Source organism: Vanellus vanellus, assembly GCF_965231255.1.
Source record: "Vanellus vanellus genome assembly, chromosome: 7".
Classification (NCBI taxonomy): Eukaryota; Metazoa; Chordata; class Aves; order Charadriiformes; family Charadriidae; genus Vanellus; species Vanellus vanellus.
This window is the reverse complement of record NC_138912.1, coordinates 11314752-11386840: the sequence shown is the minus strand read 5'-3', so window position 1 is coordinate 11386840 and position 72089 is coordinate 11314752. Positions and strand designations below refer to the sequence as shown.

Below are 72089 nucleotides of genomic sequence, written 5' to 3'. Positions count from 1 at the left end.
CTACTAGCACAAGCTCACGCACATATTTTTGTTACTGGTGGACCCAAGAGGCCACCATTACCTTCAGATGTTTATATCTTAATGATTCAAGAAGCACGAACTTTCGAACCTCAGATTTTATTTCAGCGTACTCTAAACTTGGGGATCAGGCAGGTCAGCGACGCTTGCCATTGAGCTGCCAGGTCAGTCATAAGAGATTTTACAGGAATTTTCTAGGGCTGTCTCACTTTTGCCAGTCCCGTTGCAGATGCAGAGCGATGACTCCCACGTAACACAGGTCTTTCTGAAGTGCTGTGAAGCCTGGCACTCTGAAGAGACTCACAGGGGGCTCCTGCAGTACAGCTCTGCACAAATCCCTCTGAAGCTCATCGCTCTGCTCAGCGGTGCCATCCCTCCCCTCCAACCCTGGGGTGTCTCTCTGGGGTTATCTTACCTCTGCACTCAGGGATAGAGCACCTTATTGGCACCAGCAATCACAGGAGCCTCGCACGAGGACACAGATTTCACATGATTCAATTAGGTGGTTTTTAATATTCTACTGAAGAGTAAACTTGAGATGTGGTTTGAAGCATTCATTAACCTCAGCAGGCAGGTATTGTAAAGTCCCGGTGGCAGTAAACTCACCTCCTGCCCTCTTATCCAGGTGACGAAATCTGCTCCCACGTCTTTCCTTTCAGGGTCATTTCACTTGGTGCTTTCAGATGGCTCCTTACACGAGCAATATTGAAAGAAATAATATACTCCTCTTTTCTTCATAAAACAGCTAAACTGTGATTTATTACGGAACAGATAGTAATAATTTTCTTACCTGTCTTTCTTCCACACAAGCTCTTGTGCAGGAAAAAAGGTTCAAGGTTCCTCCAATATCCCGGACCGTTTGCAGAGTTCTCTGCACGGGCAATCACAGTCATTGGACACATCAGTTCAGTGGCCAAGCCAGGAAGGTAACCCAAGCACCTAACTCCAGAACAAGTGAGGAGAAAAATCTCTTTAGGCACTTAGGACAGTGTTAGGCTCAGTAGGAGGGATGCACTCAGAGAGTGCCGTCCCACAGCGCTGTGGCCCGGCCCCGGGCAGAGCTCTGACCCCGTGTGACTCTCGCTCACGGTCTGCTGTTGGGAAGCAGTGCGGGCAATTCTGCAGCCCCCCCGACCGATGAAACACTCCTCGGGTGTTCCTGAGGGGAGGCTAGAGGGGAATAAAGCAATGAGAGAACAACCTATTTCTGAATTCAAACTTTGATTTTTGAAAGAAAGCTTAATTCCTTTCCAAATCTGGCAGCAGGAAATAATGCTGCTTTATGAGAGGGAAAGTGTAACACCACGCAGGTTAAGAGAGTCACGGTACAGCCCGGTGAGGGGGGATTAGGAGGGACCGTTCCCGCACGCACAAAGCTATCACATGCCGGGCACATCCACGCTGCCCAAATCTCATCACTGGGCGAGAGCTGATTCCCATTACGCTGCCTTTGACTGAGCGAGTCTCACTTCCTAGCATTACCTAAATCCTTCTCTGATGCAGAAGTAAAGGATAATATTAGCATTTGCTTTAAAATATTCCTGCAGCAATCTGGGACAGCTTGTGATCCTGTGCCCCCCCAAACTTGGAGGCAGCCTGTGAGAAGATTTGCCTATCGGAAACAATAAACCTCACATCTCTACAGACCACCAAAAAGCCTATTCCGTGCTAAATATCTTTTTCACATACACTGCCGGGCACCCCAGCATCTAATCCAAAGGATCAGCTGCAGAGCAGGAATAGCAGTTAAAAGAGAAGAGGGGGAGATACAGTAGTGAAATAGGTAAAATATCAAGTGGCGTATGGAAAGGCAAATAGAGCTCTCCTGCATATATACTTACGAAAGGAAGGAGATAATCTAGTTAATGAGAATTGTGAACCCATTGCAAGCAGGTCGGAGGAAATGCATGTCAGTTTGCCTGGGCAGGAGCAATTCACGCAAACGCTAATGAGTCTTTGAAACTCTTCGCATCGTTTGATGCCGCAGCGCTGAGGGATAGAGAAGATCACACAATAAAAGCTATCCTGTGTTTCAGCCTGTGCTCTCAGCCACGAGCTTGGAGATCTGGGAGTAAACGTCCCCTTTGAGGGAGTTATTTAACTGTGGTGTTCCTTGCACTCGTGTCTTAGCCATGCCCCTGGCAGCTGTCGGGGGCAGGATGACACAGACCGGATTTTCTTCCAGCAGGACAAAATCCTGCATTTCTATACTTCACAGAACCTAAATAGTCGTGTTAAGAGTTGTGTTCATTAAGTCTACAACACCATGGATAATTCACTTTGTTTCAGCTCTTCTGAGCAAATGAAAACCCTGGGTTCTTGCCCTTCTTCTGGAAACCCGATTCCCTCAACCACTTCGGAGAGGTACTCTGCAGAATTAAAATCCTCCCCAGGGAGATTTTATAGGTACAGTAACGCTGTTGAAAGATCCCTGCCAGCTAGCTCGTGTCATTCAAAATCCTTCCGGAAATATTTAAAACAAGCAGACTGGAGAGGTTGAAGAAAGGGAAATATGAGAGTTGTGCAAGTATGCGACAACCTTTCTGAGAGTCCTAAGAGTGTGTTGGTTATCCGAGTCAAGAATCAATTTCTAAAGCAGCAGAAACAGCAAGCTTTCTTTTTAATTTGTGATAAGCAGAAATAAAGCTATACAGAAGCTGTGATAACAAATTTATAATAAGCTCTATTAAAAAATCACTAATAAAAGTGTATTAAAAACATATTCAGTAAAGTTTTGTGGTGGACATTCAATGGAGTGAATCCAAGAACCGCAGCAGAACCTAACACATTTTTATTAAGCCATAAAATGTTTAAAGGATCTCATGAGCAAGACCCTAGAAATCAAATCTGAAGCCTGAAGCAAATTTTTCACAGTTCGTATATAAAAGCAGAACCAGAGGTTAAATGTTAAAAACAAAAAAGGGAAAAAAAAAAAGAACAGAAAGGACTTGCTGGGTACTGTGAGTACATATATACTTCCTGTTATTTTACCTGGAAGCAAAAATGTCAATTGAAGCAAAGACAAATGGTGAAATCACTGCTGAAATCATACTTCATCTCACTGGTAACTAATAGTGCTCTTCGAAGACTTTTTTAGATGAGGACAAAGTTATAACTTAACTGCTCCCAGCACTGTGTTTTGCTGTGAGTGCCATTTGTTTCTTCTCAATGTACTGCCGTACCCCTTTTTTTCCTGACTGGAAAGGCAAGAGGAAAAACCCACAGGAAACACGAGATTGGTGTTTATTTGATGATAATTATGTAGTATTGCCTTACACACAAAAAAAAACGACAAGAAACCTTCCTAAGGTACAGAGATCCTACAGAGGCTGAACACAGAGAAATCTACCTAATAATTAACTGCACTTTTGCTTACTTAGTCAAGTATTGTTAGTTTTCTGTACAGATACTGTGTGCGGGAAAACAACTGTTGTAAAATGAAATGCATTAAAACAGTGTCAATCCTCTTATTTCACAGAGCCAATCATTGATTGGGTTATCGCGCCAAGAGCACAGCAAATTCATTGAACTGGGACCATTTAAATAAAAATAAATTCGCTTTCACCTCCTTCCTTCTTCATCTGTCTTCGTGTAGTGTGCCTTGCATGAGCTAATAACAGATTCATTGCAGCCATGCTGTAACTGATTGCTATAACTTTGCATATTTTACTGATGTAAATTAAGAGGTAGTACCGAGACTCTCAGGATTAACAGATCTAGGCTTTGAATTACCTTTCATTTCCATTCAAAGTCCATGCAATTCTCCATAAGGGCTCTTCAAAAGAAGTTCTGCAGGAAACAAAGCCAGAAAATTCACAGTAGATTAAAACTCAGCAGGGGTGAATTCATATGTGGTGAAGAAAGGCATTAAAATAAGAAAACCAGTTCCACTTTTACATTTTCAAAAAGCAGAACAATCGTGACCTTACGATGATCGCAATTCTTACAGCACCACAAACCTTAGTGTCTCAGAGGCTGTTCATGTCTGTTAATTTGTCTACATATGGCCTACAGAACTAAAAAACATGGATACCACAGGTCAGCTCTTGTTCCCAACAGGAAACTGAGAAGAAAAGAAAAAAAGAAAGAATTTAGGTTGGGAGAATCCTCTGGAAGTCAGGTGGTCCAACACCACCCCACCCTGCCTCAAAGCAGGACCAGCTTAGGACAAGTTGCTCAGCACCTTTTCCAGTTTGGCATTTGGCACCTCCAAGGACAGAGAGTCAACAGCCCTCGCTCCAGGCTTTCACCACCCTCACCGAGGATTTTTTCCCTGGTATCTAATGGGTATTTCCCTTCTTGCAGCTTGTGTCTGTTGCCTCTTGGGAGCAGGACAGAGCAAGCCTTTGTCTTGGGGTGAGGTGGGGGCAAAATTGGGTACATTTTTCCCTTGGTAGAGGGGAATAGTCACCTATGGTCTAACTAACACAGCTTACGGTGCAGTTGGCCTTTATGACGTGGGCAAGCACTGTCAGTGATTGAGCAGCTTGATGCCCACCGGGCCGTGCAGGCCATGTCAGTAAGACGTCTCTAGCACGTCTTCTGTACTTGCTGAAATTTTGGAACATTCCAAGATTGCTTTGGTGTATCTGGTTGTCCTGGTTGTCTTATTAGAAACCATAGATCCAGAGTGGCTTTAGAATACAGATACAGGGAAGTCCAGCTGGAGAAGTCATCAATCCATTGTCTTTCTCAGGCATTTGAAAGAGAAAATGAGAATAATTTTAGTAGGAGATCAGTTATTTGAGTAAATAACTGATGCCTCTCTGCAGTCATAAAGTGCCAGTCTCCACTTTAACGAACTGGAGTCCAAACTCAAATTCTCCAGTGGGGTGTGGTATGTGATTTATCTGGCACCTGCTATGTAACTGGCAGGGAGTTTGCTCTTAGCTCATCTCTTTGGGTGAGCCCCTGTGATCCTGATGACTGGGAATAACATTGAAAATTCTTCCCAAACAAGCAGCATCCCCTGTGCACTGATATTACATTGACAGCCCTTTAAATAGCTCTATTCTGCCATCTAATGAGGTTTCCACATCGTGCCTGGCTTCACCGTCCTGCTCCCAGCTCCACTCCGCTCCATGGACCTCCCTTAACCGCTGTGCTCCCGCGGCACCTCCATCCTTCTGGTCCAGCCCTCTCTTCCAGTAGTTCCCAGTGTCAGCATCTGTCAGCCATCAATAGTGTCTTAGCACTGGGAGAGAGGGTGAGGATTTTATCAGAAAGAGGGTATGGGAAGAGAAGTCCTTGTGTAGCCCTTCATGAGCCAACTCTACTTTTTTGCAAGGGTGGAAAGATACAGTCCAGTAGCTCAAATTTTTCTCCTGCCCAGAAATTTCAAGTGGGTGTTATGTTCTTATTCACTGACCTGGTGTCATTTAATGTTGTCTTAAATTGTTAAGCAGCTTCTGGATCCTCTCTTCTGATGGATGAGGCAATTCTGTCTTTACGTAATTCAGAGGAACCACATGAGACTTAATTAATATTTATAAAGCATTCAGGATGCTCGGTTGAAAAGGGTGATGATATAGAAGCTCTGCAAAAACACTCACCATTTTTCAAATTCTCCGATGTTGCAGGTCAAGTTAAAGCCTCATTTTTCCCCTTCATTTTGCTACAGCAATTCTGTCCCCTATGGGTTGTGCGGAAACAGCCGATGCTCAGAAGCCAATAACACGGGGAATTTAAAAAGAGAGGATAACCTATTTACACTTGTAAAGGATGGCATCCCGTGAACAACAAAGCCAATGAAATGTGAATTTGTGTCCCGTCTCCTCTAACCACCACCTCGTCGTACATCTTCCCGCAGCCCTTACCTCTCCCACGGGGCACACGGCGGCACGAGCAGTAGCTGATCCGAAACCGGCCGGTCAGCCGGTGCACGCTGCTCAGCCACGCGACCGCTGCGTCTTGAACAGCGAAGGAGTTGAACTGCGTAGTGATGATATTATAGCTCGTTATTACATCTGCAATTACTCTGACTTGTGCAAGGTGGTTGAAATTGTCTGGAAAAGTAGACAGACATGCCAGATGGCTGAAGAACCTCATTTCTTAAAATTGCCAAGCACGGACCCAAGCGGAGCAGACCGGGTGGGGGCTCTCGAGCCCTCTAGATGATACCTAGTTTCTACTTATGCCTCATTCTTGCGAACAGCTATTGGTGACAGCAAAGAAGTAAAAAACTGCTTAACTGAGGCTGGAGCAAAGTGGCATCCGTCCCACCCTGCTGCAGGGCAGTACCAAAGAGATGCAATAGGGATCACAGTGACAACAGCGAAGGCACCGGACTGGAAGGGATGTGTTACAGCTGGCAAACAAAAGCACCAGTTAGAGGAATATCATAGCCCATAGGGAAACATGAGTGTTTATTTTTTCAGGTCTCATCCACCATGCAGAGGAAAATTATAGAGAAAGAGAGTGTTTGGGTGTGTTTGTATCTCCACTCAGCCGTGCCGGAAAAGGGAAATCATCCAGAGCACAGATTTGTCTAATGTGGAATGATTTAATGGCATATGGCATAATTCCGGGAGTAACCTGAGGCGATCTCCTCCCGCAGCAGCCCAGCAGCCCGGCGCTGCCATCCTCCCGCAGGCAGCGCTCCGCAGGGATGCTGCCGCCTCTCCCCAGCAGCCGCCTCCCGTCCCCTGATCCCAACGCTGCTCCCGCCCCTCGTGGGGAGCCGGGGGGCGGCAAAGCAGCTGCTCCTAAGACAGAGACTTAGAAGTTGTTTTATTTCTTGACATGCAACGCCTACAACTGCTTCCCAGAGACGTTCAAGTGATGGTGTCCCCGCTCTGTATCAAGTCAAGGGATGGCCGGGACCAAGCTCCTGGGCACGCAGTGCCTCAGCCCCGTGCTCTGATCGGAGTGACGGCACCCGTGGCCCCGTCTTGCCTTCTCTTTCCTCCCCTGCTGCCAGCTCCGGCGTGTTTCCGACCCAGTGCTGGGCTATTTCAGCGGGGGGAGCTGGCAGACAAGTCTCTGCTCTTCTGCTTTGCTGGGTTTGTTTTCACACACCCATCGAACGCATCCTCTGGTCCTCCTCTGCCTGCCACCCCAGCGCCCTCCTCTCCCACCGTGCCCACAGACGCAGGCTGGCCGGTGGCCGAGAGCCCCGCCGGCCCCACCACCAGTATCACCCCGCTCTCGGTAAGCGGTCTCCCCGCCAGCCCGCTGTGCCGCTGGTGGCTCTGCCACCCTTTGGCACCTCCTGCCCGGCTGCGAGGTGCCGCAGCCAATCTTGGGCCACAGCCTGCCTGACGGCTGTGTCCCTCTTCTCCCTGCTGGGATGCACGGCTGAGTGCATCCCCCACCCCGAGAAGAAGCTGTAAAAGGCTTTTCGCCCTGGGTATCCAAAATCGCCTGTCACGCTCAACGCCCTGTCGGGTTAGAGAGCAAGCGCCGCCCGCAGGGGCGGCAGGGGGGCTTGGAGCACACAGCGAGGGGGCAGAGGCTTTGAGACGGGAGAAGAACAGTCGCTTGTCCAAGCTGGTGGCAGCGGTGGCAGTGGTGCAGCCGATGCCGCCTGGCGGGTGAGCTGCCGTCCGGGATGCTCGAAAAGCTGCTGGATGTGAGAATAACGGAGGCAGAGGAAAAGGAGCGTAGGAAAGCAACAGGGAAATGTTTGCCGCAACAAGATAAGCCTGAAGTGAATCGCTCGGGGACAGATTAGCGGATACAAGGGCAGTTGCGAGTTTTACAGCTGCCCTCCAGTGGCTGCGTTAGTACCCATAAAACTCCTCCGGGCTTGATGAGCTAATATTTCAGATGTGGAAGAAATCCTTTTAGAGTTTTACTTGTGCCAGAGTGACCGCTTCTCTCACAGGCAGTTTAAGACAGAGGAATTGATTCCTTGTAATTTTGACTAAAGGAACCAAATCCTGATGCCAAAGAGTTTGGTGGCAGAATAATAAAAATAGTATTGCTACTAAAACCGTCCGCAGGCCGGGATGCGGAGGACAGGCGCAGGGAGTTACATGCAGCTTTCTCCAGCTCAGAGCGCACCTCTGGGTTTATGACTTCTGGGTTTCACCACCACGCTCCTTCTCGCTTTTAAACCGTCCCTAAAGCAATTGCTCTTTTCGGAGGTGCCGGTCCAGGTGCGAGCTCTGCCTGCACATCATCTGGGAGGGTCCTGTCATTGCTTCATTCCCCACACCACGCTTTTTGGGCTAGATGGAAATTGCTGGAATTGCCACGCAAGCCTAAAGCTTTAAGGGTAAGAGGCCCCCAAAAATACTGGTGTAAGGTGTTCCTGCCCTCCTTTCAACCTTTCTCCATCAGTTATTCCTGTCACCAGCTTGGCTCCCTCCACCGTGCTGCCAGTGGCCAGTGTGCTTCGCAAAGTGTGCTTTGGGACTTCAGTCTGCCTGAAAAATAAACCAGGAGTAAAAGGGATGGAGGTGGAAGAAGCTGAGGAATTTCATCCATCTGCACTCCCAGCAAAGCCTCAACCAGCCGGACAGGAACAAGGGACACAGGTATCTGGGAGAAGCTAGGCAAGGGCAGGGAAGGGGAAAGGGTGGGATTTGTCAGCGGCAATGCTGTTGTCAAGAAATGCACATGAACTGCATCTCCTGGCCTCCACAAAGCCATGTAGACACCGGGACAGAGGTGCTCAGCAGCGCGCCGGCCGTGTCCCTGTCCAGGCCCCACACCTACGTGCTGTGCGGTGGAGTCAACTGCGCTGACTCCCCTACCCTGAAGGATTTCTTAAGCTCAGGGGACTCCTCAGTTTTTATTTAAGGCAGGTTCAAATTTGCTTTGCACTGGTGCATCAGGAGGTTTTTGAGTAAAAAACGCTGCGGGCTGATGAATTAGGCTGTTCACTGGTGTTTTAATGACTCTTCTTCCTGGGACACCTGAGTTCAGAAGGTTATCTTCACGAGGAGAGGCCTGCAGAGTATTTTAGAATTAAATTAATGCTTGTAATGCTTTGCAGAATATTTAGGAGATGTAGCGATGCTGTGAGGACACTTTGTACCCACATTTAGCCAAGTCTTGGAGTTGCTCTCCAGCATCAGAGGAAGGTTTTCACCTAAAGGGGGATAACCTCAGCTGACAGCCCTGCCAGGCTCTCCAAAACACCCCAAGGACACAGCTTCTCCTTTTCATCTGCCTTGCAGAAGACCCAATTCTCTGCCTCCCGCAGCTGTAGAGAGGCGTTGGGGTGGGAGGGTGGGGGGACCTGATATGGGTCTGGAACCCAGAAGTCAGGTCTGGCAGCTGGCACACTTCCAAACTGAGGCATGCTCAGGCCTGGTCTCTGAGCGATGGCTTTGGTTTTTTTAAATGCCTGTCCGGACCAGAGGGTGCAGGAGGAAGGTGAGGTGAAGAGCTTCTCTCCTAATGCAAATTTCCTCTTGAAGCGGCGTAAACACCACTCTGTGCCCACAGGCATTGAAGACGGTCTTTCAAGGTGGTGGTGTTTGTGTCAGGCGCCAAACACAGCCCGGCTCCTGCAACTATAAAAATCAATCACAGCAACAGATAAAATCAGCTCCAAACGAAGTGCTTTCCATGTTAAGCAAATATTGCATCTGGCTGCCAAGGAAATGCTGGTTTGTTTCTAACGGACAGCCCGGGGGCTGAGGTGTGGGAATGGTGGTGTCCGGGCCCTCGGTGGGAACCGCAGCCGTAGATGAAACTCCACCACCATCTGCTGGACACGCTGAAGATGGAGCTGGGCTTAGCTGTGTCTGTTTGCTAGCAAAATGACAAAATCCCTCTAAAGAAAAAGGTTAAAAATGTCAGGGCCAAAGTCCTTACCTCCCTGTTTTCCAGCCACCGGGAATTTTTCTACACGCGGACATAAGTGGCAACTATGCACCTCCTTCAGAAAGTGTTTTTATTTCATTGTAGTGTAGCCCTGACAGATCTGAGAGGCGATTCTTACCTGACAAAGTACAGTCTGAATGCAAAAGCAGGCCAACGGCAGGGAAAGAGTGCTTTCTTGGGCAATTTAAACAAAAACCCCTTATGTGGTTTACACAGTAGGGAGCAGTGAGACTCAAGGCCCTGTATGAGAGTAAGTTGGGAGAAAGAAATCACTGTACAGGAGCCCGTGCGGGCAGTGGAAATTGCTATAGTTATACAGCTGTAACAGGGGGAGTGGAATTTTGTGTAGGAAAGAAGAAAATCACCCTGAGCTAGCTGGATTGGGAGTCTCACTGTGCCTCCCCTCCCCTCGTTTATCCCTACCTGCAGCCGCCCAGCTTGGCAGCCCTCTGGGCTCGCCACCGGCTCCATCCCTGCCGTGGAGCGGCTGAGCAGGGGGGCAGGGATGGGGCAGAGGTCCCCAGCGCAGAGACGCACCTCGGCACTGCCAGCACAGTGGGACACAGCACCGTGCATGGCAATACCTGTGGCACTGCGGAGGCTCAGTCCATCCTCCAGCCCTGCTCCCAGACCCGGGGAACGGCAGGGTCACGTGCCAGGCACCGAAGGGCTTTCTAACATAGAGCATTAAGTGGTCTTCCCATTTGGAGACCCTCTCAGAGCCTGGAGCTGAGTCCTGTATCTGCCCGTATCAGTGCAGCGTCCCTCCAGCGCACAGCCCTCCCCACCCTCTCAGCTCCTCACCTCTGCACGTGACCTGCGATAAAACAATCCCCGAGGAACTGACCAGGCTCCTTCCAGGGGGTCCCACAAACACAACATCTCCTGCACTGAACCCACCTTTCAGCTCATCCCAAGTCTGCAACAGGGCACGACACACCAGGCCATTGCAACCGCAACGTCTCAAACCCGCTGCGTCATTTAGATCTGATTCTTTAATAAATGAAGAAGTGAGGCTTTAATAAGAGATAAGGGAGCCTTGGACTGCTTTGCTCAGACTAATCTTTTAATGGTTGAAAATGATAGACAAGCTGCTCCAATTTCTTATCTAGCATTTTGCTTTGAATTATTAATAACCAATTTGTACTTAATTCACTTAGTTCAGAAAATTAACTACATGTGTCACGGGTTCCAACGTTTTTCATTATTACTGCCTTCTGCATCTGCAAAGGGATAACTTCATATAAATCAATTAACAGACGAAAACAAACACACAACCTCCTGCCCTGGTTTGCTCTCCTAACTCTCTGGACCATAGCCAGAAACAGCAGCTTCTAAAATTTCTATGCTTCTTTGCTTCAGACTTCCTTAAACTACAACTTGGGTTAATGATTACAGCGTGTGAAGGGATAGAATTCTCCTAATATCTAAAAGAGTTTTCCCCGACTCTCGGACAAAGAGAAACAATTTGGGGCAAAAGAGACAGAATCCGCAGTGTTGAAGGAAGAACGGAGGCATTCTAAAACTTAGAACTAGAATTAATTCACATTATATCTAAGTATTACTTAAATGTTAACACAGACATGTCTAAACTTCCCCATTTCCAGGGAACATTGACTGGTTTGCATGGAATGATTTCTTTCAGAAATTTGAAAAATACTGTTCAAGGAACGTGCCCTGTTTTATGGCTTTCCCAAAACATAGTTTCTTTGCATAGAACATATTATTCTAAAACCAGCAGTATAGCATTAAAGTTCACCTCATGGAGTCAGGCTATTTTCAAAAATAACAAATAACATTTATCAAGGAAAACAAAGATTACTGGATTAATCAGGCTAAGCTCCAAAAGCAAGAGCAGATGAATGAAATTTCAGTGACAGCTGAATGAAACATCACAAACATTTCAAATCCAATTGTTTTGTTCCAAGTTTTTATGGAAAACTTTTTTGAGAAAAAGCTTGTTCTACCTTCATTTTCAAAACCCCAAACTGAACAACATATTACTTCAAAGCGAAGTCTTTCTTCAGATTTAATTCTTTCACAAACACCTTGCCAAAATAAAGAAGCAAGTTCAGAAATACACCTGCTTTTTAGCACATCGATTTTTAAGGAAACAGGATTTTCTGATAGAAAAAAAAAAAAAAAGTAAAAAATTATTCAGTATTTTTAATCATCATGTCTGGATTTTAAAGGAGCTTATTTTTATATTTTGGGGGCTCTGTTTGAATGAGAGAGCTGAGTCACCCAACCAAAGAGCTGCTGTTCAGAAGGACGGTGAGAAGCACCTGGGAACACGAACGGTCACGAGGATGACGAGTGCCTAAACTTGTAGCACACAGGAAGAAGAAACTGGGGAAACTGGAGGCTGTAAGTGGCCAGCCAGAGGGACAAAGGGAGAGGCTTGCAGGCAAAGGTGTTGCATTATGATAATTAAGTTTAATGAAGGGGAAATATCGACGCTGAAAAGGGGCTTTTACAGCCTTCTGGCAGGTAGTAGTTTAATTGGCGTTTTCCATCCTGCAGAGACAAGAGGAAGTGTGATTCTGAAAGGCGCCGAGCACCACCGCTAAAATGAGGCTTCAGCTAAATTTGGAGAAGACGTATGTTAACGTAGCCGTAAGGTCAGGCTGTAAAACTTTCCACAGATATGCAGAATGCTTAACCGGGGAATAAGCCCACTCCATCAGCCCTTCCTCAGCCTCATCTGAAGGAGGACAATAAATGAGAGGTGGGACATTCGTTTTACAGACACGCTCCAACCAGCCGTTAACAAACCGGCTTGGCTACCAATTACACAGCCGCCGTCGCACAGTACGGAGCTCACTTAGAGCCGGCGCTTAAGTATTCTTGGAGGATCCTGGAAAGCCTTCCAAAGGAAACGTATTACGCTAAAATAGTGCCACTGTCAACTCTGTGGCATTTATAACTGTTGTTGTTTTCTTTGCGTAGGTGCAATCACTGGAGCCTGAACTCCCGGGATAACGCAATAGTCACGGCAGCGGTAAACCCAAAACACAGGAACTATCGCTCGGCTTTCAGCACTTCCAAAGCGGGGCCAGAGTTAAACTGTAATCTGTTAAAAGATTACAGGGTTAATTTGTAATTTGTTAGGGTAATCTGCCAAGAACAGCCTGGAAGGTGGAAATGCCAGGGGCAAGATTCCTCACCCGTTTTCCAGTCACCGGGGATTTTACCAGGGGCAGAGGCAGGAGGCTCCTACACGGCTCTCCCTGAAAGCGCTCGCGCAACACTCGAGACGCAGTGCAGAGGCACAGCGATGTTACCTGGTTTCCTCTCTGCTCCCTTCCTCAGCGCTGCTGGCACTCCGCGTGCTTTTTGACACTAAACAAACAGTTTTACAGAACAACCGTAACAAAGCCCTCCTGTATTTTATTCCTGAAGGACTGTAGGAACAAGCAGCGTAACTCCGGGCTAAAGAGCCGCAGACCACCAGGCAGAGCAGCCTGGCCAAGCTGCTTCTGCACAAACCCGTTTCTATTTCTCCCGGGAAAGGTGCCTGGACCTGGAGAGCAGACCTTCACCTCCCGTCCGTTCCCCTCACCACCACATGGCACATCTGGCAGCGACAGGGACCCGACACCCAGAACAAGGGAAACATCAGCCCACTCGGGCCATTTATTTTGGTGCTTCTCTGTGCTTACAGTAAAAATAGTTTACAGTCTCTAACCTGATTCTTTTCACTGTAACTGAAGACTAAATTCACTACTTTCATCCAACCTGGGAATAATCCAGATTCTTCTCTTCTTTTCCACAGGGGTCAGGGGTGTGGGGGGAACAAAAGCCGTTTTTTTCCCTTCCATCTTGCCCACATCATCCTTCAAACAGAGCTGCTCAAACAGAACCTGGTGTCCCAGCTGGGACCTTATCAATCCGAATGGACTGGAAAGCTTTGCCCCGTGTTTGTCCTTCATGCGCAGACGTAAGGTACCTGCGCGTGACGTCTGCCCTTTCCATACCAGCGTGCCACTTTTGACTCGTGTTCTGCTTGTGATCTGCCAGTAAATCGGAGTTTTCTCCAAGGAATTGCTACACAGCCAGTTTATTTCCTCTCCTGTGCCTCCGCATTCAGTTTTTCTTCTCTCAGCTGTAAGACCTTGTACTTCCCTGGTTGAATTGCATTCTTCTTTTTACCCTCAGATCTTCCCACAAATGCATCATTACCATTGGGATCATGACAACCCCCAGTGTACTACCCGGCTCTCCCACATCTTGTTATCTACAAATGTAAAGAGCAAACTCTCTCTTCCATTCCCCAGGTCACTAATGAAGGGACTGTACAGATGAGACTCAGAACAGATGCACTACTAATAGTAATTCTTCCACTCCATAATTCTTCCATTCTGACTGTGAATCGTGCTTTAAGGAGAGAAAAAAACCACACTTAGTACCTGTACAGATGCAGCCTTCCTCCAACTACCATTGCTTGCTAATGAAAATACAAATTAGGAGCAAAAGAATAGGTTCATGGGTGTCACTGAACTTCATGGGGCCTCAGCCCCGCTATCTGATCCTCACCTGTCAGAGACTGTCACCCTGTAAAACATTTGAGACCCAGACACCGCAAGTACTATCAGTTTAAGAACCAATATTATTACTATGCTGGAGAACATCCTTTTTATGCAAATTACTCGTAGCAATTATCACACACATCTTTTATTGAAATATCAATTGCATAATTACATATGCATGTATTTGTATAACTAATAGTAATACAATAATTAATTAAATCGCTTTTGTTTCTGTAACTGTCAATGCTTTACGACAGATGAAATCTAAAAGTCTCTTTGGGGCTTACGATCTCTCATGTCTGAACTGTGGCATAACACGCAGCAATCAACTTTTCAAAAGCCAGAAAGTTCCTTATTCTAATAACAGCATCAACTATGATACTTGTTGGACAATTACATTAATGGGTGGGCCAACTTACAGAAGAATTAATAAGGATGATACTTCTCACCCAGCAAATGCAAAGTGCAACGAACATCTATAAAAGACTGAAACGAAAACGTTTCAAGCAGCAATTCAGATCAGTGTGGATCTTACCCTGAAAACATGGGGCTGCTGAAAACTTGGTGTACCACAAGAGAGAACAAAGCAGAGCGCTCAAATCAAGTGATCCTTCTAAATAAGCCTGACAAGCTTTTATTACAAGGAAACCGAATTAAGCAAAAACCGGAGATAAGTGCTTTATCTGACATTTGGGATTTTAAAAGACTGAGAAATAGGAGGACATTTACAGAAAGAATAACACGGAAGGTCATCACCAATAAGAATTGCGTTTTATTCAAGCTATTGACAATAATTGGATTTTAGTTTCCTAGCTCAGCCTAGATTTGTCAATTAACCGAGCCTTGCTTGCATGTGAACATTGCTAGAGGCCTCTTAAAGAATCAGTTGATTACACCTTCTTTTTTTTCTGAAGGGTGAAACAGCATCCCTCCTTCTCAATTTAAGTAATGATCATCTATGCAGGTTTTATTATATTAAAGCCCCACTCCAATTGATTCACATTTGCCAGATGCTGTCAGAATTGCTGACAGGTGCTTACTGCGCTCCAGGTCAGCTTGAAACCAGGACAAGAAGGGACAGTCTGCAGCACCGGAGCCCTCCCAGACTCCTGAATGAGCCACCCCTCCCTGGAAGGCAAGAGGAACTTTTAGCGCCTTTAAAAGAAGCGGCAGCGTACGAGAGCCTTGTGGGGCTGGGGAAACAGAGAGGCAAAGTAGCACCTCCACTTCACAACAAAACAGACAGTGACCCAGGAGTCAGGATGTCACCTTGACCCGCTTTTTAAATGGTTCTGCTCCAGTGCATACACTGCTAGAGATACATCTGCAATGGAAGCTTTTCACGGTTTAATTTCAGAAACTGCTTAGAACGGGACAGAGTTCTTGAATGAATTATCTTAGCTGGTTATTTAAAACAAAACAAAACCAAACCAAATGAAAAAACCACTACGAGAGCTTGTTAAATGTCATATTAGCAAACGGTTTAATTTATTAAAATGACTCCAGTACACCTCTGTGCTTCTACACGGCATTACACGTAACAGGTAAAATGTGGTAACATTCTCAAGGAAGCAGTATCAGGCTCGTTAGCACAGAAACACAAGAGCAACAGTATCTTACATCACCTCCCAGATCAACCTTCTTCTACGTGGTGATTCGGACGCTTCTTTGAGGAGCAGGCAGGCCGTTGAACGCAAGCGTGCGTACCCGCTTCCTAATCAATACCGGTGAATAAAGCCCTATACTGTCAAAGAGAAGGCAGGTATGCCTCCAACGTCAGTGGGAGTAGAAAGCAAATGTATTAACAAGTTTGTGATCCCCGAGGGCCTGGGCAGCTGTGGCAGCATGGGAAGTGGAATTCTACATTTTCATCACTAAAAATGTGAGAGCTAAAGGATGCACATGGAAAGGTTAAGTTTCTCGAAAGATCCTGGCCCAAAAGGACTTGCACACCTGAGTAATATGCTCATATGATGAGACTCATGTAAGTCTTTGTAAGAGGAGAGTCTTAAAATACATTTGTGGTAATTCAGGGCCAGTCTGTTCTTCTTTACTGGTTAACTTTACTGAAATTAACTCAACCTGTCATTCTATCAGCAAAGGAAACATGAGAGGTTAAGAAAATCAGAAGACACTGAAGGTGTAAATACAGTGCAAAAGTGTTAGTTCTAGTTTTTGACTGTTACAGCCCGATAATTTCATATTCTGTGCTTTATTTTCAGGGAAAAGCATAGTTGTCGTGTGTCATAATATACACACTTGCATATATATGTATACAAACACACTTGCTGCAGAATGCAAAGGCTTCCAGTGGCATATGATTTTCACATGCAGGATTTTTTCAAACCAGTTTTAGAGGTGCCCTCTCCCTCTGCATACTAAATGTATTCATTAATGTGTATTCACATGCATTATTATCCTACCCACTCACTGATTTATATTAACCAGATTTTTTTTATATTTTTTTTTAATGTAAGCCTTAAGTTATCTTAGTTGCAAAACCTAGCCAGAACACTCCAGTGACCACAGGACTGGGCTTTATGGTAACTAATATGTCAGCTGGCAGAACATTCTTCATAAAACAACTCAAGTTTTGTTTGCTTCATATTGCTTCATTTTTAAAAAGCTTTTTTATGTACAATCATCATTGTTAGTACACTTCAGATTTGCTGAAATGCAGTAAACTATGAAAGCTCGTTATTCAGAAGCACCTAGTCTGTTTTTGACATTAAATGGAAGCCATCAGCAAGAACCATGGAGCATTCATTCACCAGGTTAACGAACAGTGCACATTAGCTAGTATGAGATGAAACTGTTTTCTAAATAGCTAGTAGACTTCACAAAACAAATTATGTGCGATGTAGTCACTATCCTGCTGAGACAGCAGAAGAACGTAAGAACAAAAGCGACTCTAGGGTCGGTTTCTATTTGTATTAATTTAGCTTTGGTTCAGAAATTCTTTAAGTGTTGTAGAGCACCCGGTTTAGTGACAAAACACGTGCGTCTCACAGTGCTAACAGTATAATGCTAATAAACTATAAACTGCGGGTTTCAAATATTAATAGCATTTAATAAAAAAATTTACAGAAATATTGTTGTTGACAAATGTGCAGTACAAATGCAAGCTCCTTGGCCACAAACTCAAATCGTGTGCATCAGTTTCGTGCTGGCGTAACAGTGCAAATGCTGGGATTCAAGTATGCTTTTCCGGATTTATGTTAAGCAATAGAGATTACAAGATGAAGTTTGGGGGATTGCTCACAAGGCCAGGATGCAAGAATCAAGCGAAACATTGCAGTAATTGAAATGTTTGATTTCCCTCATATAGAAGGCCATCTAAATGAGGAAAACCACATTTCACAAGCAAACCAGCTTCACATACCACCAAGTTATTGCTTCAGCTAGATCAGCTGTACTAAATACAGGACTAAAGCTTGCAATCTAATCTCCGCTCACATGAAGGAAAGATGAAATCTACAGTGCAAGTCCTCCACGCGAAAGGATCAAATCGCAAGACCAGAGTACTGTTTCATAGGACAGAATTTATCCATCATTCATTTTTTCTGCAATTTTTTTTTTTCTTTTGTAAGTCAGTTAGATCAGAGTCAAAAGTACATTCTTTATGGTATTTCTGTGTTTCTAGACATTACTACTTCATGCCAATTTAGATCTGCTCAGCAACAGAATACAGTATGAACGCTCGTTTCCAAAGAATCGCAAAAGTTATTGCTGAAATTTTTAGGGCGAAAATTAAAAATTATTTCACCAAATCAAGTCTTTAATCCACTTTAAAAAAAAGATATCCAACATCCTATCAATTAAAAAAAACAAACTTAATAGCTTTTTTCAATTAAATAATAATCTAAGATTTTACAAGATATTCACATTCAGGCAACTGTCTCCTGACTTTCATCTGGCTGAACGACAGATGCCATAATAAAAACAAGAACGTTACTCTCACATTCTTCACGACAGCAGTGATTAGTGCAATTTACCACTGCACTACACAGCTCTAATAGTGCAAGGTGTGCCTGCTAACAATGTTTCTCACAATCATCTGCTACATGATCATTATTCTCAGATGTCTGTAACTGTTATTCTCATTAGAATTTTGGCATTTATGTTAACATTTATGAAAAACTATGGCTTTATCCATGAAATATATATCCTGCCAAAGCAAAATTTTTTATACCATTTCTTTAGAACAATAAAACTGAATAGGAATGAAAATTACTTGCTTATGACATAAGCTGTGTTGCCACTAAACTCCAGATCTCAGGGTTAGCTACAGATCACAAATATGTGTATTTGTGCATCTGTTACAGTCTTTAAAAGTACATTTAAAACATAACACTGATAAAACTTCACTCTTCATTTTAAACCTAATTCTAATAATTTATCTTATTTTTTGCAACATGTTTAATTACTTGTATCCAAAATGTCATCTGAGTATCGCTGGATTACAACAGGATTGGGACTGTAAGAAACCCCAAAATGCATACATAAGAAGGCACTTGTCTTTCAGTAGTTCAAGTCAGAGAAGGCCTTACCCAGACAGTGGCACCTTACACTTTGAAGGATTAGCAAATGTCCCCAGGCTTTGACACAGTCTCAAAACCTGTCTTCATGTCCCTGGACAAAGGTGCTGTATGTGGTCTATAATACCATGAAGCTCATGATGAATTCCAGTAGTTTTTGCCTGTTGCGCTGAGGTAGGAACGTAGTGCTTAGTTCCAGAATAGTGTCTCTTCTTTGTTTAGTCTGATTGAAGACCTAAAGCACAGCATGAATATAAGTGAGTATGACCATGTTACAGGAATCTCCTTTCTCTTGTGATTAAATGTTTATGGTCTATACTAAAGTTGCCCTCATTTACCAGTTGGTTTTGTCCGCTCCCCCCCCCTCCTTCCCCGCATTGAAGGCTTAGATGGCAATGCCTTTAGGTGTTATTAGAATTCATTCAATGTTGAAACCCTTCAAGGGGTACGGAAGAGAAATTAAGAAATAAGCACAGCACAATAAACAGCCAATTCCTAACAGCAAGGGATAAAACATGCACTCAAAAGGCATCTGAACTGAAAGTGTAAGCACTTTGAAAACAAATTGAGATGCTCTGCTCTGAACTGATGCTCAGCAGATGCTATCTAGTTCCACTTTTCCAACAGCAGAATAAACTAGAATTAAAATGATGGATTTGATATGTGCTTTCTTCACAGCTTTCACAGTCTACAGGAAGATGGCTTTACTATAGGCTTTACTATAGGCTTTACTATAGGCTAACTAGCGTTAGATTATAGGACTTAAAACCCCTTATCTAGCAATACTTTGCCTAAATGCTGATGCCTTCAAAATTATAATGCTAACTCCCATCTGGCATTCAGGAAGCCATGTCATTCTGATGAAAGAAAAACTCTTTATTGGCAAAATCTAGATAGGTGATTTAAAATTCAAAATGCTAGTGGTAAAGTGCAAAACTGATCCTTTATTTTAAAGAACACCTGTATCCTCATGATGGACACTGGAGGTCTATTAGGATGGTTCTCCTGGAGCATCAATCACTTGTAAGCCAAACTTCAACAACTAATACTTTTTGAAGATTTAAGTAGTCCTTCAAACTTAAATTTAGCTGTTACTAAGCGCAGAGCATGCTCTCAGCCTTCCAACATTGTCACTGATGTTCAATAACGACACGGAGTAGAGCTGTGAATAAAAATGTCTTGTCACCTAGTCCTCATCTAGACAGGTTTTCTCAGGGGCAATAAGTGCCCTGTTCTGCAGTGTGTGCTCTTCTCCTACAGTCCTGAGTCTTAAGGAAAACAAAATGCTCAAGCCCCACAATACATTTGCACATATACATTCACAAATTTTAAACTGACACTGAACAGATTCTACGAATTGTCAAAATTGTGCTTGTTATTAAAGTGAAACTTAACAGTCTTCAACTTTGATCATCAAACACTTACCCCAATTTCCTTAAAGACTTTCACTGCATTTTTCACGTGACTGTAGGTTGCACTCTCAGCTGCAAGAAAGAAAACCCAGAGGTAAACAAACTGCAATTGAATTTAGGCTACCTTGTGCTAGGAGGAACAGAATGAATCAAATCCAGTTCCAAAAACAGTTTAACATACCATATACAGCAACATTCTTCTCTGTCCTGCTTATTAAGTGCCTGTGTAACTTTTGAAGGTATTCGGACTCTGAAACTGGCCCACTAAAGTTGTGCACAAAGATGACAGCAGAGCTGTATGCCTCCAGTAAAGGACCCAACAACCTCTGCAGGAAAGTGATGTATTGCTGGTGCTCTTGAGACTGGCTCACCTAAGAAAGGGCAACAAGAGCTTAAGTGACAGAGACAAGTGGAAACAAGAAGTGACCTGCAACACAACGCATGGCAAAACAGCAGCCCAAATAATTCTTAGTACAAAAAGGAGTACAGGGGCACCACACAGCACGTTATGAAAACATAGCAAAAAAAGAGTTTACCACGAGGGAGAAAATAGACGCAGTACATCACAGATCAATGCTACTTTTTTCTCCTCCAATAACTAATTTCCTCAGATAAAGTTAAAGACATCATACTGTTCTGCAGCCAACAGAAGGGCTACCATACACTCACAGAGACGGACATAGGTTTCCAAGTGTTAACAAGATACCTTAAAGAGTGTTTGTGTGAGAAAACTGGTAATATGTCTAAAATCAACACGACCAATCTATGAAGCGAAATTTATGCTGAAAATAAATACCAGCCGGATGTGCCCCTTTTAGAGTATGTGCTGTCAGTAAAGAATAAAACATTTAGACAGTAAGATACTTAAGCCTTTATCAGTTTTCATGACACTAACCATTGCCCTTCCACCACCCTACAAGATTCTTTGATGTTTCTTACCATGGGGAAAACAGCTGAAGAAGAGAAAGGTGTTTTACTGACTGCAGAAAAACACAGCAGACTAACACAGAACCAGCAAAAAACCCCATATTATCATTATCCCTCCCGAATTAGTCAAGTAGTTTGCATCTCTCGCAACAAGCTTCAATACCCTTAGCCTTAGGGTAATATTACCTTCAGGTAGCAATCTCTCTGCTCTTCTCCAAAATCACTGTCTTCATCTTCCTCATCACTTCTCCAAGATAATGGCTCGGGAAGTTTTTTATCCCATTGCTGTTCTGTAACACTGGGGCTAACATCCTCCTGATCATCCTGCTTAAATTTGAAAGACAAAGTGGTAAATAGGTAAAAAACCCAAATCCAGGCAAACAATAGGTTTATTTTATAATCTCATCTGACTTAGTCAGTCCATTCATTGACCAATATTTAATGAAAGCAGGTGAGACCCAAAACCAGACAGGGTTGAGACAAACACAGAAAAGAGACATTGGGTAAAAAAGACTGGTTTTCTTTAGTTTGCCTGTCACATAAAAGTGAAAACCTCTCAAGTGTTGCTGAATCTTCCTATCAGAGGCCATGCAGTAGCAGTTGCCAAGAAAGTGTTTTTAGTTGTTTGGACAGAAAGTTGAGATGCTATATGGACGTGGATGTTGCTAACCTCTGTACTACAGAGTAACCTCTTAAATACAGAGTAATAAACTCTGTCTTTATTACAATAGCTGAAATCTTAATTAACGCAGAATGCCACAAGTTGCTATTTGTAAGTGGTAACTTTCTGCCTCTAATGATGCTGTTCTTGCATTTGTCCCCACGTGAGATACTGGTTAGAACAGAACAAGCCAGTTTTAATCACAAAGGCCCTAAATTGTTTAAACCTTGATTATGTTGAGACATTAAGACCCCTCTCCCTGTTGCATCACAGCAATTCCCTTCCGCTAATCACCCGGACAAGCACCATCCAAGTTTAGCTTACAAATGCCCCACAGTAATCCATCCTTGGAGCCGGACAAGGATTTACACTTATACTTATCGGCAGGTAGGTGTTTTAGGTAAATATGCATTTCTTCAGGCTTTTTTGATGAGTGCATGACAGCAAGAATACCATTGGTGGAATTTCTTAATTTGAATATTGTGAGGGAAAGACAGTTCTTTGCTTTTCATCTATTTTAGTAAAACCATTAATTAGTAAAGTGCTTGGTAAAGTATTGTAACATTCCCTTTGAAGGGCACAGTGAGGTAATCCACTAGAAACAAGTAAGCATAAGTGACAAACATATACATACAAGATCTACTTGAATAGCGATTTCATTCTGTTGTGCAATAACGCAGGTATGTCAGAAGTTCAGGTGTACAGTAACTGAGGTGCAACAGAAATACTCCACCTGACTGATCAGTGTCTGATGTGATGCAACATTCAATTTCAACGATGCATCTCAGAGATCATCATCTCAGAGATGAGTTTTAGAGATAGTAAACACACGCTCAATAAGGGAAGCCTTAGTGTCAACCATTATTTCTATTGCTCAAAGTAGCAGAACAGACAGATTTTTCAAAGGTCATCAGTGCTGTCTCTGAGGAAAGACCCCCACATACAGTTATGCCACTTAGAAATAGGAATCAGGCAAGATTAAAACCAAATGGATAACAGACACCTCGTAGATGTGATTATTGTCACAATATTCATGACAACAAAAAAGCCCTCTGCGGCAAATGAACAACATCCTTCCAATCTTACACCCTGATCAAACGTTTTATTTTGAGTGAAGCAAAGTAAGTTTAAAAATTATCGAAGAAATTACTACATATTAGGAATACTTCTTAGTTTTTGAAATAGACACTAGAATCACTGGAAAAGAATTTAAAAAAATTAAAAAAAAACCCACATGGATCAATCAAACTCAATTTAATGGGAAATTTATCAATGTGTTAATGTCAGCAGTAAACTAAAAATAATTAGAAGGGTCAGAAGCTTGCTACCTTCTTAGAGAACAGGTTGTAAAAAACCCACAAACACTTCCAACCTGTCCGAAATCATGAAATAACCATTGCTTACAGTGTTTGCACTGATTATGCAAATTATTAACACGTTAAAAGTAGTAAGCAGGTACAAAGGTTTTCTAAGTTTAAGAAATTTACCGACAGAATATATTCAAATGTTCCATCTGCGGTGTATATCAGACAACACAGACAAATATTTATATACTGCCTAATAGCTATCTGTATCCAAGCTACAAACAGCGAAGTACCGGACTCAGCATCTGAAACTTACAGAAGAACCCTCAAGACAGGTTTCATACTTGAGTAGACAGAGGTGCATATCTACTTTTGTCCACACCTGTTTTCCTCATCTGTCTCCAGGCATGGAACATACAGGTTTCTTCCTAATCCTCTGATTAGCATTCATTTTCGGATTTATGTAATAATGATTACAATCTAATGCATGACAACATGTCACTAGTTCAGATAAAAAACAAGCAGCAGTAAATCCAAAGAAGGAGAATGTATAATATCCAGGTACATCAAGTAAATAGTATCTATGGTTACATATATTCAAAATGGAAGCATGTATCAAAAAGCCTGCAGCAAGATTAGAGAGAAGCAGTGGCCATTAACAAATACACCAGAAGCAGCTCTAGCCTCCTTTGAAACCGGAGAGCTGCAAGAAGAAAGCAGACAAATATATAATCCTTTTCCATGTGCTCTTTAAATTTTGTCGCTTCCTCGTGGGCACCAAGGTTTGTTTACTGTGCACAAGAAAAGTTTGGGAAGCAAAGGCATGCTGAGACAGCTGCCCCAGTCCCCAGGCTTTCTTTACAGTGTACGCCTCTGGCAGATTGCACCACCCAGCGACTCCAGTACCTCCCCGAAACTGCAAATTGGGCTAGCAGGGTAGCTTTACAATAATTTCGAGATCGATATAAAGGCATCAAAGAATGACAAAACATCTAGACTACTGACTCCTGCAGAGTAGAAAATAAACATCCACGTAGCTATGCTACCATCTGAAAGGGCTCCAATAAATAAATCCCCATTTTACAAGACAGTATAAAATATGTGTCTTCCTTAGTAGGTTTAATAGTACAATGAAATTACACACACAGTCATTCACAGCACCGCAGGATGACTACACCCAAATGTCTGATGCTTATAAATGTAAGAATGAAGTAGCATCAGTCCCGGACTTGTTGTTACAAGCTTTCAGTAACAGCAGGTATTTAGAATTAGACTCACAACTAAGCAGTATAAACTACCTATGGCTAATGTACAAGAAAACTCTCATTCAGTATCTCTACCACCTTACCTCGGCCACCAGAAGAATGCCATATTGTATCAGCCTTTCCACAGATTCATGGCAAACTTGATATATCACCTGGCAAGGCTGCACAACAAAAGAAATACACTGAAAAAAATCACATCCATTATACCCATTACAGCAACACCAGTTCCCCGTTCAGTATGAATGTTTTAGGTACAGCAGTATTATTCCTTTTAAGCAAGTTATTAAACTTTTACCAGCACAATCCCAATGCACCACTCTTATGCTTATCCTGGCCAACACGCAGACATTACAAAAATTATGGTGAAATAGGATATTTAAAATTTGTCGAAGCTTTTTGAAAAAATGCACTACTACAATGGTAGAAACCCACATTAAATATTCTCCCCTTTTAATCACCCCTAACCAAATTTTAGTTTGTTGAAAAATCTGGAATAATATAATCATAAAACTAAAATCAGTGAGACTCATACCAGTGAATTACTTGGAATTTCAAGGAAAGTACACACTTTTAAGAAACTCCCTTGTGTGTTTTGAAACTCTGAATCAGAAACCCAACCTCTTTTACATTGTTCATAATCACATAGGAAATATTTCCTAAGTTAAAAAAAAAACAGTCAATTAACTCTGAAAGCAGAAGGAATAAGTTGTTCAAGAACCCCACCATATGAGCTGAATTACTGCACAGACAAAATTACTAAATTTGGCTTACGCTTCATTTAAAAAAGCACAAATATGCATGCAAATTTAAGAACTAATTCAAGAATCTCTAGAATTCTAAGTAACTTCTACATATAAGAAAAAAAAAAAATCCAGCACTTAAAATTGAAAGTATACAGAGTGTCTGAAAACTGAGATAACATCAACTCTCTACAGTGTTTTGTAACAAAACAAAAAAACCAAAGTCAAGCCATGTTTAAAATTGCCACTAAGTACTAGGTGTGGCACACTGTGACTATTGCACTCCTATGCAAATTAAGAATATCTGTAGAATCTGGAGCCTTAGTTCCCAGCATAATTTCAATCATCTATGCAAACTCATATGAGATAGGTACTCTCAAAGACTTGTATTTGTTTAAGTAAAAAAAAAAATTAAATAGTTTGGGCAGAATGCAGATATAGTTGTGATGGTCTAATGACATAAGCGACACAAAATCTGTTAGAAGGCATTAAAAAGCCCAACCTCATGTTGTGGGAAGCTGACAGAGAGAGAGTGAGCAGCCTTTCTTTCTCAGGAAGGGCCTAGAGCCAGCACAGCAGCAATGCTGCAGGCTCACCCCAGCATCATCCACTTAGCACCTGCAGGAGCAGCAGGCGTGCGCTCAGTACGCATCCCTGAAACCAGGCTGATTGATTTTTTCACACCTTGCCAAGGAAACAAGGTAGTGCAGGAGTTTGGCAAGTTAATTCACATGTTATCTTAGGCCAGACATCTTTTGGATGAATTGTTCTGATGGAACTACATTCGAACAGATGTTTAGACATTTCCTTGAAGCAAATGGGAACAAGGCTACCTTCCTTTTTCAAATTATATTCAACCTCTTGATACCCATTACCATCAGACTGTACTTACAGTGAACATATCCAAACTGTGACACTTGAAGAAACCACCAATTCATTTGTAACACGTGCAGTTACAATCAGAACAAAAATTTGAAATATGGACAATTAATGCAATTACTTACCAAAGATATAGTAAATTCATTCGAAAGCAAGTAACACAAGCTGGCAGCTTTTCGGACCAGGTGCTCTTGACTAATCAAACTGGGAGAAGTACCATTGGTACCATTTCTGTACCTCCTACTCTGAACCGCATGAAGACTGCAGGCTAGAGCAGAAACAAATACAAGCAAAGTTTATTTTTCCAAAGAGCTTTATAGCAAAGGAAACTTAAAACTTTCATTTTGTCTATTTCTAGGCCTAAAAGCAGTCAAACGTTAATCATGCAATTGAAGAATAAAGACAGAATTCACCACGACTCCATTTATGTCCAATTAACGTCAGATTGAAACAGAATCTGATGAAAACATTAGTGATGAAAGCACAGGTTTTGCCATGTTGGCTCAAAACTCTGATGGCACCTTGCCTAAGTCAGTGACCGATACATGAATACTTCCAAGACAGACAAAGGATAATGAGAAAAATGAGTGAAACATTCTACAAACCAAAACCAAGTTTACTTTAAAATTGGTTTCGTTAGAGTAAACATGGGCTGAAGCAAGGAGGGAAAAAATATATATAAATAAATTACATGAAAAATGGGGGGTGGGAGAGGTCGTACAGATACTTTGACTTCACGGTCAAGAGAAAGTCTTTCCTTGGTAAACCCCAACACATACCAATAATGGCCTCTTTAATGAATACATGAAATACTCCATTGCTGTAGAAGTTGAGTTCAAAGACAGCAGGTATCGTTGTGCTGGGAGTGATGAAGAACTCATTGTTTCGGCTAGTGTTTGTGATATTTACACAGTTCCCCAACAAGTGGATGGCATGCATGACGACGTCATCTGAGTTCCCTGAAAATCCCAAGTCAAAGTCACGGGCTAAGACCTCCTCCTTCATGGAGAAAAAATCTTCTACCAACCTGGAAAGATCAGTTCCCTAGAAATAAAAACAGAATCACACAGTGAAACAGTTTTTCTACAGAGGAGTTTATCTATAAACCCCATAACTATGTATATATGAAACACATAAACTATCCACTAATTGTCAATAATCCAAAGCACAACAGTCATATTAGAAAAACTTATTTTCATGGAGATTTTCCTGAAATGCAGTGCACAGGTTTTGAATTACATGTAATTGTATTTTAAAGCCATGCAACTATTTAAGAATCCAAGTTTTTTTGTTTGCTGCTTGGTTTATTTCACAACCTGCAGAGACCCGAGTTGTTCTTTAAGAACATGTTAGAGATATCATATATCCATTACCTATGCTATAAAATGAACTATCAGTTATCTGAGAATATTGTAATTGGTAGAACTTCTCTTCAATTGTTTGGGTACATGAGGAAAAGCTTTTACTTGAGCACTTCCTTTCTTTGGTTTTTGTCAACATGGCTTCAGATCACATTGTAAAATGCTTTTTTGATCCCATTATTTTAGGAAATCCGAAAGACTGGACTGACAGGAATAACGATACTGTCCTCGACTACGAAGATTACATATCTGACCAGTATTTTTCAACTTGTTCTTGATATATATGCAATACAAGTTTCAAATTAGAGACAGAAGGAATTTCAGAAAAAAATGCTAAACACCCTTGCAGGAGAAAAAAAAAATTCTTCCATGCCCCTTGCACACACTTCAGTTAAACATTAGTATCATTTTGCCATCATGGTATAATATTCTAGTACCAAGGAGCAGCAAAACTAATATAAAAATTAACAGAAGAGTTGCTAGCATATTCAATAGCAAATGGGTTTAAGATCTAAAACACAATCTTAATACAATGAATGAAAACAATGTATTCTTTTTAAAAAGCATAACTACATTTTGAATTACAAAAATTTATTTCCACATGAATATTTATTATCTTCCCACCAATAATGGCTTATCTTCAAGCTAACTACTAACTAAAATATCAGCACTCAGGCTAACTGAAATCCACTTTAATTTAAATGCATCTTTGTTCTTTTATTAGTGTCATACAATAGTAAAATGTGTACTATTTTTTTAACCAACCAGGCCAAAGTAATGTTTGGCTATTTGAGCAGCGTGGAAGCCTTACCTGCCTATGTCTATATAGCAGCAAACAGGCAACGATGTGGGTAGACATCACAGCACAGGACTTGTTAGCAGCTAGAGGTAAACAAGATAAACTTGTTAAACACCTGGGAAGTTCAGAACATTATTACAAGTGAAAGAGTATCTGCTATTTAAAAAAGAAAAATAACAGTGTGGCACAGAACTGTACCTTCTGAATGAAATACAAAGTGTAGGATGTCTATATAGCAAGTTCAGTACACTAGTGCAAGGAATACAAAAGTTAACAAAACAAACAGAATGAAAAGCTTGCACTTAATCAGAAAGAGAATTTATTAGACTTTGAAGAGGCAGGAGGGAGAGCAGGAAAGGATAGAGAATTGTCAAGAGATGATTTGATGTTATGAAACAACCACCTGAATGGAGGGAATTGGGAAGTTTCACACTACCAAACAGCACGTTAGTTCATGCAATCAGCAAAACAATACAGGTAGCTGATAGGGAGAGTATAACGCTTACTGAACAAAATATGCTCAGCCAAGTTGGAGATCAGCTCTCTTCTGAAGGGCTCACTGGTGATATCCCTGGAGTTGGGCAGTGAGGCCTCTGTACCTTCATGCACAGTATCATTAGGTCTGCATACAAAATAAAAATTCACAGTATGACATTTAGATTTAGATCAAAATGTAAAATAACCTAGACCGGTATTTATTTATTTTTTATACGCTACCTGAACCACAGCATGAAAAAACACTATGCAGTCTGGTAAGGGTACTAAAATGTTATGCGTAACAAGCTTCACAAAAATTTTAGTATCTACCAACTTTTCCCGATTATTTCTTCACACTAAACAAACATCCAAGATAAGACTATCAAAAGAAAAAACACAATACAGAACATCTACCTTGTCCTATTGGCTCTTCTTGATTTTGCCATTACACCATTTGCACCCCACAGCTCTTTTCCTTCAATGAATACAGACAACATATTCATTGTCGCAACAACAGATTAAGCAATTCCGCCTAAAAGGCAGTCTCCAGCCCAGCCTCTCTACAAACCAGAAATAGTCTTTTGTATGGACCTACATACCTATCTGTAGGTCCTGTATGGACGTACCTAAATGACTGACTTTGTCTCTACTAGGATCACACAGGTTTGTGCAAGTCAAGCTAGGACCTCAACTAAAGGGGTCTATCTGTGTAACAAATGCAGATCTACCTTGAGCACAGTTTTACATTTCTGAGTGACAGTCACCTCCTTGAGCAAGGGGTACTCACTCACAAGTCCTATTTGCTTCGGAATTACACCAAAACCCACCCGAAATGCTTGTGAAGTTTACAATTTTCATTTGGAATTTGGAATGAAAATTTTCCATTTTTCATTAAGTGGATCATTTTTTCCCTAAGTTATTAAAAAAAAAAATTTAGATTAAACCAACAGAGGTCACAAAAAAAGAAGCCTCCTCAAGCTTATTTAAACACTCCCCATAATGAATGCAACTCTCATAATAAATTACACAGTTGTAACTGTGTAAGTTTTTAGTTCTTCTATACACAATTAGGTTACTCTTAGGGAGTTCAAGCACTGCTTGGAATGCAATGCAGAACACTAAAAAGACAAATAACCCCCAACCTGTTCTCCCTCTGCCCAACGCCCAAAAAATCTCTACCTTGATGGAAGTATAGCTGGTAACAAAGCTTGTTCCAAAGAAAGAGGAGCAGGCACAGGTTTTTGGCTTTGGCTGTTTACATATTCCTGTTAAGACAAGACTTGTTATTGTTTGTACTTTTTCCACCTTATTCTCGCATTCAACTGATAATATCACTATATGAAAAAGGCAATTATTCAAAAATGCAACTGTGATTAAAACTAGGTCTCTGTAAAAGAGCAGTAACAAGGTCACAGAAATTAAAAAGTTTGCAACATTTTATTCACTTTTGATTTCATTTTATGAAAAGGCAAATATTCCACAGCAAGGAATCCATACTTCAAAAAGAACACTGCAACAAAAACAATACATAACCCCTGTGAGCACCCTGCTGGGAACAACTCCTTTGAGACTAGTTTCTCCACGATTAAATTAATGAGAACTGCCTTCATTAGCATGATGAGAGCGAAGTCTAATACCCTTTTAGAACCAACACGGAGACTGTAATTATTGTTTGCTTCTGCTCTCTCAAACATCAGGACAGGAGAATTCTCCATAGGTAAACACCAGTGTAGAAACTGCAGTTGCAAGACCCCTCACAGGGCCACAAGGAAGCACCCAGGAAGCAGGCAGGGCACTCTTGAATCCCAAATTTCTCAAAACCCAAACACCTCTCCTTACAGGTTAGCATTTACATTACTCTGTTTTCAGGACACCATGTTCTTTCAGTTCCTATAAAGACTGATGTGGGAAACTAAAGAGCCACTTAACCTGCTGGCCAGGAAAACAGTTCCCTCCCAGGAAAACTGCTTAAAAGACTTTCACAGCCAGCTCACTCTCTTCTGCTTCTAAGCCTGTGCCACGGAACTGCAGATGCCCAAAATTAACCCCCAAAGCTCCTCTCCTTTAGAAAAACCTGCAGTGACATAACTACATCGATTTAAAAATACAGTTACACTTCTGCCAATCTTGGTTAAGGCATACTTAAACAATTTTGTCATTTATTACCTTTCTGGAGTACAAAAGTGAATACACATACAAATGAGACCTGACAAGAGGCTGCTAGGAAGGTATAGAGTGATTAGCATTTCCCTAGATTAAGAGGGCAGATAACAATCGTTCTTGGATCAGTATAAGGCAAAGAAGGTTAACTCCCTACCAAGAATAGCCTGGAAGTGACCCAAGCCTTCTCCTTTGGAAGTGAATTAATATCTTTCCTTACTACACTAATTATAATGCTGTGCAGACAGTCACAATAATTTCATGCTGCGGTAATTGAACCCTCCAAAGCTCTCCAACCTACTGCTTTTCTGGGAGAAGTAGGGCAGAAAGAAGAACACCTAATTAATTTGAATAATGTTCTAGTAGGTTGTTGTTACGGTAGTTAATCTTATTAAAGCAACACTAAAAATAAGGTATACTGTAGCAGAACACAGATTAGTGAAATGTCAATAAACTAAGTATAGTACTAGCAGGTTCTGCGAAGAGATCAAAGAAAATATTAAAAGTGAAGGGGGCTAATACTGCACTACCTCGTTCCCTGACAAATAGTATTTAGTGAACTAGTATATGCAATAATTGTAAACTAATAATAAACCATGACATTCAAAGAATATGCAGATTTTTATGATATATGATCCACAATACTTTTATAGCTACTAATTTGCTTAGCAGTTTTAAAAATCCAGTGATATAAATGCCTTTCCTCAACAACAGTGTAAACCATTCAATTACTCAAGAAAGTTGAATACGAGAGAACAGTATTCAGTTTCCTTCAACTCCAAATGTCTCTACAAGGATCATTTTAAAGATTGATCATTAAAACAAAACAAAGAACCCCAGTAAGAATACTTACACCATTTCAAACCAAACACAACCCTTTATATCAACTCAGACTATTTCTGCTTAACACAAACGTGTCCAAAGACTCATGCCTTCAGCAAAACAGGGGTACTTCTGTCCCACTGGATTGGACTTCAGCAGATAATGCTAGTGATTGTAACCCACAAAGGGGAAAAAAAAAAAAAAAATCAAAATAAATGTGTCCCACTATTGAAACATCAAAAATATCAAACCTTCGAAAGGATCTTCAAAACTTCAAACTTACTTTTAAGGAAAACGGTTGTGCAAAATCTACCCTCACACACCCATAATTCTTCCGCAGCATTCTGAAGACTCCTCTAGCTATACTCCAGAGACTTTCATTCTTCTTAGGCTTGCCCTGGAAAACAGGGGTGGTTGTTTTGGGGTTTTTTTCCAATTTGCAATTAAAAGGTTATGTTTAAAACTAAAATGCATGCAACAGCAGACAAAACAAGGCCGAATCTTTTGACACACATTATAACTTCAAGTAAATCTATAAAACTATTGTTTTCCATAGATACCCACTTGAACATATTATTTGTTATGTCATGTATGTCACCCGTACCTCAGCACTCCCCACCAGAGAGGTTTTGTGCTTCATGGCTCTACGCTCTTCAACACTAACACCAAGTACATGTGACAGAGGACTACTAGTGTATCATTTAACTATGTAACACATTTTCCTGCACATAAACAGAAAATCCCCTAGGCAAAACAAGTTGTTCAATTGCTCTTACCAGCTGTTCACTGTTATAGTGACCTTCAATTATGCGATCATAGGAGATTCCCACAGGTATAATTAGGACGTCAGGAGTAGCATTTGAGAAAAGAGCATCCACCACCACAGATAAAAGACCTGCTCTAGCTCCAGATGTCTTTCCACTTCGAGACCGTGTGCCTTCCAAGAATATTTCTAAAAACTGCTGCTGTCTCAATAATTCTTCTATGTGCTGAATACAAAAAGATTGGAAAAGAGAAAAAAATAAATACCTAATTATATTGGCAAATTCACATTTGAAATTTATTGGCAGCAACCATTTCCTTTTAAAAACACTGGAAGATCATGAGTTTGCATGAATACTTGTGAAAAAAACAAAAGCAATAATTAATGCTTGACACAAACCCAGACCAAACTGCAACTGAATTTGCATGAATATAGAAGCAGTATAATGCCATTTGTTGAAGAACAGCATCTCTAGCAACAGTTGATCTAGCCAATTTGCACACATATCTTTTTTCCTTTACATCAACCCTTCATAAACAGAGACATCCATTAAGTTAACAGAATCAGTGTAGATATGCCCCAGTACAAAAGAAGTCAGAGAAACAAGGCTTAAATTTATCATTAATTCAGAAAGTATTAATTCCACTTTCTTTAATAAGGATTATGCCAGGTGAAAATCTGCTCATCCTCAAAGGTGCTGGGCGTTCAATTCTCTTTTATTCTATGCATTCAAGACTTCATTCAAAAATGTATCTTTTTTTTGCAGCATGAAAACAAAAACAAATTGTAAGCAGTAAAATACATCCCCAGTCTGATGGAATTCACTTTCCCACTTGTCACCCAACAAAATGCAACCTACAGAAACAAAGACAAGAAATACGTACCACATAGAGCAAAGCTCTGTAGAGGAAGTCTTTACGACCATCAGGACTCTGATCTAACTTTCGTCGAATGAAAAATCCTCCTAGCTTGCGGATCAATGTGCTACATGACAAAGAAGAATTATACTCATTGATTTTAGTTTGCAGGAAACTACTTCACGCCCAGTACAAAATTCCTAGCACACAACAGCAACTGAAATTACTGACATTCCCAAAGACTAAAATGTATTACCCTATTTGCACATGATGGGATCACGCAAATATTACTCTGTTTAACTGAAGAAATAGGCTTCTCTACACTGTCCTGCTCCATTTCACTTCCTTGACTGACCGCTTAGCCTCTGCAGTGACCCTGACCAGGAGACCATTGTACATTGAGATGTTGGTGACCCCCAAAACAGTTAACCGGAGCTGGCCCAAGTCTGTGCTGCACATGCAGCATGGCCTTCATGCCCGCGTTGTACTGCACATACCCCCTGGCTGCAAGATCAGCTCAGCCAGCTAATTTTAACAGAGCAGCCTGCAGGCAGCTCCCACTTGGCACCAGCAATTACACTACCTGCATGGCCTTGCCTCTAACAGTGCAGCAAGAAGTTCTCATGAAAACATCCTTTCTGTTTGACAGAAGAAATGATGAATAGAGTTGTTTTCTTTCAAGAAAATCCTATACGAGCTCAAATGACCAAAATGGGGTAACCCTTTCTGCAGACAGGGTCTGCACAGCGTGCTGCATGTGGATCAGAGGCCCGCTGGATGCTGCACAACTTGGGGTTCCCAGTGTCTAAAGGGATGTTAGATTACCTATGCTAGTCTTTCTTTATACTGCTAACCCTAGTAAATAGCATTTTAATTGATACTTTATAGTCTGAATGCCTTTCTTATTGGGATCACTACAGACTGGCACCTACTGGTGCAAAACATCCTCTAAGCCAAGGTATCCCCCTTCTTTCCTCATCATTTCCTGCTATATCCAGTGGCTTTTCAGAAATCAGTTATCCCCAAATTCTGTCTCACTGCAAAAATACTACCTAAAAGACCTTAGGTTCTTCAGCCACCAGAAACATAATTTAAACAGAGACCAAACTGGAGTACTTTCCCACAAAGTACTATTCACTCAGTACTCTTGCTGCCCACTAGCCAGTTCATGAAACTTCATGAAGAAGAGTTGTCCATTCACAATACTTTTTCACATACTCATCTTTCCGTAGTTACCTACCCGCTTTGAGACTCCTAGAAGAAAGGCATCTCCTTCCTTACCCTACTTGAGTTACGTCAGAATTCCTCAGAAGGATTTTGTTATGCTGTCTCTCTCCGAGTGTGTAATAGGAACCAAAGAAGTTCTACATGATGACCCAATAATACTCAGATTATCTTACACTTGGACATAAGATATACTGCACAATAGGTCATCTGAAGATCCCCTCACCTCAGCCTTTTTCAAATAAGAAGAGGTTATTACCTGAAGATGGGGATGTTGAGATTGTTCCCTGCAGCAATGTAGGGTGCCTTGATGTTATGGCAGAAAAGAATGAATGTAAGGAGCAGGTAGTCAATGTGGGATTTGTGAACAGGCAAGAAGATAAGAGGCAAATTCATCTATGGCGGGGAGAGAAGTAAAAAAGAGAGAAGATAGTTGGTAAGAAATGTGGAATATTAATCCTTTCTCTAAAATCCATCATTGAGTTTGCTAGCATCACATTATCAGAACTGATGGTATTTTCCAGTTACCATCATACAGTTTGTCTACTTCTGGTTTTCGTTCAGCTGTGACAAGGAGAACATTTTAGCCAACTGTACTTCTTATTTTCACGGACTGTAGTTTTTAGTTGTATGCATTACATTAACAATGATTAATATTCCCATTTTTTTCAGACTCGCAGTATTAAGACAACAATCAAACAATTAAAGGGATGTGGCCAAATCATCAGTGTCACCAAAGTACTGCTACTTCTTGCCATTAGGTATCAGCAAAGATCTATAAATAGTAGGGGTTTCAAAGGCTGTTATCAAAAGACAACAGAAAATATTAGGAACCTTTTTTGTTTGTTTGATTTATTTACGTAATCCATCTTTCTAAGGTAAACCCTGCAACAAGAATCAACTCCTTTGAGTGTAAAGAAAATGGTAGCATTTAGGAGTTATTTTGATCAATTTTAATAAATATCGAAGGAATGGGAACAGATTGCTACTTCTTAAAGATTTTTATTCCAAATTAACTTAAGAATGAAAAATCCGAAGTAGATCAACTGATTTATTACTGGCTGCCTCAGCACTGAAAGAGAAATAATGCTGGATGCAGGTTATCTGAGATAATCATTCAGCCTGATAGTTAAAATTTCAACCTGAAACAAAGGTAAAACCAGAGTTCACATAGTGTTTTAAGTTACACAACTCAAGTAGCATTATATTTTATTAAAAACACCATTTCACAGGTATGAGGCAGTTCTAGCTACAATCTGATATACTGCCTTAGCAGAACTCTCCTAAAAGGAGAAAGTGATGTAAACATTAATAGAAACTACATCAGCATTTGCCTTACTAGACTCTTTCCCACCCTTCCTTACCTCTGTTGCTGCTTTGACCATTTCTATTTGACCTCTGTGGATCTGAATATTCCAGAAAAAGCTGTTAAACAACTTCAGTAACACCCAGCCAGTCAACCTGAAAGAAGAACAAACACAAATCAAAAAGCTTCATTCTGCCTGTTTTATACTACTTCTGTATGACTAAAGGCAAAGCCATAAAGTCTAATTACTTTATATTCAAGCAAAATTATTATAAAATCCAATTGCTTAACAAGTTTTTTTGCCTACCAGGTAAGCCATGGTTAGTAACCACTTTTCAGCCTCCTGCAATTATGACACAAAACTTTTTAGTGTCAACCTCAGTGAAGGCTGTTCAAAGGGCAGAGACCACATTACATATAGGGCAAGTTAATGGAGGTCCTATGACCATTTATAATAAATAAGCTGGTTAGGTGACGTTAGGTGACAGCATGTATCCGGTCTTGTGGGAGAACTTAATACAGTTACAAAAAACATAGGGTTTGCATCACTAAAGCCAGTGAAGGGGACTAGGAAGGCGACAGAGACAAATTAATCCTTAGGAGCTGTTGTGGTTTCGGCTGGGATGGAGTTGACTCTCCTACTAGCAGCTGGTGTAGTGTTATGTCTTGGGTTTGGTATGGGAATACTGTTGATAGCGCACTAATGGTTTTGGTTGTTGCTAAGCAGTCAAGGCCTTTTCTGCTTCTCACACCACCCTGCCAGTGAGTAGGCTGAGAGTGCACAAAAAGTTGGGAGGAAACACAGCACAGCTGGGACAGCTGACCCCAACTGACCAAAGGGATATTCCACGACATATAATGTCATGCTCGATATACAAAGCTGGGAGAAGAAGGAGGAAGGGGGGGGACATTCGGAATTATGGCGTTTTCTTCCCAAGTAACCATTATGCATGATGGAGCCCTGCTTTCCTGGAGACAGCTGAACACCTGCCTGCTGATGGGAAGCAGTGAATGAATTCCCTGTTTTGCTTTGCTTGTGTGTGCAGCTTTTGTTCTACCTATTAAACTGTCTTTATCTCAACCCATGAGTTTTTTCTCACTTTTACTCTTCTGATTCCCTTCCCCATCCCACTGTGGGGAGAGTGAATGAACAGCTGCGTGGTCCTAGTTGCTGGCTGGGGTTAAACCGTTACAACAGTAAAGGTAGACACCACAGTAGAAGATCTCATGTAAGATAAGATGCTCTCTGAGACATTTATAACTACAGGTTATGACATTCAGTGGGCGACTGGAAAAAAGATCTTTCATAATCTAAGATGCTGCAGCTAGCTGCTCTCATCCGTATCAGCCTGAAGCAACAAAGGATACTAATATTGGTCTAAGCATTAGTACTTTCAGTGGAAAAAAAACAAAAAGTCCATTTAATGTTATCATAAGATTTATCCCTTGAAAAGGCGGAGGGTTTCTGCTGGATCTGAAAATGAAAAATGACTACTAATTCATTAGTTAACATTAGAAAATGGATTTTTATGAATACAGTATTATTTTTTAGAATAATTATTCATTATTTATGAATAATGTGTTACAAGCTCTGCTGGTTATAATACAGAGAGAACTTGGCCATTCTTCTACGTGTTGACAATACTGATGAGCCATTTTTCTTACCTGATTAAAGCAGGTGACACATTTGCTACCATTTCTTGGAGAATTTTCCTAGCTTTTTTCTTCACTTTATTGATAGCTTTAGGATCCGTCTGAGCAAAACTACCAGGAGCACTTGGTTCAGAAGCTTCATCTACAATGGCCTTCTGGACTCTAACATCAAAAAGGAAAATTTACAGAACAGTCCCACAACAGAAGAGTTCAAGACACAGACAACAACTGCTGGGAGTGAGCTATATATATCACTACAGGAGTAACTTGCAGGCATGAGAGAACGTGCACACTGAGGTATTGTGTACTCCAAATGCATTAAATTTAATTCAGTAGTTTTCTAAGCTCTGATTAAATAGCTGGATGATGGATGAACATGCACAAAGTTGACTGCATAAAACAGCACGCACACAGTTCACAGGTAGTGATATCAAATGATCGCCAATTTTCAGAAATGGTTAATAAGGTTAAAAATGCAAAAGGAACAGTTGAAATCTCCTTTTTGTTATTATTTTCTTTTTCCTGCCATAGCAATTTCACTTACGTCATTAGACAGATTTATGGAGTTGCTATTTTGCACTTCTACAGTATCTTCCCCCTTGAATTCTCACCTTTACAAAGCGTAACTAAATTTTATAAGGGCTATTTTCCCTATTTAAAACATACCTAAGAGAGATTAAGTGGTTTAACACACCTTAACTGTGATACAATGCACTCTGCTTTGCTTTTCAAAGCAACACTATCATCTTTAAATGGGACTTGAACATTAAAAATTCAGGAGCGTTAGGAATGTTAATGTAGGCAGTGCGTGGCCTCTGACAAAAGTAAACTCAAGGAGTGGGCATGAGGTTGAATTTCTTTGTGTCCAGGGAAAACTGATACCTTAATAGCTAATCAGGGGCTCAACGAGCCATTTAAAATGCAGTATATAAAACTGAAAACAAGCTCCACAAAGCAAAGGGTGGGCATTTCACTCTATAGTCTTTTTCCAGTTTTACCTCACATTCATGGTGTACACTCGGGGAACTCTGAAATGCTCCTTTCCTTGTATTTATGAAACACTGACAATTTCTGATGACTGCAGTATGACTTCAGTGGCAATGGTTTACACGAATTAGATAGACAAAAGTTTGAAGAGTTTCCATGTAGCAATTTATTTTTCTGTGCACTGTCTGCTGCCCGCCCACTATGCATAATTCATTTGGAGATTTATAATTCTTAATCTCTCCTCTTTTATTATTCAAACAGATATTGCAAGCTACAGTCCTGAAGGGCTGCGCTGAAGATACTGTATCTTCTAATATTTTAAATAGTCCAATTTTCAAAACCTGCTCTTTCCAAATTCTTAAATCATATTGTAACAATCATATAATAATTATAATATAATGTATCAACCATGTAAAAAATAGTTTATTTTGCATTATCTTACCTGCTGTTATTCAGCACATTTTCTGTCAGATTCTTGGCAAACATACCCTTATGAACATCCCTCTCTTGCACAAAAAGAACATAGCAAAGGCGTCTTGCAAGCCACCCTCTGTACCTACAAAAATATGAAGAGTATTTGAGTGTGACCCTCAAAATATTTCACTGCCAAAAAAAAGAATTTTAAAAATACAGTTAAGAAGCAAAAGTATGTAAAGTTTTATGAAGGGCTGTCTAAAAGCTTCTGTATCCTTCAGTAAATTGTCAATATGTTAATCTTACAGATGAAATAACTGATGCGTCACACAAAATATCTGAGACAACTGAAGTCTGCATTACTTCAATTCAGGGTGATAGTGGCCTTAAAGCATCCATAGTAGCACAGGAAAGTAGCTACAAACCAGCATATGCATTTTGACTGTCCACTGGAACCGACTCCTCAGCTTAGTGAGGAGGAAAGAAGATGTGGTGTCCATTTCTGATTCTGGGACTTTCCACCAAGGAATGTAAATGCCTAGCTGAGAGGTTTGTCAACTTCTTCAAGAAACATGGAGCCCTCTTGGGAAAGTTGCTCACATCGTGTGCACAGGGTAAACTCTCACAGGCACTTTTGAAAATATGTTTGTATTACCCACCAACACTAAAAACACTTTTTTGGTATTTTTTTCTTCCTTTCCAGTGTTTTAAACACCCAGTCCTATGTGCCTCCTATGTACCTTCTCCTTGCAAAGTTTTAACAGAAGTAGAACCACTAAATATTCAGTAAATCTCTCTACACATTCAATCATTTAAGTAAGGCAACTTAGCTTACATGGCCAGTCTCTCCCTTTTAAATTAAGGCTATCCTCTACTCTCGGAATCATATAAGCGGCAATCATCTATGAAAATGTGATTTTGAACAGTTTTCCTAATATCACAGAAGCAGTATGTGACACAGGAAGGGATAAAATCCAGTTCCCAGCAGTGAACATTCATATCTATTTTCTCTCCTCACCACCCTCACTCACCAGGCCAGGGCTGGACAAGCCACCACAAATCAAACACAGGTGGGATCTGCGAACAACAGAGCTGATGTGATAGGGTAGAACTAACAGCTGGAAGAAGAAATTAAATTCTGGCCATTCCTAAGGCCGGAGCACTCCATATTATGCAAAAACCCTGTCCTGAGGACTGTTGGTGCAATGCATCGCTGATGCTCCAGCGAAGCGTCCCAAACCAAACCATGGGTGGCAATATTCATGTTGGTTTCCACGCTGGAGTGCTGCCAAGGTCTCACTCCTGGTTGTGACTGGAGTTACCGATGTTGGCTGCCAGACCTCCCTACCACATTTCGGTAAATTTATACATGTGTTAAAACTGGTTAGGAAAGACGAGAAGGAACTTTTACACTGTAAAAAGGCCAAACCACCTGAGCGCACAGGCCACTCGCACTGTAATTAAGATGAGTGCACATGCCCAAGCCATCAGTACAGTCTGACACGTAGCAGTTATACAAATATTCAGACCGTCTCAAAGGACAAGGAGTTTTGCTGTTCAATGCTGTTAAAGAAGTAGACTGGTGACTCTGTTTTAATTGCTTTTCCATCTTCCCCTTCCCATTGGAGTCTGAGAGCCTTATTGATTTTTCTAAAAAGCAAAGTTAAGGAGATATGCTTCTTTCTGACAGCAATTTTGCTAACTACGAACATATCACAACAGCATACAGTTATTGCAGGGATCTGTCACGGTATAAAGGCTTCTAGCTTCATTTTAAAGCTTAGATAAGGCTTAATATAATTAGAAAAATCTTTCTAATCGTGTACCAATGACAGACAAAAACCACACAGAATAGACCCAGTCAGGATATATTATAAAACTGACACGTTCACACCTCAGAAAAAGGCTGTGGTAATGTATCATACTGGTAGAGTATGTTAGCAGTTAAAGAGAATCCCTCTTGCGTTCTAAGGCCAAGAAACTGTGACTATGTAACCCCATGGGACCTCAGAACTTTATTAAAATTGTTAATTTTCAGACTATAATGACATTCTGAGCTAAAGACATTTTATTTCAGAATAATTCATTAACCCATATTTTGTTGCCCTTATATGTCTAATTTAAGTAACTCTGACCGTTCGAAACCATTCAAGCATTAGACTTTTGAAACTAATTTTAAAAAAAGGTTAAGATTAAGCCCTATTTCTGTTATTTTCCTGTATTCTAAACCACAAGCTCAACTCTTAAAAAAACATTAATTAATTCAAATTGAAGAAAGAACAGCCTCTAACATTAGCTTCCTCCCTCTCAAGCACAGCACAATGCCGCCTTTCTTCCACTCAGACACGTTGGCTCATTTCTTTCAGGCTGCTGGCCTCTCTTTGTTTGCTCTGACTCTACGACAAACACTGCAGGATCTCCTTATGCTAATGATTACTGTAAAGACCTTAGCAAGCATTATTAACTTTCCAAAGAACAGAATAAAGATTTTTTGTGTATTTCCAGTGTCTTCATCCCCGAACACAAGATATATTTCCAATAGCGCAACAATGCATCATCATTTTTAGGTCACATATATCATCCTCCAGGAGCTGCACTCTGCCACTGAGGCAGAGGAGAGTCAGTCTAGCAAGACATGTTCAGATTTAATTGTCATTAGTGATAATACTCAATGCCTAGTTGTGAGCCAGATCTGCTCAGTAAATTAAAATGCAGCCTGAAGTCGTTCTTAAGCATAGGAATAAAACAGCTCCTCTCAGCATTATGCTATGGATACTGCCATTTGCACTAAAGGAGAAAGGAACTAAACATGCTCTGTTTTTTGTGAAACAAGTTTGACCCTTACACTCCTTGCCTATAACCCCAAAGGACTTTACCCAGCTCACAAATACACACAGCCAGATTTAACAAGAACATTACTTTCCTGAAGTCAGCATCAATTCCTGCATTTAGAATCACAGAATCCCTGCATTTTCGGACAACAATATATATTAACTCAGTCTGGACTATCCTAGAGATTTCCCTGACATAAGATCAGAACACATCGAGCTTTAAAAGCAAAAGAAAGACTTGCTACATTACCTTGTATGTGTTTCATTGATATATATGACATTACGTAGACCCAAAGAAGGAATACTGGCATTGAAGAAGTTATCCTGTAAAACCAAGAACAAAAAGATTGGTGGACTATTTTATTACATAAGAATAATTGTGTCTTTGCATTCATCATAACATTTAAGATAATGCAATGTTTTTCACCTCTATTATAAACAAAAGCCAAAGCAGAGAAGTACTGAACTTGCTTATGAAATACACACAAACTGTTCTGAAATGAAAGTGAAATTCAGAAAGTCACTATTCCCAACTCCAATACTTTCAAAGTATTCTCTAGGTTTTACAGCATACAGAAATGGTTGCATTGGTTGTATTCTTCAAGCCAGAATATTTTATCATATTCTGATGTAATATAAACCAGGACTTTTCATAATACAGAACTCATCTTTGCAACAGAAGTTTGTTAAGCCACATTCAGCATTAGTATAATCACAGTCCTTTTGACGGTCAGTCTGTGACATCCAGCACCAGCAGATCAGGCATCATGTAACGGCAGGCCAAGGGTCAGGATATCCATCCACGGTTAGGTGGCAGATCTACACATTCCTGCTCAGCCTGAACAACAAACTCAACCCAGCCTTGTACACCCCTGGTACAGACTCTACATGCCAGGCTATTAACTGTTCTGGGATGAATATGGGAGCAGTTCCATTTTGGACAAACAAATATTCCCTGGCAGGAATACCCAGGCTTTCATCTTCCATATTCTAAGCAAGTACCTTGACCAAGAGGCTAGTTTCTTCCTGCCCAAATAATATTTAATTATAAAACTGGTCCCATGCCAACAGTAAATTACAGCTAAAACCACTGGGACTGTGTGTGTCAAGGAAGGCAAAAAACAGGAAAACAGGACAGCGAAGGAGAAAGGCGGTTACCAGCAACAGCTTAGCCGCAGAATAGCCTCACTACCTTTTGCAATGGGAGTCAGATAAGAGTCTCATTTGTTTGTATTTTGTTTAGGACACACCATTTGCCACAAATTAAAATACATGAGTGTCCTACGTCATTTGAAAATCAGGTAGAAATTACATGCTACAGTGGGAGCACACAGTCTTTTGCCTCTTGTTAAAGCGTAACAGTCGCGCATACAATCAACAAATTGTTGCTCTAGACTCTCTTAAGAGGAAACTTCAAGGCAATACTAATGTATTTGACTATTCACTGGGGTTTTTTGTGGGTCTTAAAGCTAGACAAAATGTTCTGACAAAGAGAAGTGAAATTACTTGTTCTTGGTGTCCAAAAAAATCAGCAACAAAGTTAAGTACCACTGAACACCCACGTCCACTCCTGTGCTCTAACTGCTAGGTTATAACCTCGCTCTGTGACATTCAACCTCCAGCTGTAACATCACACATTAGCTTTTCCTTATTTAACTTTTCCCCGATCCTATGTCAAGATGTAGGGCTGTGAGACCAAGTGAGCTGGTACAGCATCTCCGTGCTGTTGTAAGAGAGAAGCTCAGCTCCCACCGCCACATCCTACCCTTCCCCACTAAACACTATCCCCCACCTCCTAACTTACACCACCTCTAGCATTCATCACATCCCTTAACGAGCCAACCTCATTCAGGCAAGGTAGAAAACTAAGACAGCCAGAATAAATGAATAAATAAAGCAGGTAGTTTTCTGCTTGGATAGTGAAGTTGATCAGCCCCCAGGAGAGCAGGAAGGAACAGAAGAGGGAGAAGCAAGACTGCCCACTCCCTGCACCGGCAAGGTGTTAGTTTGGCCAACACACTTAAGGAGTTCTGTCTCCCTCAACCATCCCTTTTCCTTATGAGAATTAACAAAGCAGGCAGCTCAACAAAAGTGAGATATCTAGAGTCTAATGAGAGGATCTGGTTTGTTATCATCTGCTGCAAGGAGTATTTTTGTCTTGTGCAGAAGGCAATAAAGGGCTTAGTCAGGTCATGCCCCTTTCCTAAGTGGGATCTCTGGACAGGTAATTAGTTCCTTATTAAATGGACAAAATGGAGAACAAGATTTCACTTCCTAAAGCATAATTACCAACTTGAGAGGAATTACTAAATGTATAAAGGCCTAAGTTGAGAATTCCTACGCACCTTTTTACAAGTCAAAACACTCAAGTGTCTGTTAGAAGTAGTTTCAGTTTATCTAACTGCTTGTCTTGTTGCCCATATCGTACATGGCCTTCATAGCAGATTGGATTCCTATCCCTATGCAGGGAGATGTCATTGCTACAATTTTCTATTCTGGCATAGGAACAGAGCAAAATAACAACTTTTCCTTGGTCAAAGAAACAAGCAAATTTTCACTCTAGTCCAGCCAATCCTGGAGCTCAGTGCAGGTATAACTGAGCACAATTTAAAGCCCGTGGTGTACACATAGTCAAATTACATGACGAACTGGTTACAAACTATACCATGCCGTTTATCAGCATTTTGCATTTTCAGGTTACGGAGAGCCTGCCCAATGCAGTTCAATAAAGTTCACGTTTTAAAACAGCTTCCGCAACCCCTCCAGAGCCACCATCTTGACACTGTTCCCAGCAGACCACTATCCCCCCTATCCTAACTGGCACTCCTTGTCTCCAGGTTGGGCTGAGAAGCCAGGAATCAGCCAGGTGTAGAAAACCAACCTGTCCTCTCGAGCACAGGAGTGCTCTCTTCAAGTTTGAAGGGAAGCACATTGCTTACTTTCAAAACTGTGCTTACTCTGTGGATAGAGAATCAAGTATCCTAAAAGTAAGCCTTAACACTTTGATGTGCAACAGTTTCCATTACTAATCTAGCAGAGCAGATAATTTTTTCCACAGAATTTCCTAGTGCTAATTCTGAAGAGCTGGATAGTTTTGTGCAAGGAATAAGTCTGCACTGAAAAAGACAAAGCATCACAATAGGTCTGTGTCATCCATTAATTCCATGACAAAGAAAATACAACCACAAACAAAGATGAAAAAATATATTACTTTATGAAGTAAGAACATTGTGACCTTAATTCTGAAAGTAAGAAAACTACTGAAACTTCATTACGCTGCAACTATGTGTTATTGTCAAACATAATCCAGTCAGTAATCTTCTTACCCGGCTCTGGGGAGTGCATACGTAGCAACATCGTCCCACAAATGGCCTTTTTCTGCTCAGCAGAGTCTCTTTCCATTTTAAAGTGGCGGATCGGAAGAGAGTTGGCCTAGAGTTACACTCTCCCTGCAGAACAAAAGACAACTGTGTAACTATCCAAAAATATATGTTTTACTGGGTATGTGAACTCTTTGAGTAAGAGAAGTTGCCAGACACAATAAAATACCCTCCAAAAACTACATAAAAAGCAAATTTTTCAAGATTTTTCTAAAATAAATTATATTATTTCCAAATTATATGTTTTTTTAAAAATAAAAGCAAAATCACAGTGCTGTACTTACATAGCTTAAGCACTGACACATAAAACTTTAAAATAAATAATAAAACTAATAAGAAACCGCAAGGAAACTGACAGCTGAGAAATGTGGAAGAAATTAATTGGATTGCCATTTTCTGAACCATATATTCCAAGTTTTTATTAAAAGGGGAGTTACAGAAACAAACCAAAACAAAACCAAAATGTTGTTCGATATAGCACATTTATGTGGAAGAGAAGCAGGGTAGACCAATACCTTAAACCAGCATAAGGGTTGGAAAACACAAATACCGATCATCACATACTTGGCTAGAAAGCCAGCCCAGTGAGAAACAACCAGAAAGTCAAAAGCAATGCTGAAGATGCTTAAAAACTAAAACGTGCATGTATCACATTTGGCAAGCAGTATGAATTGGCAATTATTCCAAGGCTGGCAATTGTTCCAAGGCTAAGTTTTCCATCTGGAATAAACAAGCGCCAAGATGCTCAGCCTGGTCCAATCCCTTCTCCATCACCTTCCGTAATGCTGACTCCAAAATTAACCAACTTTGTAACAATACAGTCTTCCTTCTGCTTGTCTCCAAGGCCTGACTGAACTTTCTCACAAAACCACCACTTTCTCACAAAACTTCCTTCCTATCTCTTTTGTCTCACCTGCCTTTACCCCACTCTCTCACAGATCTTTTGGTAACCGCAGCTCGATGTCCGATGTAACTTACATCTAGCTATACAGAAAAAACAGCTGCCAGGACATCTGTCCTTTCCCTCAACTCTGACCATGTCTCCAACTCTTCTTCTGTATCAAGTTCAAACTCCTCCTCTCCAGAGCAGCGTCTAATTTTTCCTGGCCCATGCTTCTAGACCAACCAGTACCAGCCTAGTCCCGTGTGGCTCTTTTTGCTCCACCCAGCCCTCTCTGCTCACTGCCCCCACTGCCCCTCCTCCAAATCCCAAGACTCATTCAACAGAGGACATAGACTTTTAACAGGCTCCTTATCTACATCCACCAATTTTCTCTGCCTCCTGTATTGCATGGAAAGCTCCAGCTACAATGGCTACATGACTGCGCATCTTCAGCTTCATGCTCCTTTTCTCTTCTGCATTTCAAACTATGTCCTTCAGAATAGCAATGAGCTTTCTATTTGCCTTCCTGTTTGACCCCCATCTACCCCAGAATGGGATTCTGCACATTTACTGCTGTATAAAATGATTAGTAACATCACACCAGAAGACTGTAAGACGTATCAACAGGGTTTGATAGGGCTTTTCTGTTTTAGCAACATTAGTCTGGCACAGTACTGAACTGTTGGTTCCTCTTTACATTTCAAGTTAAACTAAAACCAAACTGTATTATGCATGAGAGAGGTGATGCCTTATCTTCATTCTTCATGATAATAATAAAAAAATCCACCTGTGACTTGAAGAAAAAATAAGACAAATACGGACAGTACCATTCACAGTTTTTACTTACCCATTCTTCACTGGAATGCTTACATCTACTTATACTGCACTCTGCTGAGGTGGACAAGTAGGAAACATCTATTGTTCCAAGGGACAAAGCAGTTTCATCCATGACACACCAGCTGAACTGAAGATCAGAAGCTGCAAAATAATAACATACATACATACATACATATATATACACACATACAAAGAAACACATATATACACGCATAGTTTCAGTGATGGGTATCTAGCAATAAATTAGCAAACTGGTGTTTTTGCACCCTTCAGGAAAATGTAGGTTCTGAAATAGTTTCACTGCAGTCAGAAATCAGCATGATTTTAATATGATTTAAAAAAAAAAACAACAGCGCACTTGATTTCCGTAAACATAGCACACCAGTCAGCTACCTGCATGTTTTTATCTCCCTGCTCTTCCCATTCAGGTCGTTATAGTCCCTTTACGCTTTTCCACTGTTCTTCACTGCACGGTTTAAATCATTCAGCCACAAGGATACACATTTCAGCCGCTTTCATAAGTTTACAATTCTCTTGCACTACATGACCTCACTCTTTCATCATTTGCTTCTCAAGGACACCTATTATCTACAAAAAATTTCATTAATGTTCTCTCCCAATCCTAGCTCACAGGATATTTTGTGTGCCTGATCCAGCTGCAGTCAAACCAGTTTGCAAACTCCTCGGAGGAAGGAGCGCTCTATACAAAAGCACACCCCTAAATCTGAACGTGCTACTGACATAAGTGACATCATGGGCTTGTTGGCTTAAAAAGCAGCAAAGAAGTCTAAACTTGCACTGTTATTTTAAAACAGAAGTTTTATAGTTCACGTAATAAGCGCAGTAAATAATTCTCCCTTGGCCACAGAAAAAAGGAAGCAGGCCAAACACAGAAAAACAACTTAGCATTTTATGGTGCATCTACAAAAGACTACAAATTAAACTGATTTGTTATGGAGAGCCATCGAAATATGAATCCCAGCGTTTTCCTCTAGAGAAACTGTAAAGTGGCAATACCGCCTCTTCCATCTGTCACCGCAAAGAAACTTACATTACAGCCAAGCTCCGAGCCATCAGGAATGAGCCCATTCCCACCCCGTGTGAGAAATTTGCAAGAGCAAGGCCCAAAACTTTAATCCAACGTTTCTGTCTTTCTTCCCATCCTCCCCAAGCAGACACAACCCTCTCCTGGAACATGTCCACACACGGAGTTTCCAATACAAACTGGAGTTTGAGCCACTATATCCACGCACATACTTCTCTTTACACAGCTTAAATACATAAGTTGTCCTTTTTTTCTTTGCTGGCTCTTCAACTCAATTTGTTCCCTCCTCCCCTCCCCCTTTTTTTTTTATTAGTACTCAGGCAAATTAATCTCTAAAACGCCCAATAAATATAAAGGAAAAGCTCACGAACACCTAAACAGGGAAAGCGAAACGCGTCCTCCAATTGTGCTCAAGGTGACCTTGGCTGCACCGGCATACGTAAAAGATGAACTTCAAATAAAATAACGCAATTCAAAGCCTGTCGGGGGCAACACCAACTTTATACGTACCTCTGTGAGAACCTGCCCTCCCGAGCGCCCGCTGCCCGCCGCGGCGCTCACGCCGTTACCCTGCCGGAGCCCGCCATCCTCCCGGGCTGCCACCGGCGCTCCCGGACCCCGCACGATCACCGAATCTCCTATAAATAAAAACACGAGGGCTGAGCGCCGGTACCGGCTGCGGAGCGTCCCCGAGCGCCGCCGGCTCCGTTCCGAGGGGCCGTCCCCAGGGGCGGGCGCCGACCGACCGCGGACAACCGCCGGCGCCGGCCCCCCACCCGGCTGGGCCCGGAGCCGCCGCGGGGAGGGCCGAGGAGGCTCCGGGCGCCCACCTGTGCCGCCGGCTCGGCTCCACGGCAGCGCCGCCGGTTCCTCCCCCCTCACAGGGCAACTCCGCAGCCGGGCCGCCCGCTCCTCCGCCGCGCCGCGCCGCCCACACGCCCCGGGCTCCGCGCTCCTCCGCCGGCTGCTGGCGGCGGCCCGCCCCCTCCCGCCACGCGGCAGCCCCTCGCTCTGCCCTCCCCTGCCCCGCCGCCGGGGGCAGCACCGCCCGCCCGGCTCCCGCTCTCGCTCCCGTTCCCGTTCCCCGCCGGCCCCTACCCGCACCGCTGCCCCCCTGCCCGCCCGCCGGGCCCGCGCGGCGGCGCCGGGCCTGACGCGATTTCCTGAGCGCCCGTCGCCATGGTGCGGGCCCGCCGCCCGCCCCTCGCCGGGTCCCGCCGGCTGCAGGCCCCGGGGGTTCCGCCGCTGCCCCTCCCGCTCCTCCGCGGCGCCTTTACACACCGCTGTGGTGCCCGGCTCCGCGCCGGCGGCAGCCCTGCCCTGAGCGGCTCCGGCCGCCCCAGCGCTGAGCCGCGGCCCGGCCCGGCCTCTGCCCCTCGGTGACGGCTGTCACCGTCTGCGGCCACCGCAGGGGCAGGGACATGGCCAGAACCACCGCTTCCCCCACCAAACCGCCTCCCCCGCCCTCTCCTTCTGGCGATAGTGGGGACTAACGGTCATTTGGCTCCCAAATCAGAGCTGCGAGGAAGGGAAAAACACTGGAAAAGTTATGCAAAATCGTGTTTATATGGGTTTACAGCCGCTCTGAGCTGCAACTGAGGTGCTGTTGAAATGGAGAACAATCGCAGAAAATTCGGGACAGGTATCGATCTGCCTACCCGGCCTTGCAGCGGTGCCAGTTTGCCTTTTACTGAGTGCAAAAGCAAATGTTGATTGAGGTTGCTGCATATAAACAAACATGGGCTGAGAGTATATTTTGGCTTTGGCAGTCTTGGGCTATTTAAAGATCGTCTTTCTGGGGCCGAAGTTGAGTTACAGAGCTATGGAAAGGCCAGCGCTACATTTCTTCTTTGTCCGAGTCTTCACTGCTATTTAAAACAGGGCAACACAGGAATAAAGTGACAAAATACACGACACCATTTTATGTTAATGGCAAGTAGCCTGCTTACAAATTTAAGTAACCCGAGGGGGTATTCTCCTTCTAGAGGTCTCACTTCTAGGCATCATTGTGAATTTATTACAAATGAGAATTGTTAAGTAAGAATTACGAATGCTTTTCACACATAAAAGAAAATGCATGAGATTTGATAGACTACATGCCGACGTGAGTTGCCCTACTTCCCACAACTGAGTGCCCCCCCGGGAATATCACGGGGGTATTCGAGCTGATACTTTATGAAGAGCGTTCTGCAGTTTATGGGTCAGAAGAGATTTTGGATCTGAATTTTTCTCTGTTTAGCAAGAAAAGATACTCTATTTTATTGCAAGGTGGACCTTGCAATATAAGACATCTACTTTTCAAATCACAAAAATACAAAAGATGTGATCTAGTGAAATGTACAACTCTTATACAAGTTTGTATTTCAGCATAAAATACCGTGCGGCACTTGCGCACAGTGTGTAGCAAAGCACTATTTTCTAGGGCATCACATTTTGTACAGAGAAAGGACAATCTATCTCTAATTGTATTTCTTACAACACATTCACATACTGAAGTATTCTCCCAGTTTTCACATCATCGGGGTCAAGAATTTCAAATTTGGTTAGCAGTTCTGTGTGTCAGTTCTCATGGAGGAGTTGGTTGAAATAGTGCCAAACACCCACTTTCAAGTTTTGGTCTTGAAAAGCAACATAGCCAGAATCTCTTTTGAAATACAAGCCCATAACTGTCCAGCTTTATAACAAAGCTCTCAACTTTTTCTTGATTTGATTTACTGAAGGTCAGCTGGGAAAGAGGCGGCAGATTATGCTTTCATCTGGGTCTACTGCAGCTAAGTGGATTTGTAACCGCTTCGCTAATCAGAGCCTAGCCCAGGAGCCCAGCTACACGGAGAGAAAACACACAAGGGTTTCTCCGACAGGGAGTCACAGTGCTACTGTCAGATGCATGTGATCTCAGTTATTACATCCTCATCTCAGCTTCGCTGGCATAATGAGTATTGCATTGACTCAGCGGAGTTGTGGAGGCCAGAGAAGGAGACATCTGTCTCCAGTCCTGTGGCCCAGCTGGTCAGCAGGGCCACGTCCCACGCTCAGGGTTGTGTGGAGTTTGGCTTAGGTGCGTCGGAAGCATCGGGCGGGGGAACTCTGAACTCCACTCAGAAAAGTGAAATCCACTGTTACATCATGTATGTTTGTAACTCTCTTTGCATAAAGAGCAGATCACAAAAGTCATCAAGGCCCCGGTATGACGCTGTAGCCCGCATCCGGATCACTGCTTCTAGGATGGGTCTGTCTGCATGAGTGAGACTACGTGCAATGCGGGAACCCACAGCTGTGACTAAAGTGGCGAAACTGATCTCAGAAATCACATTGGAGGAGATGATTCAACAACTGGATAATGTGAAAACTGAATATAACAGAGATGGCAATGAACGGTTGCCAACATCTAGAGCCTAAGAAAATGCATGAAACGTAAGGCAGTTAAAATTCTTATTAGTGTTGTCTAATAATTTCATTGCTCCACTGCATTTGTATTGCTACGTGGGAACTTCTTAGTAGCTACTTTAATTATAAAGGACCATCAATATCGCTTACACACAACTTTACCTTCTCTAGGTATGGAATCACTTTGATTTTTCTTTCCCCTTTCATGCATAAAAATAGGGGATCAAACAGTGTACTCAGTTTCAGCGTGCTATAATGTAACTCAGAGCAAACTCTCAGCCACCGAGTGTAAAGCAATCTTGCCTGCTTTGCCTCCCTTATAAAAGATGAAGTATAGTACCTTCAGAATCTAATACCTTTTTCCTTGCACGCTTTTACACTGGTATATTTTTCAGGTTGCAAAGTAGTTATTTCTGTGATATAAGTAATATAAACATCAGAATAAAAGCCTCTGGCTTTATCATAATTTTGTGCAGTCTCTAGAGTCTGAATTTAGTATCATTTGTGAGAAAACTGCTTAGGTTATTCTCTAGGATGTTTTGAAAAGAATAGGAAATAGATGCAGTATTTTACTCAAACCTGGCGATTCTCTGTAATAAAAATAAAAGAAGTTTTTTGTCTGGTATGATTGCAAAGTAGTTTTCTTGGTTTTCTAACCTTCATAAATCCTTGGCTTATTGTAAAATAAACCTAGAGATAATTTTGTCACTCATCTGAAAAGGATGCAGAATTCGTCCAATGGCAATTGCAGCTCAGCAAGATCTTTTTACAGGATACACTTGTATAAATCCTCAGGCTTAGTAGTACAATCTCAGTTCAGTATTGAGAGCTTGGTGGTGATGTTGTGTTGCCATGGAATCAAGCAAATGGGAAAAATTTTGGAATGCCCTAAAGGAACAGACTTTCAGAGCTGCGTGTGCTCCAAAAAGCTCAAATGCCGCTGGGTCTTGCTTCCAGAAAAGAGAGACTCTATGCTGCTTCCATTGAAGTCAATGGGAGGCTTGCCACTGATCTCAGTAGGAGCGGGAGCATGCCTAAGTTTTTCAATCCGTCTTTTTAAACTTCTTAAACTGAGGTGTTTACTGTGCCAATGAGTCCAGGGAGGTAATTTGCATATGATGGCAAATCAGCAGAACCCTGGCTTTGTGTGAATAAGCTGCTGACCACATCGTGCATAGCAGCCTGCAAATGAGAAAGAGCGTCTCTTTTTCTGAATAGTTAGTCCTTCCTATGTTTAAATTCCTCATGATGCTTCCAACTGAGTTCAACAAAGTACCTGTTCGCTAGACAATGCTGCGGGGAGGAAGGAGAAAGGACGAGGGGGACTTCTTTTGACATCGCCTCTACCCCAGGTCTGTGCCCCCAGCTCGCGTCCAGCCATTCCCATGATGTCACTTTCAGCAATGGAGACATGTTTACAAAAGAGTACACAGCATCCTCTTTAAAAAGAAACTTTCAAGCCGGGGAGTGCTACAAAAGTTAGGAAACCAAAAACTGCGTGAGGAGGGAGTAAAGATCCAGACAAAGGTTCTTTGTTTGCAGTGACCGAACTCGACCTCACATGACTATGAACAATAATGAATATGCAATTTGGCAGTCGCAGAACCCCGTGTCAGCAGTATTGCCCTCGGTATACAATGTATTAAGAGCATGAGAGTGGCAAGTGGCCTTGAAATGGATTGATAAGATCGTACGTAGAAATGGTTTGGGTATACTTAATATCGCCTTTCAAAACAAATTATTTCTTCTATTTCGTCTCCCTTATCTTGAGAACAAATGCAAAATTCATTGAGAGTACAGTGACTCTGTCCTATGTAATATAGCACATTGTGTTTCTGTAATTTCTTCTCATTCAAATATTGTAGTTGTTACTGTAATTTTGAAAAGATAAGGGCATTTCAGCCCAAGCTGCTCCTAGCTTTTCCCTGGGACTTGTTACTCACATTAGTACAAAAAAGGCTTTTGTTCTAACAGAAAGCACTACTGGGTTAAAACCAGTAAAAGTAACTTTTACACTTGCAAACTTAGCACCATTTATCTATCAAGCAACTACACACATACTTGTATTACATGAAAATCAGAAAATCTTAACTATCCAAAGGAATTTGCCAGCATTTTCAATTTAGGAATACTGAATGACAGAATTTGGAACAAGACTCTCCCACACTCAGACCTTAAGCAATTATCTGCCATAACAATGGAAGCTCCCCCGTGCCTGCTGTGAATAAGGGGGACGTTTTGCAAGGGTAGTTATTTCACTTCTCTGCTTTTGTTTGCTGAGGGTATTTGCAAAGCTGACATTTTATCTAGGAGTTGATTTTCTCTGACAAATAACACAGACGAAACAACGAATTTACTGTATATAGGCCCTAAATATTGTTGGATGCTGCAAAGATCCTGTCCATTTGTAAATCATTAAAAATCAGTACGTGTGGGGACTGTTTATATAAAGGATAAATATAGTTTTGTGTTTGCAGATATTTCAAGTTTCACTAATGACTTTATGTCAAGCCCAATGGACTTGGACTTGTTGCCAACTTCCCCACAGAAGACAGACAGAAGAGTTTCTTCTCATCTGGTTCCCTCTCCAGGAATTTAGAGCTCTTTTCTATCCCTTCAAACAAACAACCAAGGAATAAAAATGAAGAAATCTGAGAGCTGAGGACAGCATGGACCATTTTGAAAAAAAAGACATCTCCTAAAAAAATCACAAAATCACGATCTTGTCAATTCTGCTGTGACTCATCCTTGAGGGATTGCAAATTGTTTGAGAATAACACAGCCCCTAATTATTATGAGATGCTAGGCAAGTCTTTCATCACCATCTCAACAGGAGGCACTTTTCACTGCTCAAGTTTGCTCTATTGTGCAGTTGTTGGCTTTAGAAGGACTTGCCATATCTTATAATTTAAAGCACTGTAGATGTTGGAAGTTGGCATCACAGACAGCTCTTTCAACCACCAGAGCACAAGAGTCTTTGCAACAGATGATATGAGCCAGGTGTTGAACCACATGATGTCCCACCCCTCCCTTCATTTTCGGGTATTGGGACCTTAATCAAGGCTCTGCCATTTGGGCCACTGGAAGAGAGTCTTAAAGCCTTTGACATGGCAGACGTAAGGCCTGTTGGTTGGGAAACTTCCTCAGAGTTTTGAGGAAACTTTTGCAAACACCTTGGGAGGGCTAAGAGAGCGCCAGGGTGTCTGTTCTGACCTGATGCAATGATCCCAAGGCAGACTGCCATCTAGTCCAATGAAGGCTTTACAACCCCAATATTTTCCAATCTCCTCTTTGATTATCTCTTCTGCAGATGAGCAGAGAGCCAACTCCAAAGGGCAACACCCCCCACCTCAATTTACCCGGGCAAACAAAATGGATTCGCTGATTTGGGTTTTGCAAAAAGTAAACAGGAACTAAAACTTCCCATAGATATCTAGATTATTTTTTTTGTAAGTCGCTCTCACTAAAAATACAAAGTCTCCAGGCTTTAGTTTATCATAGATATAAATAATTAACTTTATGTAGCTGAAATTTCATCTATGAACACAATCAACAAAAAGTAAACTATAAATTTTGCTTCAGCACTACAAAATTAACTGAGAACCCTGACAAAAGTGATTCCTTTTGCCTTCTCTTTGCACTGATGTGGCTAGACCAGTTGTCACATTCCAATTCTGACATTCAAATCATGTTGAGCAATTTTCCCACAGCGCGTTTCCCAAACAAAAGCATTTTTTCCCACTCCCACTTATGTGTCTCCTGGATCTGGGAACTGCAGAAAAATATCCTTGTTTACGTCCTAAGACCCGGCCAACAATTGTATTGCAGTGCAACTGACCCGGCAAAAGCATACCTTTCAGTTACTAAATAACAGATATTCAACTCACAACATAAAATCCTACTTAGTTGGGGTTTTTTAACTGTTTGAAGTATAACCTAATACTTTCCCAAGCACCTTATACCTTTGTGAGAGAAGAAATATCTTCATGTGTATATCCTAAACTATTAAACCGCTTAATTATTCCACAATATTCACCTAGAATGGCAGAGGTCTTGAAAAGGATATCATCTCTTGCTAAGAGGTGATGTTTTTACAGCTCTGGCTTTTCCCCTTTATAAAAGAACCATGCATATTACTAGCTCGATATTTCACACATGACCAACCACAAAATTACAAGGGACATAGCATGACAGGGTGGTTTCATAAAGCTGTTTGTGGGTTTAGGACTGAGTCGCTCCACAGCTCTTTCAGATTTAGGATAATGCAGGATCACATATGCCTTGTTTATTCTTACTGCACTCTCCCCTTTTGTTCTCTCCATAGGAGGGGTAAAGCAACAGTGGTTTCTGGAGGGTTCTTGTTTGTTTGACCTTTACCTGCAGTGGGAGATTAGGCTACACATTCCCTGCAGCAAAGTAGCCTCAGCTGTAGGGCAGAAGTGTTTTCAGCCAGGTCCTTTGGGGAAGAGAAGTGATTCATGCCTTTCATTAGGACCTAATCAACTCAACCTGAGGTACAAGAGAAGGTTCTATCAGCTTTTGCTTTTAAAATGCCTGTCTTTCAGAGACACAAAGTTACAAAAAAACCCAGAACATTTAATCGAGCATGAAAACGGGCAAATTTGAGCACCTATCCATCAGCATGATTTACTAAAAGTGGTATAGTAGTTCAGGTAAGATAAAATTGGCATAACGGGTGATCAAATTCAGGCTGAAAGGCAAGATGAGGAGCCTCTTGAAGCAGAAGTGTCTTTTTTCTTCTGAGGAGCTGCCAAAAAAACTAGTGAACCACTTCTGCATTTTGTGATTGAACTTTTAAATTTTCAATGTTACGGATAAACTACACTGGTCTGATTTTATGAAATACAAAAAGTAATGAGCACGCCCGTGCACTCTGAACGGACACTCAGAAATCTGCTTTAGTGGTCAGAATATACTGGGCATGCATCTACCTCAAGGTCTTCCTTGCAAAAACTTTTCTTCTCATTTTCTATCTGTGCTACTACAGTGTCTCCAAGATCAAACTGAGCTCCACCACTCAAGCTGAGTGGTGTTTTCCAACCAGCTTTTTTTTTTTTTTTTTCATAAAAGAACTTTCTGCACATTTTCACCTGTGACATTTCTGCCAATAAAATGAGGATCAAAGGAAAAATTGGATGTTCTTGGGGACCAAAATAATAGGTAAGAGATCGCAGTGCACCTAGAAACTAACAATATTTTTGCTATAAATTGTAATTGTCATCAGTTAGAAACAGAGAAAAAATAATCTTAGGGTTTAAGTTGATCACACTGTGAGTATGAGCACCAATGTGGTGCCACATGAGAAAGGTAAGTATTTCCAACAAAACTAAAGCTTATTTGTGCATTATTAGGAAAGTGTTGTTACTAGGAAAGGTATAAAACCTTATCTACAATCCCATGTTGGGTGGTTGAGTGTGGCTGTCCATCTTCGAAGCAGATTGCTTCACACTGTAACAGGTACAGAGGATGTCTAATAGAATAATCTTAAGAAGTTTACAGTGATTAAAGAAACAATGATCAAGAAGGACGCTTCTTTCTTGAAATTCCTCTGGGAAAACACCATCCAGAGAAGAAGGCCTTGTGTGAGCTACAAGGTCATGGTGGCACAACACTAAGAAAATGGATAAGCACTGGCCAGACTGGAAACTGGAGAAGGCTCCTGTGCAGTTAAGAAGTAATTTCTACAGCCTTCCAAGAGGATTACGGGGCAGATGTCAGCCTCAGGCCCAGCCTACATTGTGGGATCATCCTGATATTTTTGGCCATTTCTCATTCCATTTCAGCTCCTCTGGTAGATCATTAGTACACCTGGGCCAGGAGGTACCATCAGTAATCCTAGTATGATGAAAGATGGAGCAAATTTCATAGTTTGTTTACATTAGGAACACTTGTTGCTAAAAATGTCTTAGTTACTATATTTTAACTAATATTTCAAGCACTAGCATAGATATGTTATCTGTTCCTGATCAGCCTTCAAAGTAAGAGCCAATTTATTTTGAAACATGATTTATTTTCTAATCTAGGTCTTGTTAAATTTCATAAAACCTGGGTCAGGCAGATCTGGAGAAAAAGTCATCCATATCTCTGTACTTGGAAAATTTGGAAGCAGAACAATGCACGATCAAAGCGTCCAAATGCCATTTTGCAACTTTGTGGTCAGTAGCATGACACACTCTCTTTCCTCCTCTGTTCTATCTGTTCCTCTGGTAAGTCTATATAAGATGGTTTCTGACCACAGATGTGCCACATCTCGTATTCATGTGTCAGTTGATATTAGGAATTGAAAAAGGCTCCGTACAAAGCGAGGTGTGCATTTTCAGAGGACCACATCAGAAAATATATGCTGATGGACCGCTTCAGTGAAGAAACGCCTTAAATCTAACTTGTGGGGTTAGATATGGGAATTCAATTTAATCATTTAGAAAGGTGTTAAATTAGGGTTAGAGAAGGAAAGGAGGTATGTGTTGTTATAGCTAACACATTTCAAATTCCAACTCTGTCTATAAACCTTCTGATTTACATTTAGATTTAAAACCTTGTTTCATTTTTGCTAAACTTGGATTCCCCTCCCCATCTCAATTCTCTTCAATTTCTTCCATTCCTGGCTAAACTCTGTATTTAGTACAACATCCAAGAATCTTTAGATTCTCTTTCCTCAGTACAGATCCTGACTTAGCCTAATTAAAACTAAATGCAAGAGGAAGAGCTAACACAGTAGATGATGTATAAAATGAAAAGAACTTGTGACTGCAGACTAAGTCTTCTTCTGATGTCTTCTCTGTCTGTATGTTACTGTGTTTTAGCTGATAGAGCCCGAGACCCTCAGGGTAAAATCAAGGCATTGCAAAAGTCAATGGCGAAACTCCCACCCAGAACAGGAAAGCTGCATCACACTGGTATATGGTATGACTATCACAAAACTTATAGACTATATTACAGGACAATCCGTACGTACTTTCTGAGCCCTATTTGAACTTACGTTGTACACTTCTGTACTAATCAAGCGTTTGACTTATGCAGGGAGGATTTTAATTAATGTAAAATTAATTCAACCGAGAGTAACCTTTGAAACCATGCTTAAATTATCAGTGGTGATTTGTGCAGGATACCTCATGGAGCTGCAATCTATGCATCCTTACGTAACAGGCATTAAGGAGCAGTTACACAACTTAATGCAAACAGCACCGACAGATGAAAATCCATGGCACAGACAGGATCTTGAGTAATCGTCAGAGCAGTGCCAGAAAGCGAATTCTACCTGCAGAAAACTTTCTTTCATGTTAAATGCGTTTCAGGGGATGCTCTGCATTTCAGTTGCTGGTAGGCAGACAGTACTTTTGCAAGCCTTAATACAGAGTCTGCCACAAAGTGGCTTTTTATTGTAAACTTTTTATCCTTCAAAAGCTGTTAATACAAACTTTGACCAACACAGCCACAAAACGTGTGTGCAATTCAACTCATATCTTTACTGAGTGCAATAATAAACTTTTGGTCTAAAACAAACAGGTCATTAGCAAACAGATACTTTTGTGCACTGTGGTTACTTGGGCCTCTCTCCTCCTGTCATCCCGTTTTTCACCCACTGTTCACATGCTTAGAGTCTGATGTCTGAGCGTGTCTTCATGATGCCAGGGCCTTGCAGCTTTCTCAAATTTGGTACGGGTGAAAAACATAACATATTTCTCTGTGCACAAAGTTTATTAGTGTCCCTTAATTAGAACTGTTAATTCAGTTAATACTTTCATCTCAGGTGTTATAAGTCACAGGATATGTCTAAATTCTGGCAGCCATGCTTGTAGATACACGTATACTAACTTCAAAAAGTGCTGTCCAATTATTTTTGCAATATCTTCAGTATATTTTTTAAAGTTCATGTAATTTCTTGATAAATAGATCTCACTTTGTACGAAGAGAGCATTCCAAGACCCCTTTTAGATAGTTTATATTGCAGATGTTGAAGAACTACACAGACTATTTTATGGGACAGGTTCTGGCCACTTTTACCTCAATAGAAATTGGGATGACTCCAAATTTCTACTGTTATAACAGAATAATTTATTCTTTTCCCTGGGCATTTTGAAAGACTCACATACCTGGCAAGACATAACTATGTGGTCAGAAAAACTTCTTGAAAGATGTGTAGTTTATCACAGTTTAACTACATTACATCTTTAGAAAACACTCAAGTATTTTAAACACCATCAGGCCCGAAAGGAGACACTTCACAGAGCTTTTTTTTTTAATCTGTGCCATTGCCTGCTTTCTTGGCTGAGGTGTTCAGAACGGACTAAGAGGTAATGTGCTTCAATCAAAGACATTCAAACAGCAGTAAAATAGCAGTACTGGGTGACTAGGGCACACAGATCTGGGCTGCTTTCCGGGGGACAGGAGAGCGGAAAGAAGGGAAAAATTGATTTTTACCTTTTTCATAGCCTGATAAGAATCCACTCATCCAACTTTACTTTTAACCCACTAGTCTAAGGAGACATTTTTTTTTCCCCTTTTAAGTCTCCTGTTCTTAGGCTTCCATCTCTCCAAACGCAACCACTTGGAAACACTTAAATACATTCATTTGATCACTGCAAAGCCTACTCAAAGCATAAAGAATTTCAGAATTACCTAAAAACCTGACCCCTCCTGATTTACCTTTTCTGCTGTTTTTCCCTCCTCCCTCAACAGAAAGAGAACACATAATTCCTTTGGGGTTTTTTGATTAAAACCTGCTAATGACAAAACATATCCCTCAGCTGGGGGGTGAGCAGTGAGTTAGATGGGGGAAACGATCCACCTGAAAAATAAGTGATCATCAAAACCATCATGCTGGTCCAACCGTAGAGGCAGAGGAAGGGTGGGAGGAATGACCGAGGGAGGGGCAGGGGCTGCGCAAAGTGGCAGGGCCATTAAAAGCCATGTATGTGGAGTTGTGTTCAGAGTGTCACATCCTACTGCTTGTGAGGAATAGCACTGTTTCCTGTTATTGAATGAGAACAAAAACACGGGGGAGGGAGAGCCCCGGGAGGAAAACAGGCTTCATGGGGAATGAGGTCAAATTGCAGCTTTAAAAAGTACATTCTTTACATGATTATCCAGGTTGAGGCTTAGTTTTGTTTTCTGGGGGTGAAAAAAGGAAAATAACTTCAATCCTCATAATGTGCCTTTTCCCTCATTTAAATTCCTAGTTTAAAAAAAAAACTCTAAAAAAATAAATAAATTAATCAGTTTTGCTTGTATGCTCACAGTTCAGTTTACCAGAATATATTTGTATTCATTCCCCAATTAAAACTAAATTCCATTTGTCAAAGCCCTTAAGAGCACGATGGTGTCAATGGGATCAATCACCAAAGCATGTTTTTCTTGAACAAGGTGTTTTCTTCAATGTGATGTTTCGCTACAAGTTACATCCAATTCATCCATGCTTGAAAACACTATAATTATTGTCAGTCAGGAAAATAATTTTTTTCTTCAGGAAACAGGTTTCCAAAGTGGTTTCTACCACCTGCAGTTTGGGAACCGGTATACCGTCATATAGGGCACTTTTTTTTTTCCTTGTGTACTATTGGTAAAGTGCCATTTTATCTCTATACGCATGGTTAAAACCTCTGCCTACAAACTGAAGATCTATAAGTACAGAAGAATCTGGGAAATGTGATGAAGCATTTACCTACTATCTTCTGAATTACTTTTACCTTCATCTTTTAATTTTTTAAATGCCTCTTTGTACTGGTTATTCCAGAATTGTCTGTCATCTACAACATCCTAATTGTATTGCTTTAACTAACAGGTAAGTACGCAACATCATTCCACAGACTTATTTTTAATCATGGATTTCTCTTCCTTGATTAAAAAATAACAATGAAGGAACACATCGAAAGATAACTGTAAAGCACGCAGTGATTCAGAAAGAAATTAAGCTGTTCGGCCCCAAAAAGTTCAGTTCACTTTGCCCATTGTACAACACCTGAGAACTGTATATTTCCCACCCTTCCCTCTGCCCGCGAGAATCCTGAGCTCTGTATGGGCATCTCTAACTGTATTTTCTTTTCCTTTTATGCAAAAAAGTAATGACAAAATCACCAGTGCCTTACCACATCCAGCCAATGCTGCCAAATGTGTGGTCATGAACAAGGACATAAATAAAATCTGCCTGGATGAAGCATGATTCATATTTAGAGAGGAGGTACCCAGGAGATGTGCCAGGGATGATCTCTGTCCCCTGCTATTTTATCTGTCTTGCTAAGGCATTTACACGGCTCCCATTACTATGCTGCCGGAACATATAGGGACACATGGCTATTCTTACAACCCTCAAATAGGGTGGACAGATTACATGGGTTATCTCAGGTCAGAAGTTTGAAGCAGAAGAGATCGTTACACAAGCTTCACGAGCTCTTGATTAGTAGAATGTGTTTATCGACCATTTTTATATAAATCAACACCTAACCCCATTCCCAAACTCTCCAAGCGTTTCTCAAGCATTTATGCTAAAATAGTCAAGAAGCCCCATCTTGGAGGTTTTATTGGATGTGAACCAATGGTTGAAATGAACTGGTGTTTGAATTCTTACAGCAGCTTCGTTTGCTGCGCATCAAATACTATTCAGCTATGGCTGTGAAAATAAAATTCACAACAAGACTTCTAAATTTCTACTTTTGTCAATAATTTTAATCATAGAGTGCCTAGTAAGACTGTATTTCCCCCATTGCCCATGTCGTCATAAAATTGAGTTCATTTCTATTAGATGAAGAGGTCACTAACCTACTCATGCCTTTAGGTTTTCAAAGTTAGACTATGAAAACATGCCTTAAAGCAGCGTTATACCTAAAATTGATCTGGAAGCAAAATATACCTGTTTACATGCATCAAGAAGTTATCCCCAAGATAACAGATACATGAATATGATCTTGTTAATTCACTGAAGCAGTGAGATTTCTGCGTGGAGTCACGTTAACATCTACTATGAGTGCCGTAAGTTCAGGCTGATGGTTGGATATCATCTGGTAGTTTCTCCCGTAGATGACCCATTGCTGGCTGAGTAACACATTGTATGCCCCTTAGTCCACAAACTCTAGACGCCTGCTTTGGCACAAATGGAGGAATCACGCCCTTTATACAGTCCTTTATGATTCCCATCTGATACCATACAGTCAGAAATATTAACATGTTTATAATTATTGTTATGTGTAAAATGGCAAAATACTTACCAACCTGGTAGGATGTTGGGAAAGATATTTAACTATTATTTGAAGAAGCTCTTAAGACTGCTGAATACTAAGTCCTGCAAGAGAGAGAAATACGTGAACCACTGACACTTGGTTAACACACACCCATGTCATCAGCCTTGCAGCCTTTACGGCTTCGCGGGCCTTGGTAGCCAAAAGAAAAAAAGCAAGGCTGAACTGCTCAAAATTAATAAAGGGTTTAGACAACACTTGACAATGAAAAATAATGTGCTCAGCATGTCGACATCCTTTCCCTTAAAACAGCTAGTATTCCAGTTTAACCTAAATATTTTTCTTACCACCCTTCTAACGTGATGCATTAGTGTATCTTCCATCTGATGCCAACATGTTGTTTGTGCTCAATAAGCTTAGCCAGCAGTACTTTGTTTCGGATTTCATTATGAAAATGTGGGGTTTTTAACCATTTTATTTTCTAAACCAACTTTTATTTTTTTATTCTTGGTTTTAAAGTCACAAGGATATGTTACAGATACCGAGACAAAATCCTCATGACAGAAAACCTGTGACCAATAAAGGAACCAAAGGAAAAGCATACAAGAAGAAAACGTCATGAAATCTCAGGTGCTAAAGACACCTTCTGCAGCAGCACCATTGCAGCAATGTAACGAAGGATGTTTTCAGCATGTATTTAATAAATTCCTACTTTAAGTGGTGACAATTTGCGCTTAGTAAAATCAGAGGGTTTGGACTGGAATTCACGGCAACGATGCTAGATAGTTTCTCACAACACATCCATTCAAATGGCTTTGGGAAATTATGGTTTCCACCTTTCATATCTTCATGCTGAAATATCATTGTGACTACTTCAGGTGTAACCAATGTGAGCTTTAACATTAATTTAATACATTAACCTTAATATGGTGTGGTCAGATGTAAGAGCCAACCAATTCTAAAATGTTGTTAACAGGTTTTAATAATGCCTTGCACTAGAGCTGGAAGGATATATTTGCAAGAAAGAATCGATAGCAAGTATTATATAAAGTTAGCCTTTACAGGAATTTTTGTTGTTCAGCTCTCACTTCATCCAAAAATATGAGTAATTTTGACCCAATGACTTGCTGATGAATGAAGATGTTAGCTCAGAATACTGCAACTCTGCCTTATGGGGATGGAGGAGGAGCTCACAGTTTAATACTGTGTTATCAATGACATCTCTGTGTTTTAGGAGAGATGTAGTTCGAATGCTTCTTGCCTTTGTTCTCCTCTCTGTGCTGGGATCCTTGGCTAGGTTACATGTTCTGCAACATCTGCCCTGGCATAGCATATCTTGAGAGATTTTGTCTGAGATGATAAAAGTTCGTGCACTGAAATGCATCTCTCCAGGTCTCTGCAGCAGTATTTCTGAACAGACAAGCCTTTCAGTTTTCTCTCTCAGAAGTCGTTGGACAAATCTCTGAACACAGACTAACTTTTCTCTGTTCTCTTTGCAGAGGCAGCGTTGCACGTACACATGACAATATCTCCAGTAAGCTCAGCCATGCAGGGCAGTTTGTGGCAGAAAAGCGTTAATAGCTAATATAGACACAAATTCAGGTCCTGACCCTCGAACACTGGTTCAGCTGAACAGTCCCCTCTCAGGGGAGGAATCTCAGTGATGCTGAAGAGGCCTGTGACACATGTATTACTCATAACAGCCATGGTGCAAGGCTGGAAATTCACTTCCAACTCATTATGCACGTATGGTTTCAGTTCTCTTAATGGCAGGTTTACATAGATACATACATTTTAACTATACAGCAGTGGGAGTAACAAAAATCTACAGGCATTAAGCGTTAAGTGTAACAGTAATATACTACAGTAGACGCCTCTCCACAGCAACTGGGATGAGCTGGTAGCTGCTGCTGTGCCACACTTCAAACCAACACTTTCCATGGAGAGGAAACAGAGCAGAATGAAGGCTATGAGGAGCTCTCACATTTTTACACCAGCATGTCTACGTGTTCATAACAGGCCTTACAAAATTTCCATTTCAACGCCTGGATATGGATATGGGAAAGAATAAGATTCAAGACACAAGGACCATAAAAGACAGTATGAAAGAAATCTGTGCATGAATAAGAAGAAGGAAAACATAGGTTTACTGTTCAGTGCAGATGGAAAATTACTGATGAATGATGCTAAAAAGGCTGAAGTGTGTCGTGTCTTTTCATTTTCTACAACTACCACAGAGAACTAACAATTCAGTGACTACTTTTGCTAATTCCTCAAATATCCTAGGGCAGTTTCTTCAGATTCTGCTTCTCTCTGTATACATGCTGTAAAATAGTCTTTAAACTGTTGTGGTTTTTTATGTTTTCTGACTTAAGCTCCAACCACGTAGTTAGAATTAATTTTGCTAAACTTCCGGACACAACTAACTTTCAGAGTGAAAGCCTTGAATAATTTCATTTTATCATCTGCTATTTGATGTCTTTCCATGTTAAGTACTAAACTTCTAACTTGCCTTTGTCTTTCCTTTACATTTTCATTACAGAATCTTTTCGTCTTGCTTTTTATATACCCTCCCAAATAAGTATCAGTTTAGCCTTCCTGACTTTATTCCTGTATTCTTGACCTTTATTCTCACCCTCATATATGTCTCCTTGCTTCTATTTTTTATACACATTTCACCTTGATTTTCAAGTCACAGAAGTGATCCTGATGCAGCTTTGTCAGTTTTGGGGGAGGGCATAAGCACAGCTCACTCCAAATCAGAAGATTCAGCTTTCAGTCTTTTTAAGTGTATCCGTACAAGAAATTAGATTATTAGATACCAATAACCAGGAAAATCCAGTTGCTGATACTATCAAATATAATATGACTAGCAGATACTCAGATGAGTGAAAACATATTTGGTGCTAATCAGGTGGGAAAGTCTTAAATAGCAACACAGAAAACCATTGTGGGTTCTTAAGCGTTAACCATCTGGGACAATATTGCATATATCGTGACCACAATATTGGAACCTCAGCTCTGGCCCGAGGGGAGGTGCGATTCTGTCTCCCTGGCCAGTGCAAGGCCTGCGAGGTCTGCGAGGTAGTAGCTGCTGCTCTAGTACACTCGGAAGGGATGGTAATTTGCAGGCTTTTGAAAAAACATTAATAACACAAAACCAGAGTGGACTCACAGGTCTTAACAAGTTATATAAATGATTTGCCACACCCTGCTTTTCTATCTGCTTTCTCTGTGCTTACTACAACATAGGAAAATTGTCCTAAGTCCTGCTTAGTCCTGCTAATACTGAGAGATTACTGAGAGGCTAAGGAAAAGCTGAACTGGACTGAAGGGCAAATGTACCGGGTGAGTTTCATCCAGCTAAGCTTAGACATCTATATCTGTACCTCACTGTGGAAAGAAACATTCATTTCTAGGGCACAGTTCATCCGATCCCAAAGCAGATGCCTCGAACACTCAGAAGCATTGCTCATAACGGGCTCTGAAGGACCCTGCTTCTCCACACTGAATACAAAATTAGTTTACGGTGATTTGCTCAAATGTAGACAAACCACGAACTTCTAGTGATGGGCAGAGTGAAGTGCATCCCAGTTGCCAAGCCTTGACAGTGCGGTACAAAGCAAATAAATGAAGAGTTTACAGCGATGCGCATGAAGCCCTGAGACGTTTGTAGCTACACACTGGAACAGCTCAAGGCAGTCAAAGCCTGGACTTTGAAATATGAAACTATAAACAACCTCAGACTGATCATCACAGGCTTTAACCAGCTCAAATCTATTCCAGCAGTACTTTGCAGCTGGGCTCCCATCCTCCTCGCAGGGTTGCTTCAGTCCTTGTAGTAGACATTATCCTCCCACTGAAGATCTCCAAGGATCTGGCTGTGATGGAGCTAATTATAGGTAATCTGCTGATGTATGATTAAATATGCTCGCCAGCACAATTTGCAGGTTGCGTGGTATGCTCTGCTACGCCAAGGAAAAGGATCTGTCATTGAAGAGGAATAAATACCAGCTTGGACTGCAGGAGATTAGTGATTTGAAGCACCTGTTGTGTGACAAAGACATCCAAGCTGGGGCGCCAGTTCAAACAAATTCCCTTGAAGAAGGGATGCCTTGTCTTGTATGTGTTAGGAAATACAGTTCTTCCTTAATCACAATTAAGGAATAATTTCTTAGCATTTACTTTTTACTAGAGACCAGAGGAGGAGTGGGCAGAACTGCTAATCCACCCACTGCGCTGGATGTGCTACAAATATAGTAAGAGACAACTCTCCCGCTCAGGAGACTGGAAGCTAAAAATACAAGGCAGAGGCTGAATGGCAGCCAAAGGCACAGGGTGGCACTCCGCGTCTGTGATCACACGGCTGGTCTGTGCCCAAGGACTGTTCTCTGTCCCCACAGCACAGCTCAGAGTGACTGTGGAAATGAGAAAAGCCTCTAGAGATTGTAGAAAAAAGGTTGCGCGGAACAATGATTTTCACACTGCCCTTAAGTTAACATGAAGCCAAAGACCTCAATCAGTGTAAGACTGCAGGAGTTGCTGGCTACTTTTCTGTAAAACAGATGGCAGAATCTGCTTCTAGATGACCGACCCTACCAGCACTGCCTGAGGATTGATAAAACCAGTAATGGGATTTGATTATGAGTAGTCTCAAGTTGGATCAGAAAGTCGTTTTACAGAAACCACTGCATTAATCGCCGAGTGAGCCTTCGGAGAGGTCCAGGGCACTGCAGAAATCCCTACTGAACCTCTGCTGAACTGGACACACAGGCCTGGAAAGGGGCTTTGTACTGCACCCATGTTCCCAGAGTGCCTCCAGTTTGAACACAAGGAGCTGCAAGGAACAGGAATATGTTCGACATAATAACACAGAGCGATTCTCTCTTCTATACCCAACAAAAAGTAATGAATACAAACCCAAACATACCTTAACTGCTGAATCCTGGTGGGAAAGTCGAGGTGACTTTTATTACATCCTCCCAAAAGTTTATGCCACTGCCAAAGACACACAGAGCTCAAAAATACACAAGAGACCCCCAGCGAGCACGGTGAGTTTCAGAACAAAGTCCAAAATGTTCTGTTCGAGTCATTTCTTTGAAGTTGCCATCAAAAATGAAGCAGCCAAATGAAAAAAACTGCATCAAAGTACTAGTAACAGAACATGAAACATCCAAACAAACTACACAAGACTCGTGATTATTCCCTGCGCCAGGGCTAGCATGTCGCATGTACGTACTTGAACATAACAGGATTTATTCCTACCCATGGACTACTCAGTGTATTTATGTTTGGAGTTGATCTATTGCACAATGCAATGAATAATACAGTAATAACAGAGAATAAATCAGTTTCCTTGGCACCAGGTTCTGGATAGTAATAACCTGCAAATAACACATGACTCATTGGCAATTCCCTTTCATATGCCAGTTTAAAGGGTACAATATTGAAGTTCATTAAATTATGCCCATACAGTCAGCTATATCCTGTTCAGATAACTAGCTTCTATAGGTGCTGGCACTGAAGTATTTTGTCCACTAATCAGGGTCCTGAGCCAGAGATTATGAATCAAAAGCAGTTACAAGAGAACGATGAACACGCCATAAGTAAAGCAGTACCTTTAGGCCATTACATCTAAGACAAAACAACTGCTACCACGTAAAAGCAGAGCATAATCTGTAAGTGAATTAACACCTACCTATTTTACAGGTGGGAGAGAATTAGTCTTTTCCAAAAAGAAGGTGACAGTCAACTTGTTCTGGAAACAAGCCATGCCTTCAACGTTAAGATCATAAAACTCAAGCCACCACCATGGGTTGTTTCAACAAGAACAGCAGAAGTCATGCCACCACATCGCGGGAGAAGTCCCGCTCCTTGATATTCCATCAAGAAATGTCTCAGTTCTAAGCCTTGCTTTTTACTCCTACTTGGCTTCGTGAGAACAACACAGGGCGTAAAAGTTCACCACAGGGCGGGCAGGTGGTGGACACAACACACTTCCAAACACCGCATAGTTAATTACAGCCCTGGAATCACACTCAATTGATAGTGTGGGCCAAACAGATTCTGGGGTTTTTTAATTGCTTGTTGCTATATTAATGTTACTTTTATAGTGATTAGAAAAGATGTGACTCAGAAATCAGCCACCACAAGAATGACAAACATTTCAAACTGGAAAGAAATGCACTGGTCTTTCCTGATGCAGATCCACCAGGTGGTAAGGCGGTGAAAATGAAAGGGAATCTTAGAGCAGATAAAATATTTTACTTAGCTCATGCATGTTGTTCAATATCTATTAGACATGAGTAGCATAGCCTTGCGAGGAACAAAATTGATGAAATCAGGTCCACCGTGCAAGCGGTTCAGAAAGACCAGACCCTTCTAGAGCTGAGAACCCAAGTGAGCGAATCCTCACTGTTGCTGCACTGTTGATTCACATATCTGCAGGTGGGTGCTTAGCTAATGGGTGTACTTACACCCACAACCGAACACACGCACGGCAGCAGGCATGCACCTCTGTCCTTATTCAGGATGACATATCGACACAGCATCATACACGCACCGAAGAAGACCCCACACCCCTCCATGGTAATTCTCTAGTCTGTGCTGAGAGCATATCCCCCCACTGCTTTGTGCTAATTTGGCCTCCCGGTTGATTTCTTTTTTTCTCATTCACTTACCTGCTTGTATTTCTTTTGCCTTTCAATGTTTTTCAAAAACAAATGAATGCTATGCAAAAGCTGTGGTATTGCAATGTTTACCCAGCGAGGTCAGGAAGATGGCAAAAGCTATCTGGCATACAAAGATGGGGGAGAAGTGCAAACAAGAGCAGTCATGCCAGACACTTTCAGAAGCATAGCCAAATGCGGGGTCAGGGAGACCAGAACAGTTAAAATCAGTCAAACTGTCCTATCCTGAGCACTGCAGGGATACTCATGTAAATCATCACCAATCTCGAGAGACTGAAAATACATTTATATTTTTGCTCGCGCTGTGTCAGAAAAAGGTTTTCACACCAGAAGCAGGTATTTCCTAGTAGAAGATTTTCAACCACAAAGCATTATCTAGTTCTCCTACAGGTATCTCACACTTTAGGGCAGAAATAAAAGCAGGATGTGGAGGCTGACTATTCTTCCGCTCTCTACCAGCTGCTAGTTGGCTATTTAGAAACTCATTAACTTCCTCAAGAGACCTTGGCCCTAATTAGTGCCTGGACTGACCAGCCTGCCCCTTTCTCCTTCACCTCTGCCTCTCAGAGCCTTCCACAATGATTAACGGAAACTTTACACCTTTTGTACAATTTTAAAAACGGAATTTCTTGAGCTATCAGAATTTGCACACAACCTGCGTTCAGTTCTGCCTTGGAGCTTACCAGACCACTCCAGAATCATCCAGCTTGCTTTGACACCCTAATTCCTCATGTGTACACATATCACTCTTAGATCCTTCTCTAAACCAAGATCTGTAGTTTCCTTCTCTTTGGCTTTTGCACAACAGAATCTGTTTTAACTGCAGTTGAAGTGTCACCAGGGCCATTCAGCCAACTGTAATGTTGATGCCAATCCTGCAGTCTTTTTAACACCATCGGTGAGAGAGAAACCAACAAAAAATGGACTAATTCCATCTTCCAAAATGATAATTTATTTTGTATGTAGATATGCGCCTATACACTCCATAGCGGTGGCGAAAAGAACTTATGAATATAACAGAAAAACAAGAGGACTCCTCACTTTAATTTCTGTCTAAATGGAGGCAGTTAACAACGTGAAGTTCAATAAGTATGCGAACTGAAAGATAATCAAAATGTAGAAAGCAAATTGAGAAAAGTTATGATTGCAAAGCACAAGCACAGTCTTACTCAGGCACTTACACAGTTCAATGCATGTGGCCAGCTTATGCAAAATGTTTTCTAAATTTCTTCCAATTTCTCAGAAATATGTTTCGCATTCAACATGTCTGCACAAGAAAAAAAAATGCCACGCCCTGAAACTGGTCTTTTTGGATGACTGCATGTGGGTTCCACTGCTGCACAGCCACAGGTGCACTCATAGTCCAGCTAAAGCCATCCTCTTCCCAGGTAACTGCTATAGTCCTTATTCAATAAAGTAAGGGGAAGTATTGTCCTTGCACACGGACTATTAAAATAGTCAGTCCAAGGGCTATAAAGTAGTAATACTACCCTAACACCTCTCTTTAATTAGTATAATGACTATAAATGCCACCTATAGACTCTTATCTTATTTTGGGTATGCACACAGATCTTCCATTGGCATTACAGGAAGGCAAACTGAAGCCATCATAATTCATTATCTTAATTATATATTAATGATAACCCTAGATTTTTTTTCCAAAACAATATTTGAAAAACATCATCACTATAACAACAGAAATCCCAGCAGGAGTGACGATAGTGATCTCCTGAAGGGTATCCTACCTGTACCAATTAAATTAAATAGTAATCAACAGATTTCTCAGCTCAAAGGCAGCCTGGTGAAAATCATAAAATATTTTAACAAAACATGATGCCGTGACTCCCAAGGAATTTCTTAACGTTATATCTAAGAGACGCATGAGGCCACAAGGCCCATTTAAAATAATAACAGTCAGTAACCTGTTAAAAATGTTCCTGTTCTGGCATCCTTACCTTGAGTAGTCACTTATTTACTAAGCTTGAGCTGCAGGTATGGTCAAACCACTGATTAAATATTTCCTGAATTCTATCGCTGTTTTCCTTAGGATTCCATAGTTATGTACCCAAACCACACTTGCCTATTTTCTGCTTTCTCACATTCTCATACACAAATTTCCAATTCTGTATTAACTGTCATTTGTATACAAACACAATTTCCCTCATGCACTCAGGCCTTTTCAATTTCTAAAAGACCAGTCTTTAAAAAGAAACACACTGAGTAAATATATGTTTCTCTCCACCCTTCCTAAGTAAAAATTTCAGTGTATATAATACTTGGGAGAAAAGATTTCTGCTTCAGAGAATTCTGGGGACAGAAAACTTTCCCAAGCAAGAAGTGCTTCCAGCTTTTTAAGCACAACTGATCAAATTTCAGAATTTCCATCCTGAAGAACATTTCCACATTCATTCTCTTCAGAATTTGGATGAAAAGTTGAAATAATGAACTCTACAGAAATAATGATGTATCCTATAGAGACACTCTTCTGATGGAATGGAGCACTACCTCCTTACAAGTTCTCATTTTTAAATAACTTAAGGGCAACAGTTCATCTTCCAACTGAACACCACTTTTCCCAATGGCCCTCTCTGTCTGTATTCGCAGGGCAGTGAATCTAAATTGTCCTCAGAAATGATGGAGGCTCCCTGTACATGCAGGATGAAGACCAATCTGAAGAATACACGAAGGTGGGCTCAACAGCCTTGTTTCAAAGTAGTCTCTCTGCAGACAAAGCAGCTTCATTGGAAAAAGTATTTTGTGAAAGACAGGAGTTATTTTTTTAAAAAAGAAAAAGCTCATCTGCCTGAAACTTAAAGTGCAGTAGATTGATTTGGCTGAGTAATAATGGCAAGAGGACCATCAGTTTTGCGATCCTGAAAATCACTAGATTTTGATTCCTAAATAACTTCTTCTGAAAATATGAATTACCCATCTAAATCACTTAGATCAAAAAAATTTCAAAGGTATTTAGG

General features: G+C 41.3%; 1 protein-coding gene across 1 annotated transcript; it reads right to left on the bottom strand.

Annotated features, from left to right (window-relative positions):
* Nucleotides 1–12074: 12074 nt before the first annotated feature.
* GPAM (glycerol-3-phosphate acyltransferase, mitochondrial) lies at nt 12075–48783 on the bottom strand. Its single transcript, XM_082486259.1, has 23 exons — nt 48680–48783; nt 48360–48487; nt 46815–46945; nt 45031–45153; nt 41955–42028; nt 38902–39015; nt 37485–37634; nt 35878–35974; nt 34773–34909; nt 33317–33416; nt 32446–32658; nt 31953–32066; nt 29867–29952; nt 28717–28832; nt 28223–28293; nt 26830–27094; nt 26176–26318; nt 24515–24592; nt 21388–21528; nt 20456–20645; nt 20288–20346; nt 15365–19097; nt 12075–14172 (listed from the first exon to the last, which is right to left on the bottom strand). Exons 3-22 carry the CDS (start codon nt 46914–46916, stop codon nt 18981–18983), a joined length of 2490 nt encoding a protein of 829 aa, XP_082342385.1. The 5' UTR covers nt 46917–46945; nt 48360–48487; nt 48680–48783; the 3' UTR covers nt 12075–14172; nt 15365–18980.
* Between the last annotated feature and the right edge of the window lie 23306 nt (nt 48784–72089).

Bases quoted from the DNA above. Each gene is read 5' to 3' on its own strand.
- GPAM (XM_082486259.1), bottom strand. From the start codon at position 46,916: ATGGATGAAACTGCTTTGTCCCTTGGAACAATAGATGTTTCCTACTTG. The intron at 33,417-34,772 runs GTAATAACCTCT...TTTGTCATGTAG, and splicing joins CTCAACATCCCCATCTTCAG to CACATTGATCCGCAAGCTAG. The intron at 28,294-28,716 runs GTAAGCGTTATA...GTTTACCTCTAG, and splicing joins GGCTGAGCATATTTTGTTCA to CTGCTAACAAGTCCTGTGCT.